The sequence below is a fragment of the Struthio camelus genome, chromosome 1, assembly GCF_040807025.1.
Source record: "Struthio camelus isolate bStrCam1 chromosome 1, bStrCam1.hap1, whole genome shotgun sequence".
NCBI classification, from domain to species: domain Eukaryota; kingdom Metazoa; phylum Chordata; class Aves; order Struthioniformes; family Struthionidae; genus Struthio; species Struthio camelus.
This window is the reverse complement of record NC_090942.1, coordinates 183714856-183786944: the sequence shown is the minus strand read 5'-3', so window position 1 is coordinate 183786944 and position 72089 is coordinate 183714856. Positions and strand designations below refer to the sequence as shown.

At 45.2% G+C, this 72089-nt stretch overlaps 7 non-coding genes across 7 annotated transcripts; all 7 read right to left on the bottom strand.

The window, feature by feature from the left end:
* Nucleotides 1-31061: 31061 nt before the first annotated feature.
* On the bottom strand, nucleotides 31062-31134 carry TRNAV-UAC (transfer RNA valine (anticodon UAC)). The gene has a single exon. It is a non-coding gene; the product is annotated as a tRNA-Val (tRNA).
* A 4229-nt stretch (nucleotides 31135-35363) lies between these two features.
* TRNAV-UAC (transfer RNA valine (anticodon UAC)) lies at nucleotides 35364-35436 on the bottom strand. The gene has a single exon. It is a non-coding gene; the product is annotated as a tRNA-Val (tRNA).
* Nucleotides 35437-39665: 4229 nt separating this feature from the next.
* On the bottom strand, nucleotides 39666-39738 carry TRNAV-UAC (transfer RNA valine (anticodon UAC)). Its single transcript has one exon. It is a non-coding gene; the product is annotated as a tRNA-Val (tRNA).
* A 4229-nt stretch (nucleotides 39739-43967) lies between these two features.
* On the bottom strand, nucleotides 43968-44040 carry TRNAV-UAC (transfer RNA valine (anticodon UAC)). Its single transcript has one exon. It is a non-coding gene; the product is annotated as a tRNA-Val (tRNA).
* A 4229-nt stretch (nucleotides 44041-48269) lies between these two features.
* Nucleotides 48270-48342, bottom strand: TRNAV-UAC (transfer RNA valine (anticodon UAC)). The gene has a single exon. It is a non-coding gene; the product is annotated as a tRNA-Val (tRNA).
* A 4229-nt stretch (nucleotides 48343-52571) lies between these two features.
* TRNAV-UAC (transfer RNA valine (anticodon UAC)) lies at nucleotides 52572-52644 on the bottom strand. The gene has a single exon. It is a non-coding gene; the product is annotated as a tRNA-Val (tRNA).
* Nucleotides 52645-56873: 4229 nt separating this feature from the next.
* Nucleotides 56874-56946, bottom strand: TRNAV-UAC (transfer RNA valine (anticodon UAC)). The gene has a single exon. It is a non-coding gene; the product is annotated as a tRNA-Val (tRNA).
* Between the last annotated feature and the right edge of the window lie 15143 nt (nucleotides 56947-72089).

Below are 72089 nucleotides of genomic sequence, written 5' to 3'. Positions count from 1 at the left end.
CTGTTTGTACTCAGTATCAATGACCTATCAAATGCATCTCATCTTCTCTTTGGAAACATTTTTCTTTTCCTCAAAACAACTGGTGTACTTGATCCAGTTTAATGACAACAGCAAGAACAGCAGCAACAACAAACATGCTTTCAACTTTATATTGGAAAAATAACCTCAAAATGTAATGATGCTGTATCCTAGTGATCAGAAAAAAAAAAAAAAAATTGACAATGTATGCTATATAGTTTACCTAAATTGTGCAAAACAAAAAAAAAAAAAAAAAAACCCAAACAGTTTTCACAGATTTCTAAATGAGGAAAAATACCTTTGAAAGAATTCTGTCCTACTTAACAGAAGTCTCCATTGCAGTTTCCCCTTTTCAGTCAACACTACTTTAGATCCCTCATAGGCTGATTTTAATTCAATGCCAATTTCATATTCTTACTGTAACATACTTGCAAAAGTGTCTCCTGTGTACATAATGAAAATAGGTGATAGAGCAGTTTGTGACCTATTGCTGGCCATAAAGCGTAGGACAGTGGATGATCATCTGAAGATACTTCTATGCATACTAAACAAGGATGTTACAAGCGAGGATTTCAGTAGGAGCAATCAGCCTTTACATTGTAGAAAAGGAACAAAGGGAATACTTATATGATAGGGTTCATTTCTTATACTTTTCCATTTAAGGAATATAAGACTAGCTCAGCTGAAGACTGGAAAAATGCTGAAATAGTCTCTGAGAAGAGATCTTCATCCGTTGGTGAAGGGATGTCTATCTTCTGATGAATGTCTATGTTTTGCCCCATATGAAGGTCCCCTTAAAAAATACAAAACAGATAAAGAGACCAGTTAGCACACGGTTCAGTTCTGACATTTCTCTGACATTTCATCTAGTAATGGTAGGTAGGAGATAACTCAGGATCTTTTTACTGCACCATTACAACTGCTTCTGGGAGTAGCACAGCACAAGATGGGGAATTCTAGGGTCTGCAGGCTGGCTTTGAGATTGAAAGCTTTTGGCTCCAAAATGCTTTGTAAAAGAAAAGTCATTTGCGTTTCAACCAGCTAAAGGGTTCATTGACTTGTTAGTTATATTAATCTCTTTAGATATAGACCCTGAGTATTTGAAGACATAGACTTAGAAACTTACATCCATAATTCTTATGTTCAGGAACGTCTGTAAAGCTTGTCATTTTCCTTAAACAGAAAAATCTTAAGTTATGGAGGAATAAAAGATAATCTAAAGATGAAGCTTCATTTCACACTGGTTTTTCAGACTCACAATTGCAAGCGATGTATATTCATAATGTGACTTTTCTTTTCTCCAACACATGATGAAAATGTGGCTAAGTAGGACTGTATAAATATATACTTTTGCTTTCTTTTCTTTTGTTTTGATAATGGCTGATGAGGCAGGTTTTTTCTTCTGGTCCTCACTTGACTCTTGCTCAGTCCCTATGGTAGCTCAGAGTTACAGGTAATTTCCTGAATAAGGAAAAGCGTGACCCAATTTTTAGAAGGAAAGGGCGGGGTATGTGTTACAATCAAAGTCTGTTACATATATAAGTGTGACAACAAAAATATACTTTGACAAATTGTTTTATAATGCGTTACAGAACTACATGAATACTTTATTTTATGATTTTTCTTTCCAGTATTTATTGAGATTGGCAGAATATTTGAAGTAGGAAACTCTTCTACTCTTCAGCTAGCATAAGTTTTTGGAATTGGTACCGACCAGTTACGTGTGTCGTATTGCTCACTTGTTCAGAATCATCTGTGGGTTTCAGTGGAGGGCTCAACCTGGCCATAGCCTGGACAAGGCTTCACTATAATACCTGGATAGATATACATAATGTGTCGCCTGTAGTTCAACAAAAGCCTTTTTTTTCATTCAGGCAATCCATTAAGACAGACCAATCTATTGATCCTGACTATGTATTCTCCATATCATGTCCCTAATTTGTGCAGCAAATAACTTAAATTCCACAATCAAAAAGAAACTCTGTTAAAGCTCAGTTTGCTCCATACAGCAATTTTCTCTAAACTATGGCTATGGAAGTGAAATCATAGGGAGTGAGTATTATTTATTTATTTATTTTTATGTCAGGGATTATGGGTAGGTACATAAGCTGGTTATTTAAAACCTGTCAACTGTCCCTCATTGTGAAGGATGTCCCTTATTTTAAACTCAAACCTCATGTTATGCTAAATTTATTCTTTTAAATTACTTACCTCAGAAATGCTGAATCAGTAAATTGAAGTGATTCAAAATGTTACGCTGAGTCTGCTATCACAGTAGGGACCGTGACGGTGGGCCTCGGTGCTGGAATCACATTTGCTGCCATTCCTCTTCTTTATTTAGCTGATAACAAAGGAACTTTCCCGCTGGAGACATTTACCGGGAAAGAACGTTTTTTTTTTCACTTAAGAGTAAGAAGAGGAGAGAGAGAAGTCATCATCACAGCTCTGAATGATGTTCCATTTTCTCACATCTCCCCTATATCTTGCCTATGAGAAAACTCAGTACGAGTTAACAGAGAAGAAACTCTAAATGCTTCTCCTTTATAAACTCACTTATTAGTTTTTCCTTCTCTGAGAAATTAATACACAGCTGACGAGACGATCATATTGCCAACACAAGAATTCAGAAATCATATGTTAAATTTCAAAGTCATGAATTTCTTTTTAGGAAGAATTTAAATACCAGTAAATATGCTGATTAAAAAATCAGTTCCTTGGTATTGCATTTCTGAAATGGTAATAAATGGTCCACATCTTGAAATAAGTAATTTTTAATTGGAAAAAGCACATTTTAAATATGAAAAAAAGCCCAAATAGAAAATGTTATATATAGATCTCTAACAAAGAATACTAAAGACTAATTATAAATTAAAGGTACTGAATAAAAATAAATTAAAACAGAAACTTCACCTGTGTATTTAATAAAAATTAAGTAAGAGAATCAATAAACCGAAGGCTAAACTATCAGACAAGGAAAATAAAGCTGAATTTATTATAGCGAATGAAAGGAAGCAAGTGATTTAGTGAAATATAAGATCATCCATAGAAAGACAGAAAGATGTCATCTTTATATATAAAATCCATATATATATATTTGAATGGATAGGAATGACAAGTCTATTTATATATACTTAAAAAGTGAAAATGGATTGTGTGTTAAATTAATTGCCAATCTTTCCATCCTTGTATTTCCCCCATGTTTCCATGTCTATAAATAGTCTTATTATACTCTAACTGTCTTTGGACAAGGTCTTTGTTCCTTTCCATGACTGTGTGTCTGTCACCTTTTCAGTGCTGAGAAACTAGATAGCAATAAAATGTTTTGCATGAAAGTATAATCCGACAACATATGAAATGCATTTAGTATTTTAAAACTAGATTAAATATTTTAATGCTTTTTTGTTTGTTTTTTTTGTTTAAAATGTCGGTGTAGTATCATTGCAGTATTTGTTACCTGAAACAGACTGACCATTTTTTACAGCAGCAGTAAGATTAATGTGGTTGTTTAATAGCCTAATTAGGTATAAATTTGGTTTCTCAGGTGTCTGAAAAGTCCTTGAGGCTTCTGAAGAAGAAAGATTCAACTGAGGAGTATTCTTTATGGAATAGGAACTGCAAAATATTTCTTTCATAAAAATGAAATAAATACCTACATGCATATATACATTTATATATATATATATATACATATATATATGTGTGTGTATATATAGTTACTTCTAAAAAGAATGAAAAAAATAAAAGCAAAAAGAACACCTTCAACAGAGAATAACTTTTTTGGCATTTCCATTTTGTGGAGCATTTAAAGTGTCATTGTGATACACAGAATATCCTTTTTTGACAATTTTTCCATCTTATTTATAGGGAGTCATCAATGAAATATATCAGGGTTAATATTTTTAAAAGGCAGGATCCATAAATACATACTTTTATTTCTTTTTGTAGCCAAGTAGTCACTCTGTGAAAGAATGTGATTTATTGTCTAGAAAATTAATGTAAAAGGCATCACTAAGTTTATGTAAAGCAACTAACAAATCATATAATGAAGTGTGAGGATTGGTAAGTAAACAATCTTTTCCTTCCCCAGAGGAAGAGGAATTTGCTAACCGGAGACATCAGCTGCCCCATAATAACATATGGGCAATTTTTTCACAGCATGAGCTCTTATTTTCTGGAATTTACTTACCAAAGAGGATCTCTAAAGAATTCATTGCACAAAATAATGAGTTTTATGCTCACACATTCTTTTATTTTTGTAAAGTCCAGGCTACATATGCCTTACTTTAATTTTACCACATCATGAGTTTGAATATTTTCAGAACTGAGGAAAATAAATGAATTGATTTTTTCCTCCCCTTTCAGTTTTCCTCTAAATGCACATCAGGCAGTTCTTCACTTCTGGGTTAAGTCCTGCTCAGCAGCTACAAAAACAGTTTTTAGAACTGTCCATCATATAAGGCAATCTCTTATTCTCTGCAATGCTCCTGCACATTTTTATCCTGTTTTTTTCTTCCCTCCCTTGAGAAAGTTCTATCGTTCATAGTAAATCCATGGGCCTTTGTGGTCTTTCTGTACTTTGCCCCAGAAACAATTGAAACTTCATTTTTGCTTCATCTGTTTCCTTGTACCTTTAGTAAACTCTCCTCTTTACTGTGATTTTAAATCCTTCTAGTTTTTCCTAGATGTTGGTTTTCATTATTATATTTAACAAAATAGGTTTTAGGAAATAGAAAGTCTTGTCTTCAATAGAGTACAGTTTTTTTCCATGTTACATTAGTTACTTCTTTTTTTTTTTTTTTTTTATTTCTTGCTATTCCCATTTTCCCTGTTCCATTATTTGTATTAACTATCTATCTGTTATGGATGATTTCTTATCACAGAAAGCAGGAAAAAAAAAAAAAGGCCCATAAATCTGCTTTGTTCATTGAGAATTGCTTAGGAAAAGGATTAGAAATCCAAGACATCAAAACAATTAAGAAGTCTATGAATGACATAGATATTTCTCATTTCTGATTCTGCTTCTATAATCCTGTTCTAATTTTCTGACAACTGGTGTCACAAACTCCGCAATGACTTTTTGTCAACGAGGTGTCCATTTACTGTGCTGAACAGGTACAACTTGCTATCCTTTGGGCTAAAAGTATGTTTTAGCCCATTTTCACAAAAGCTGGCACTTTACATCTAGGGCTACTAACCGGACAACAATCTCCCTTAGAATTATCAGGATTAATTATCTAAGGAGGATATTGGGTGGAATATTGTGTAGAATTCCTTTCCCAATAAAAAAATAAAATAGTATTTTCAGCTGTTGTAAACTGTGAGTCTAAATCTTCGCTCATTGAAATCATCAGGAGGTTTCCTGATGGGGGTCTAGATCAACAGAAAGTATCCATGAAATCATTCCTCTAACTTCTATATGCTTCAGTACCCCCTTTTTTAACTACAGAAATAGGAGCTACTGCTGAGACTTGCAAAAGCTTTCCAAAACCTTGTGTCAGCTTTGGGCAGTATATCATACTGCCATAAAAAAACAGTTTTTTGAGTGAATGAAAATGGTAAAAGGTAAGATTTCACAAGAAAGGCTTGGGAGGTTTATTACTTTAACTAGAAAGTTCTTTCAACTAAATCATAGGAATTTAAATCCTGCTCTTTATCACTGAAGAAATTGATTTTTTTGTGGAATTTCATCATACCCCAACCGGGTTTCAGCCAGAGAAATTCAACAGTATATTCTGCAGATTTCACATAAAAAGTAGTCTTATTATACACAAGTCTTAACGTCCTGCAAAATGTCATCTAAAAGGTCTCAAATGAGCTTACAGCGTCCATGCAAAATATGAAGCATCAGCAAAATAGTTTCTTGGACTCAGGCTGGACAAATATTTCCATCTGACAAGTTGCTCTTTTTTCATGTAGGAGTTTTGTCATTAGAAGATAATCTTGGAATATTTAGTCAGAATTCAGATTACTATATTCAGAGGAATACAGTAATTGTGAAATATTATGCCATCTTTTCTATAATTTGTTTTATCATCATCTTTTATACAATTTTATGCAATTCATTAATGTTTGGATTCTGTTACATTTTTAGACTTTCTTACATTTTATATTTCTAGAATTTATCCCAAACATTGCTTCAGATCTGGAAAGTTTGTGAAAAATGGAAGACAAGTTGCTATTTTCCATGCAAGGCTCAAAAATTCTTGCATCTAAGTATTTCTATCTAGATTTTTAAAATCATTTTGGGGGGTTAGGTTTCTTTTCATTTAATTCAGCAACCGTATTTTGCTCTGTAGTTTCGTTGGGAGTATGATAATATATAACCATAATTAATCAACATAAAAAGCTTTTAATCTTAAGCATCTTTTAATGCTTTTAATCTGTATTTATTAAAAGCATAAAGCTTTAAATATGATTATGTTCTTATAGAAGGGCATATTTTTCTATACCATATTGTCCAAAATAGCAGTCTATAAAAATTGCTCCCATAGATGCAAGCAGTATGATCTATATATTCTTATATCACTCTCTTCATCACTGATCGTTGTTTAAACTTAAATGAATTATTTCCTTCCATAGCTACATTGCCTCCATAAACTTACTTATCATTTTTTTATCAGATGCAGCCACCTCATTCAGCATCTATATCATTACAATTTGACATTATTCGGGTGGTTTTGACCGCTGCTACAAAATCATAAATTGCATCTTTATCATTCTGCCTGATAAATATGCATCCTGACAAGTCCCCTGACACAGCAGGAATAGTTCCACTTCGTTCACTCTGACATGGACTTTTACCCAACACATAGATCTATTATAGCCTACTAATACTGAATATGGGTCAAAAGAAGAACAGTAAAGATGGTGACGTTCAGAACCTTTCAAAACACAGCAAGAACATGCCTAGAGCTAGCTGTCAGAGTATGTAAGGGGCAGGTACAAATCTTAGGTTTAAAACTTCCTTTTGGTGCTTTACTTGGGAGATAGAGAAAGGTCCTTCTGCAGTCTGGAGTCCCCATGTAAGGTTAGGTGCCCATGTTTGTTCTTCCAAATAATAGAGCAAAGCTCAGTTTTGGTTGCTTGTTCGTTATAACAGTTGTGAATCGGCCTGTCTTTTTCAACAGCTACCTCTATGTTACAGAAAACTTACTTAGGAAGAGGTAGACAGAGGCCCATTTCTTTTCTGTGCCTGAGCAGATTCAAAACCATATTTCAATTTTCCACCTAAGTGCCCTAACCATACTGTAAGCTACTAAGTCTATTAAGATGGTTCCACTTTGCAGAATATAATTTAAGAATCATTGGGTCATACAAAGAAAACACAAAAAGGAACACATTTTTGTAGCTTTAATAGTTACAGTAGTTTCTGTAGTTTAACAGCTACCTTGTAACCTAGAGAGAATCCTAAATTCTAGTGCAAATTCATGAGATAGCTTCCGTGTTTTAACCAGTGAAATTTGCATATAAAGCCTATGCTTTTTCTTATACATTCATGTTAACTATTCTAATCACTACACCGAATGGCTGTATTTCTCCTTGCTTTTTCCTCTTTATGAATTCTTAATTTTGCTTGGCCTTGAGGAACAGCTTCAATAGCTGACAGCTACCTTTAAGCATCTTATCAGCTAATGCATTTTCATTGCGAATGGTGAATCTCCTCACATAGAAGAAAACACAGAAACCAGTTTTTCCAGCATTCTGCTGAATTTTATAACTAGTGATTGATTTAATGATTCGAGTAGAACATCTCCTCTTTCCATATATATATTTTACGATAGAATTGCTTATACTGTTACAGGTTTTGTAGACCTCAGCCAAGTCAGATTATTCACGGAACAGTTCAGAAAAGCTCTATTATATGCAGTAAAACAACCTGAAGAATTTAAGAAATCTTCCTATCAAAGTATGACCTAAGTCAGAATTTGTTTTCTATACTCCAGAGTCAGGTAGCTGTTGACTGAGGACTGTCAGGACTGTAGTTTTGAATATATGAACCTATGTTCAGCAAAAATCAAATTTCAGATCTAAAAACCCTGTTGGATCCAAAAACCTTGGATCTTGTTTTATATCCAGCTGAGCTTATTACTAGCCTTGCTATATATGTGCATGTGTGTGTGTGAAGTAGCATATCATGTGCAGCCATATGACTTACTATCTTTTACAAAGATAGTAAGCCATATGGCCATAGTCTATCTGTCCATAGTCAATCTAATAGTCTACTACTAATAGTCAATCACACATGCACGCATTACATATTTGGAATATAAAACTTTACAAAATGTGTCCAATATTTTGAGAAAAAAGATTCAAATAACTTATTATGTGAAAGTGAAACCGAAGAAATCAAAAGAAGCCTGCAATGAAAGAACACCACTACAGAGTGTACCTTGTGTAGTGAATATCTGCTACTAAAAGTAAAACAATCCCCCCCAAAAAACCTCCTAATTTTATACCGGTCTTATTATAGTGTTTATGCATGCAACATCACCACTAAATAATTAAATTTCCTTAGCAGCAGTTAAGTACCATAATGCCATTAAGACAATCAAGCAATTAAAAAGGTGTGCTTTGCTCATTAAAAAGTTGCATATCCAGTCAGACATGCTGTTTCTATGAATTGTTTATGTAACAGTGCAGAGGACTGCAGGAAGCCTATGCAACTTTAGACAAAACAGGATAATCAAACATTTGTGAAGGTATGTGTGTTAGTTTGTGGCAGGAATTGAAAACTGAAGAATATTATGCTATAAAAATTGGGCCTGACTGAAAAAGTAAAAAAAAATAATACTGTGTGATAGTTTATATAAGGACCTTAAAGGCTGTTTTTTTATTATGTCAGATTTCAAATTCATGTTTGGCAAGGAGTGCTTTAATGGAATCTACTGGCTATGTCTGTGTAATAAACATTTCAGATCCAAAAGTTCATTTAAGCCAATATCACTCCAGTAACATATGTAAAAATATGTATATTTTTAACAGAACTTAAACACATATTCCCCCATAAACACGTATTCCATAAAGGCATACAGTCCTGAGGCTGAGGTGCGGGCTCCTTCACACTGCATACTAAATAACTTTTAGTAATACCTAACGCTGCCTAGTTTCCCCAGGTTGCCAGATGATTGATGCTTTTAGTCAACTGTTACAATGTCTCATTCTTAACATCTGCTGCGATGATGGGGAAATCATCTAATAACTGGTACACTAATCCCAGAGAACCGCGAACTCTGGGATTTCAAACAGTGTGAGGAAAAATAAGTTGGATCTGATTACACAGACAAAAAAGAGATCTAGAAAGGTTACAGAAGCAAAACTTAGACATTACAGGAGCTCAGTCTAGAATTTGATTCTTAAAAACTCTTGAACAGTGCTGCTTAATTACAGAGATGTTTAACTATGCTATCAGTCAACTTTTGACCTGAAAGTTTTGTAAAAATTTATAGGTGTGCTTTTCTACAGATCTAGTCCTAATATTTATGCCTGTCCAAAAAGTAGATCCTTTTTTTGTTAGACTATGTATGTGTGCCAGAAAAGAAGCTGAGACCTGTTCACTGTCCCTAAAGGTGTGTGAAGTAGTGATTCATATCTGCATGACTACATTTTCTTCCATCTCAGAACAGGGTGTCCTTGACCAGGCTCTTTAGAGAGTACTGCTGGCCTCAAGAACATGCCTGAATTTTGCCTGGGATTGTGCCAACTGGCATGGGACAAAATCTGTGAGGAGCATGTAATCAATTAAACTGTACAGAGGTCACATGCCAGTGTTCAAGGCTATGACTTGTCCTTTTTGTTTACTAGAATAGATGTAGCCTGAGAGATGCAAATCTGTGTATCGCTTATTCTTAAAATAGTTTATACATCTCTTCAGCATCATATTGTTTATAAAAGAGAGTAGTCTTCCTTAAGGGAAAACATTTTTCTTTTAAGATGTGACCTATGAGATGGAATGATGCTGCTACCTATCTATTTGCTATCCAGTCTCTTGTAGACATGTATTACTTGAGCTAATTCATCTCATACTTCTTATTTTCCAGGAAAGCAGTTTAAACCTACTTATATCCTAAAGGCAAGAGCACTCATACAAAAAACAGAATGTAGTATTCTAGTTCTCATTTCAACATCTGTTTGTGTGACAGTTTTACATGAAACAGCCCTTGCATGTATTGTTTTAAGGACTGGGAGTCAATCTTTTCAGATCAGTGTTTCGACCACTTTGCTGGAGAGTCACACTTCCTCTCCACAGGTCCTGTTGCACGATGGAGTTTTGTGGGATAAGCATTTGGTTATTTTTTAATAGATAAGATTATTTAGAATTAAGATTTGTCTTTGTAGCTAAAAAGGCATACTTTAATTGAACTTATACTTCCTCATGATTTAACTGCATAAATAAAAGGTTTTTCAAGTTTTTCAAAAAAAGAGTAAAATTTGGAATCAAATTAAATATTTTTGCTTTTCCTTCCTTTATGAGTAATAAATCTGAAGGATATTAGATAATGAAAAGCAGTTCAAGTAAGAAATATAAAGCTCTAGAATGAAGTACCTTGACCATTTGTAATGTTTGGAATATTGATGAAATTGACCAACAAACATTAAATATCTTATTGCAAATTAATTAGTATATTTTGCTTGACAGAAATTTATGGAAAAAAATCTTGTGCTTTTCTGCGTAAGATGTACGGTTATGTCTGCTGTAACGAGGGTTAACTCACAAAAAGATATTTTAAAATATATCAGAAATGCAATAATATTTTCCTGAAAATTCACATTTAGAAGGTCATAGACAAATCCATAAGTAGCACCTAAACATCTATAAAAGCTGAAGAGTAAGCCAGCTTCTTGGACTTGCTCAGATACTGTTTTCTCCTGACCTGTCATGAGACATGTCTTGAGAACATTAGGAATTTCTGAGACTCCATCAGTGTCACACATAGATCCCCTCCCTGTAGACCTGTATTGTATTGCAGAGATATGCTTTTAGATGAAAGATTCTTTTGCTTGTGTTTCTCTTGGTCTTTAATTAGGGCAGTATTCATCTTGGTTATCTCTGCTTTCCTAAAAGTTAGGTATTGAGTATAAGCAAGCCTGTTGTGTAATCTGTGAGATGAGGACACCTGAAAATGTCTATTCTTTCCATCTATCCTATGGTCATCTCTCTTGAATCTCTTTCCATTGACTCTGAAATGAAATTAGGCAAACTAGCGTGTCTTAGACTAAACGTCTAATTTAAAGGTTTATGTTTGCTGGAATGAATCCTGATCTAGTGATAAATGGGATGACTTAGCTATCATATTTCAATATCACATGACCATTGATCTTCTGTATGCCCATAATCTGAAGAAAGTTACAGTTTTTATTCACAAATACAATTTTCATATAGATGTCTATTCTGCTATATCTTATAAGTTTTTGGATCCATCACATTTTCTAAAATACAAATAAAAAAACAATTTATTGGACTGAAATAAGTCTGAGCAAGAGATAAATCCAACTAATTATTTTTGCACATACAACATGAGTAATCTTCTTGAAAAGTAAAATCAAACCCACTAAATTTCTTAATATGTCTTTTTAAAATTTTAATGTAGTTCAGAGAACTTACTCATCCAAACTTAAATTCATTCATGCTTTTCTGCAGTTGTAAGTGTGTTCAATTATTTTGACCTCTTGTAAATAAAATTTATGTCTGGATAGCATGTCTGAGTTGATAAGACGACTGAATCTGTCTTTTACTAAATGTATATGTCAAATCCAGCCTGCCCTGACATTGGAACATGGAACAGGAATGGATAGAATTAGTTCTTCAGTTCCTTGTCAACATATTTATATTATTATGTGGTGTTTACAGCTATGTGGATAACACAAGATTCTCCTAAAAACTATTTATTGTAGTGCTATAACATACTTCATTGCCTGCAAATATTTTTCTTATGTAATTGTCTGATATTTATTTTAAAATGAATTCTCTGGCAAGAAAATTCTAAAGGCATTACAGACCAATTTTTAGAGAGGGAGATTCAACAAAGTATTAATACAATTGCAAGTCTTCTGTCTGTATTAGAATTTGAAGTTTAAACATTGTGTTGGATCTTGGTCAAACATGATGACATGTTTGACATATTGGCACACTTATAATTCCAAGGAAAAAAATGTTTTTATTTTATAATATCATTTTTACCAAAATTATCTAGATATTTGAATGTGGAGAATATAGAGATTCAGTCTGTCCATTTTAGAATTTTTTTTTTTTTAATTCTTGATATAATTAAATTCTGATAGAAATTATAACGTTATCATTTCTTGATGCAGACTGACAAATACATTGTGAATTAGATTTTTAAAATGTGAAAGGTCTGGTCAGTTTTCGCAAGCCCTGGGCTATCTTTCAAAATAGGAAATAAAAAAATGCTTATAGTGAGTCTTACCAAATGTATAATGTTTAATATGAACATTTGCTGCCTCACTTTCAGTAGGAAACAATTATACATCCCTATATTTGTTGCAAAAGTTCACATTACTTAGTTCAGCCTAGACCCATTAGCATCAATTAAATATTTAAAATTTACAGGAAAACAAACGGTCAGAGAAGCCCTCTAGCTTTACAACAAATGTGTAGAGAAAAATATGTGATTTTCTGATTGATTCAGGTAATATGAATAAATTATTACTCCTTACAGTAGCAGAGAAAATTAATCTTTTGAGTACAATGAAATTAAAAGGTTTTGGCTTGTCTGATCTGAACAAAGTGAGATGAATTTTTAATACAGCAAATTAATTAGGCACATAATGAGGAATAGGATGCATAATAGCTCTAATTCTGATAAATAGCAAAATAGTCCAGATCCTCAAGGAAATAAATATCATCCATCACAGACACACCTTAAATTCTGTTTACTGGGAAATATTAACATTAAGAGAGCTTGCATAAAGGAGTTAAATAAATTCTATTTGCTGATTTTGTTCAGTGCAATTACATTACGTGTTGACTATCATCTGTAACTTTTTGTGGAATTGATCTTAGGACATTATTCATTTCTGAAGGTGTTAATGTACCATAAAGGATTTGTACTATCATTAAACATACTGTCTGTGCCAGGTGTTACATGTTATTTGCTTCTGCCCTGAAGATCATTTAACAGCTTATAAATCTTTATGGCCCCGTGATGTTTTACTACAATAATTTGCATCCCTAAATAGCTTTTGAGTGATGTGTTCTAAAAATAAGTAACAAGCAACATTTTTGTTATTCAAGTACATATATTTTCTCTTTTATAATAGTCCAAGTTACAAAACTCAAGTAATAGTAGTATGGGATACAATAAGAAGTTGGTTAGAGACATGAAAACAAATATTTCCCATAACTTTTTACAATATAAAAGTATTTCAATGCAGAGAAATCATTAATGAGTTTATGAAATTTTCTGTTATCAGACCTCTCTCCATGAGCATTTTAGAAAGTTATGTAGATGACTTTCTGCACTTCAATAGAAAATCATGCATGCTACCTACATATGTATTTTGGACACATGGTAGCTAAATACGTAATATTAATAAATTCTGATATACCACAAAGAACTCACGAAACCAGAATAAAAATTGACTGATTTGACAGATCTGATCTGTTTATTTGTTCATTTGTTACTCTATAATATCTTTATTTTAAAGGGTATAGCTCCGCACCAGGGAAGGGGACTGCTTTGGGGTTTGTCTTTGCTGCTGCATGTAGCCTGAAACACCATGGGAAAGGAGGGCCTTGGGAATAACAGGGCATGGAGCTTTGGAAGAACACTTTGGGAAGGGGCAGATAGGGAATAATACACACAACAGGGAGCTTCCAACAAGACGGAAGCTTTCTCAGGGAAGCACGAAGAAGACAGGTAAGAACCAGACCTTACAGAAAGAAATATTTTTTTTTCCTTTTTGGTAATATTTGGACTTACTATTCGATAATTTATTCTTGATCTTGTAATCTGGTCTGCTAGTACCCTGTTTTTGTAACTTGTGATGTCCTGATGTTTCTGATGGTACTGTCTTGTTAGTGGCATCAGAAGTCAAGGTGGTACATATACATATTCATTATTCCCCTTTCTTATCTGATGCATTGTGCAATTTCTCATGTTCGAGGCACCACAGCTCAAAGTTAGCTATTGGTATGCACACTTTAACACTGCCTACATTGAACTGAATTTTTTAGCTCCAGCTGAAATCCATGAGAAGGTCTCTGTTGTCTTCACTTTAAATTACTTTGTAGTCTATGTAGATTTTCACTTTTGAAGTTTCTCTTGTTCAAGAGAAGCCAATGACAAAACTTACCGCGTTTCAATTATCATTTCTGAGATTTCTTAAATAGGCACATTTTTACTACATAGTTTATCCTTATTTGTTTTTATGATGGCTAATATGTGTTTGTGAGTAAAATAATCTGAAAATAGGTGATAAAACACATACTAACTTTTAGCAGTTGATGGTTTAAGGCAATTACCATAAACCTCACTGAAAAATTCAATTACTTCTCTGTATTTCCATTCACAAATAATTAAAAGTCACTGTTGTATCTACGCTGTCAGTGTTATTTATTTTCTTTATGAGAATATTCCATATACACACGCTGTTAGTATTGATTCCCTCTTCTGTAATTTAAAGTTTGGATTTTCTTAGTAGGAACTCTCTCAATATTCAGAGAGACAAATTCTCTAACTTTCTATTAAAGCTTTGTTAGAGATTTCAAGCTGCATATGCATAATGATTTTATTTAAGGAGGGAAAAAAAACATGCAAAGCTAAAAGTCTTGGGGCCTCGGTACCATTAGGGTGACTTTTGTGTGGTCAGTGATAGGCATCCTGAATAAGATATGGGCAAGGACAATGATACAAATATAAGTCTTAAAGCCTTGAAAAATAAGCTCAATGATATTAAAGAAATGTTAGGGTTAGCAATTTGATCTTCATCAAAACAGAAGTGCAATTCATCCAGAACTATATACAGAATGCCTTTTATTTAGGAAATATCTTTATCCATATTTCAAAGTATGCAGATACGGCTGCTAACAAATCTCTATCTGAAATCATAGGTGCTATTTAGTGTATGGCATACCGTATGTTTCTTAGTAATAAGCTAGTATAAGCATTTTGAAAGGAGAGAAAAAAAATCAAAATCTTATAATTATGCAATGTTTAAATCTGCTAGCCTTAGTAATAAAAAGGCATGCAACTGAAAAAAATAGCATCAAGCCCTCAAAAAAGACTCGTTCTGTAAATCCTATTACTTCTCTGATAATAGCTTACTATGAAAGTTCTTTATACCTTTCAAATAATGGCAGAGTATGTTATCCTTCGTTATGTTCTCTCAGTCAAGAACAAATCCGATACACAAAGAAACAGAAGCAGTCTTTGGCCTATTTTCTCTTTTTGACATAAAGTCTAATTTCTATATTCTATTTGAAATGTATTTTTGAAGTTGTTTCATAAATAAACAAGTTTTCTTATTTAAACAAAAAAAGTAGTATAATAATAAGAAATATTAACATTAGGGAGGGCATATATACCATTGTTCAAATGTGAAGGTTACTTAATGAAATTTGTAATTACTTTGTCTTTTGTTTTTAAATGGTTCTGTATAAAGGTATCATCATAGCTTTAAAACTATATTTACTTTCTTATAACTTTTCTGTTTACAAAAAACAGTGATTTTTCAGTAAATCTGTATTATCGCAGAACGTATCAGTAATCAGGCCTTGAAAACTGTACCCACTATTATTCTTAGAACTAAATTCAATAACTCAGGAGAAAGCACTGGTCCTCCTTGTCCAGTTTCTCGAAGGCTATGTTCTTACTAATCTTGAATTTCAAAAAACTAACGTTTATAGTTTATAGTAGTATCGAGAGGGGCTCGAATAAGAGACGTCGTGGAAAGACGGGCAAGGCTCGTCCACGCATCGGACTACTACCCTATGCTGCTCTTCCATGTGGGCACTAACGACACGAAAGGCAAACTGGGAACAATCAAACAGGACTCCAGAGCTCTGGGAATGGTGGCCAAGGGTCTGGGAGCCCAGGTCGTTTTCTCCTCAATCTTGCCTGTGAAGTGGGGGGATGGGAGGAGGAGTAGATGGATTTTCCCAAGTTAACAGCTGGCTGCGCCGCTGGTGCTGGCAGCAGGGCTTTGGTTTCTATGACCATGGGACCCTGCTTGAAGATCAACAGCTGATGGGGAGAGATGGGATCCACCTTACCAAGCGGGGCACGCGTGTCTTTGCCAACAGGTTGGCCAGCCTGGTAAGGAGGGCTTTAAACTAGGCAAGATGGGGGAAGGGGAGTGGTATAGAGACAGGGGAGTCAGTAAAACACCGCTCAAGTCAGGAGGCCTCCAGCGGGTGCCTGCAGCCAGGGGAGACAGCATGGAACATGGCTATGGAGGATCCTCTTGCACCTCTCCTGGGAAGCTTACATGCTCGACTGGCTCTCTGAGATGCCTGCACACCAATGCGCGCAGCATGGGGAATAAGCAGGAAGAGTTAGAGATGTGTGTGCGGTCGCAGGGCCATGATCTCACTGCAGTTACAGGGACATGGTGGGAGAGCTCACATGACTGGAATGCTGTCATGGACGGCTATGTGCTTGTTAGGAAAGAGAGGCCAGGAAGGCGAGGGGGTGGAGTTGCCACCACCTTCATGGGAGGGAGCAACTAGAATGTGTGGAGCTCTGCCTCGCGGTGGATGAAGAGCAAGTGGAGAGCCTATGGGTAAGGGTTAAAGGGCAGGCTGAAACGGGCGACGCTGTTGTGGGGGTTTACTCCAGGCCACCTGATCAGGAGGAAGTCGTCGATGAGGCCTTCTACCGACAGCTGGAAGTAGCCTCACGATCACAGGCCCTGGTTCTCCTGGGACACTTCCACCACCCTGACATCTGCTGGCAAGAGAGCACAGCTAGGCGCAAACAGTCAAAGAGGTTCCTGCAGAGCACTGAGGATAACTTGTCGCTACAGGTGGTGGCGACGCCAACGAGGAGAGGTGCGCCTCTGGACCTTGTGCTAACAAAGCAAGAAGGTCTGGCTGGAGATGTGAAGGCTGGGGGCAGCCTTGGCTGCAGTGACCGTGAGATGGTGGAGTTCAGGATCCTGCGAGGAGGGAGCAGGGCAATGAGTAGGATCGCAACCCTGGACTTCAGGAGAGCAGACTTTGGCCTCTTCAGGGACCTCCTTGGAGGAGTGCCATGGGTGCAGGCCCTAGCAGCAAGAGGGGGCCCAAGCAAGCTGGTTAATATTCAAGCATCACCTCCTCCAGGCTCAAGATCGGTGCATCCCTCTGAGTAAGAAGTGGAGCAAAGCGGGCAGGAGACCTGCGTGGATGAGCAAGGAACTCCTGGCAAAACTCCAACAGGAGAAGGACGTCTACCGAATGTGGAAAAGGGGACGGGCCACTTGGGAGGACTACAGGGACGTTGTCAGAGCGTGCAGGGAAGCGGCAAGGAAGGCTAAGGCCCCTTTGGAATTCAATCTGGCAAGGGATGTCAAGGGCAACAAGAAGGGCTTCTTCAAATACCTCAGTAGCAAAAGGAAGCCGAGGGAAAACGTGGGCCCGCTGCTGAATGGGGCGGGTGCCCTGGTGACAAAGGATAGGGAGGAGGCAGAGTTATTGAATGCCGCCTTTGCTTCCGTCTTCACTGCTGCGGCCAGTGCTCAGGAATTCCAGGCCCTGGGGACAAGCGAGGAGGGCTGGAGAAAGGAAGACTCTCCCTTGGTGGAGGAGGATCGGGTTAGAGATCTTTTGTCCAAGCTTGACATCCACGCGTGCATGGGCCCCGACGGGATGCACCCGCGAGTGCTGAGGGAGCTGGCGGATGTTATTGCTAGGCCACTCTCCATCATCTTGGAAAGGTCCTGGAGACCGGGAGAGGTGCCTGAGGCCTGGAAGAAAGCCAGTGTCCCGCCAGTCTTCCAAAAGGGCAAGAAGGAGGAGCCAGGGAAACTGCAGGCCTGCCAGCCTCACCTCCATCCCTGGGAAAGGTGATGCAACAACTCCTCCTGGAGGTCATCTCTAAGCGTCTGGAGGAGAAGAAGGTGGCGAGGAGTAGTCAGCATGGATTCAGCAGAGGGAAATCATGCCTGACCAACCTGATAGCCTTCTGTGATGGGATGAGTGGCTGGGTAGAGGAGGGCAGAGCAGTGGGTGTTGTCTGCCTGGCGTTCAGCGAGGCTTTGGACACTGTCTCCCATCACCTGCTCTGAGGTAAGCTCAGAACGTGTGGGGCTGGATGAGTGGAGAGTGAGGTGGATTGAGAAGTGGCTGGATGGCCGAGCTCAGAGGGTTGTGGTCAGTGGTGGCGCGGAGTCCAGTTGGAGGCCTGTGGCTAGCGGTGTCCCGCAGGGGTCAGTGCTGGGTCCAGTCTTGTTCAATGTATTCATCGATGACCTGGAGGAAGGGACAGAGTGCCCCCTCAGCAAGTTTGCCGGTGATACGAAAGCGGGGGGAGTGGCTGGCACACCAAAAGGCCGTGGGACCTGGAGAGGCTGGAGAGCTGGGCGGAGAGGAACCTCGTGAAGTTCAAGAAAGGCAAGTGCAGGGTCCTGCCCCTGGGCAGGAATAACCCCATGCAGCAGTCCAGGCTGGGGGCTGACCTGCTGGAAAGCAGCTCTGCCGAGAAGGCCCCGGCAGTGCTGGTGGACACCAAGTTGAGCAGGAGGCAGCAATGTGGCCTTGTGGCCAGGCAGGCCAAGGGTATCGTGGGGTGCCTTGGGCAGAGTGTTGGCAGCAGGTGGAGGGAGGTGGTGCTGCCGCCCTCCTCAGCCCTGGGGAGGCCTCACCTGGAGTGCTGTGTCCAATTGTGGGCTCCCCAGGACAAGAGAGACATGGAGCTCCTGGGGAGAGTGCAGCGGAGGGCTGTAAGGATGCTGAGGGGACTGGAGCATGTCTCCTGTGAAGAAAGGCTGAGGGAGCCGGACCTGTTGAGCCTGGAGAGGAGAAGACTGAGAGGCGATCTCATCAATGCGTACAAGTATCTGAAGGGAGGGTGTCGAGAGGATGAGGCCAGTCTCTTCTCCGTGGTGCCCAGTGACAGGACAAGAGGCAATGGGCAGGAGCTGCAGCACAGGAAGTTCCACCTGAATGCGAGGAGAAACTTCTTTGCTGTGAGGGTGACAGAGCATTGGACCAGGTTGCCCAGAGAGGTGGTGGAGTCTCCTTCGCTGGAGATATTGAAAACCCGCCTGGACGCGATCCTGGGCAATATGCTGTAGAGGACCCTGCTTGAGCAGGGGGGTTGGACTAGATGATCTCCAGAGGTCCCTTCCAACCTAAACCATTCTGTGATTCTGTGATAGGATATTTTAAAGGCATCTAATCTCCAACTGGTGGTACGTAACAGAAGGTATGCTATACACTTGCAATCAATACGTGAATGGGGCCCTAGCTGTGAACTAGTTAATAAACTTCATTTTTAATAGGCTTATATGGGCATGGTTTGTATTATTTCTCCCGATTATATTCTGCCTTTTCCTTCCTGACTTCATTGCATTTCAGCTGTGTTAATAACAAATGGTCTTTTAGCTCTTCTTTGTTTTTATTGTTGGGTTTCTTTCTTCATCCTATCTCTCCTTTCAGTCTGTTATATGTATTCCTTATCTCTTTTCTAACTATTTTTCTCTCCTCCATTTCTTTCTTTGCTCACTTTCCTTTTTTTTTCTTGAGAAATCTGCCTTTAGATGGGATTTATCTCACTTAGCTTCATTTGTCTAAAAGTAAGGCATACTTTAAGCAAATTATTATGACTTGACAGTTAAGAAAAAGTTAAAGAAACTTTGAAAAGCAGAAGATTGGATCCTTTACTAAAGTGAATATCTGAAAACCCATTACAGATGTTTATCTTCCTCTCTTTTGTTGCAATTGAATATATCTACCTATTTATCTATATCTATATAGGCATATGTACATAGATATAGACAGATAGATAGTGGTTAGGGAATTAGAGATTACTGGGAGTGTTTAAAAGACTGACAAATTAGGTCAGTTTTAAACTCTAAAACTAAACTTTACTGAATGCCTTCATTAGGAACAGAATTCTTGCTAATGATCAATATTAATCATCATCATCAGTACGTATACAAAACTCTTATTTTTAACAATGATATTCTAAATTAGCTGTGGGTATATTATGCCATGGAGCTTGATGCTGCACTGGTAGTTAGCTGTGGTGGCCTCATTTCTTGGGAGCTTCTCATCCCCATGGTCAAGATGATCAGGCTTGAGAGCTTGTCATCAAGAGAGTCAGAACCAAAGCACACTTATCTTCTTTCTTCTTTGATTTTCCTTGCTTATGCCAGATGATTTTATGTTGTTCCCCACACATGCACTCACAAAAAGGAGTGTCTGGGGTGGTGTCTCCTCTGTTCCTGATAGGGCATATCTTGCTTTCTTTTCTCTTACCAGTCACACTTCTTCTGTGTTCAGGAGAATGTGTGGCCTATTTCCAGATTGTTGTGCTTATGTTGTCCTTGGTTTGGCAGCTTTTGTTGTTTGGATGCCTGCTATGTGCAACCACACCGATCTTTGCTTCTTTGATGATCACACTGCTTACTTACTGATGTAAAATTTTATCTGTCTATGCCATCACAGTATTGCAAAATACTTTCATGCTATAATTAGCTATGCCATTTTAGTACACTTACAATATGTAGGTATCCAGGCCTCTGCTTTGGCTGCACTTGCTTACAGAAGTAGCCTACACAACCAGCTTAGACCAGACACTTAGGGTCAGATACAGTTTACAGCTTAGATTATCTAAGCTTAGGTGTGTAATTATAGTGTTTTTGTAAACTATATGTGTCTAATCTTCCAGTATAATGCATAGGAGATAAAGTCAATATAGCATACAGAGCTATTCAGAACGAGCCGAACAGCTGCCTAGACTTCATTAGAGTGAATTCAGTTGTGCACATATGGAAATGCCCATATGGTGGTATCCACACCTTCCATTTAGGATGCTGAAGGCATCTAAGACAGCTGCACAGGGCAGGCAGTGTAACCAGGTATCACCAAGGGATCCCTGCCCTTCCACACGAGGCAGTGGAGATCAGGCTGAACAGCCAGTGCGCTCCAAAATAACATTAGCACCAGTGGGTTGGCAAACGAACCAGGCTTTACCGTGTGCTGATTGTCATGGGAGCTTAAATGCCTATTTTCTATGTAGACAGATTGATACACTGAAATTTTGATGTTTACAATCTTGAGTTAAATCTTTCCCTTATGTTTTACATAATTAAGATTAAATGAAAGAAATCCAGATCTTTGTAATATATTTTCTTTTTCATATTACTATTCTCTCACACATGTTCGTGTAAATACTGCTTACAAACAGAATGTAACTGATGAGAAACACTTGCTAACCAAAGGGTACTTTAAGAAATAGTGTAAAGAATGTCATACAAAAAAGCTCCTAGGACTGTTAGGCTTACTATTGAAATTATCTGTGGTTATACAGATTTTAGAACATTGAGGGACAGAGCTATATTATTTGCTAAAAGATAGAAAGATGACAAATGAAAAATTTATACCACAAATTAAAGTCTGTTTTTTCTTGTGAAAGCTTACATTTACATGAGGAAGGTATAATTTTGAAAAAAAAGGGAGATTGTAGTACTGAGAACTAAAATGAAGATAAATATGGTTAGGCCAAATTTAATTTTATTGACTGATTTTTTTTTTTCCTTCTAATATATCGTAAAAAAATGAAGCAATATTCTCACAGAGATTAAAACATTGTTTCACATAATTACTTTTCTTAGAAATAAAAAAATTTTTCTTGTCACTTTTTGTAAACTACAATCCCTTTCTCATATTTATGAATGTTATTTCGAATTAAAAATAACTTTGACTTGCACTACTTTTATAAATTCAGAATACCATGGTATTCATTCTTTTCATATATTCATAATTGATAGATCGTCTCCTGAATTCTTGAGTTCGTTTCACTAAATCTTCAGTTTTGAGAAAAGACAATTGACTTCAGTTTCAAAACAAATGACATTGTTTTGCTTTGAAATCAATTATTTCTGTATTTCCCTTAGCTGATGGCTTGAAATATTCTTAGTATAACTATAAAATAACCAAAACTTAATAACTTTAAATTACTACATATTCTTTAATAAGTTTGCACTATAAAATATGTATACATATTCATATGTGTTATCTATACATTATTACAATTTTGCTAACAAAATTAAGGTCTCTGTGAGAAGATTTACAGGGGTTTTATCACATGCAATGAGGTCTTTTTAGATGTTCCTCCAGCCAAAGAAAGCCTATTAACCTTAGCATGAATTAGTGGCTTGATTATGAACTAGTGAAAATAAGAGAAATATTGCCATTAACTGCAGGGAGAAGGTAAGTCAAATGAGCAAATAAGGTTGCAAAAAATATTATGAACGTAGTTGTTCACAGTAATTTTTTATTTTCAATTTTTAATTAATGAACTAACATTAAGTAATTTTAAGTAAAAGTATATAGTCGAAGGTGTATAATTACCTAACCAGAAAAGACTTTTTAAAATATAGTCATCTCATTGCTGTTGATATCTTGTCTTACACTATATGCTATACTTGTAATGCTATTTCAAGTCAAATATTATGCTTCAAATCAAGTTCACAAATCTTTTTTTTTTAATATTCAGCAAATTACAAATTATACTCCTTCTTAACTTACTATCACATTCTTTAAAGACTAGATGATTTTTCAGTTCATTAAATATGATCATACCTGTGTCTTTTTGCCTCATCTGCACTTTAATGCAGAAATATTGAAAATACATTTTGCATTTTACTGTAAAACAATAACTCTTATAAATCTGGCTGAGCTTCACAAAGGAGAGACAGAAGAGCATATTCATATTAGGAAGATTAAATATCTGTAAGAAGCAAAAAGCTCCAAGATATGAAAATCCCAAATCATTACAAAATACTCATTATATTTTATCTAGTCAAAATTCTGAAACAACTCCGGACATTGATTCCAATCAAAAGCAAAAAAGGTATATGGCATTGTACTGACATAGAAATGATAGAATATTGCAAGAAATGATACACAATGGCCAAGTATCATTTTTCCAATTTCAATATTTCTGTAAAGGCATTCATAGCAAATTTATGCAAAACTAGAACTGAACTTTTTATTTTTCCTTCATGGATAGGGTCTTAAAGAAAATTTAACTGAAGGGTTCCAGTTTTCCTTGGAGAGAAAGCAAGGAGTAAAATATCTTCATTGCCACTTTTCAAAGAAGCTGATAATTCAGTGTTGCTCATTTAGTTGTTGCTCATCTGGTTAAATCCCACCTAAGTCCCAAATATTCTGATATACTGATCCTCCACTTCAGCCTGATCTTCCAGTTTTGTTACAACTGCCCATCTAAACAACAGATGTCTTGAGACTCAGTCACTAGAGGTCTACAGGTAACTTTTCGAGTTCCTACCCACTAACTGCTTTGGTGCACACATCCTGAAAGAGCAGACTGTCATCCTTGAATAAATCTGAATTGATATTATCCAGCCTTGCAGTCTGTAGGTCACCCGCGATACTGCTTTCGACCCCTGCTCATGAAACTGGGCTACCATGCAGCCACAAATGCAAGAATTTTTCAGACAAAAGGCGATAATTCTGTAAAGAGGTCAGGCTGTTCAGGTGATAGGAAGAGCTCAACGATTTCTGAAGTAGTTTATACCTTTAGTTTAGGGTGGAACTGGTCTCTGTAGTGCTACATAGCATTTCATTTTGGAGGATTTTTGTAGCCGATTTGTTAGTTTTAAAAATCAGAGTTTATAATAGCAATCGAAGCAGGCAAAACAGTTAATATGAGTCATGCCTGTTATCATGTGTAAATTTAAATTCAGATGCAGTTGGTGTTAAAAATAGAAGTACTAAAGAACACTTTTCCTTCAGCACAAAAAGCAAAAAGATAGTTAGATACGTTCCCATATGTGAGGAAGAATGCTTTGCTGAAATATTACCAGAAAGGTGTTAAAATCATGAAAATCCTTTAGCTTCCTAGAAACCAGAAGGCCTTTTCTACAAGGCAGGAGGCATTCAACGCTAAACAGAAATTAGGCTCAGAATTCCACTGATTTTCACCAGTTTTCATTGTTATTTTTTGCTTTAGCAATTAAAAATAATGAAGAAATTATATAAAATGTATGCAAAGGCATTAGGAAATTAAATATTACATTATTACTATAGCTGTAATGGGAGAATAGAGTCAGTTTGTAAAGTTTTATTTGAAAATTATTCAAAATTATTCAGTAATCAACAGTCTTTTACACTGTGCATGAGTTGCCACTGACTGACAATGATAAATGATATTCCATTCTGTTATTCAGTTGATGATAATGTGCTATTCACGTGTGAATAGCTTTATCTACCCATGATATTTTGAAGTTCTTTGTATTGTTTAACCATTATTTAGTAATAGACATTTTTTGAATTGCATACAAGGGTTACTAAACTTACTGTTTCTTCCAAAACCAAAGAAAAGGCAAGGTCCTTCACATTTTATGTATTCAAAGAGCAAAATATAATTTTAAATCAATGATCCAGATATTTCAGTTCGAATCCTTCAACGAAAATATTCCGGATGTAACGCAACCTTTTTATGACCTTTAACGTATATATATTTTAGCTACTGCCAGATGACAGTGAAATATATCTTAAAGGAAAAAAAAAAAAGATGTTTTATTGTCCATATTTCCATTGATATAAATCAGAACAACGCTTTGAATTCTAATGATCTCTGTGGAAACATGCAATCCGAGGATGTGGATCTATATTTTATTTTTACAATAAGTAGTTGATACAGCTATATTTTTGCTTCTTTTATTATTGGAGATATTGACTTGTTTGATATTTGAAATACTCAAGTTCCAATTACTCATAAATTTACATAAGCTTATTATCTACCTGTAATTCTAACTACGCTTGATTTCTTTGCATCACCTCCCCTATTCTCACATATCTGAGTCTTCAGATTCCAAGAAGAATCACACTGTTCTCATACATTAATTCAAGATCTTCAGTAATAACAGTGATCTTAACACTTCCTCATGCTAGATTTATGCCTGAACTTCATTTCTTTAAAAGCAATGACTCTAATAATCATATTTATGCATACATACACACACAGACACACACACACACACACATATCTTTTTCTAAATCTCATACATGCTCAAAATCTCAGAAAGATGATTTTTTTTCTCCCTCTCCTTTCCAATTAATACCTCTCTGTCTGTTTTTTTACCCTACTATATATTTCTAACAGATTGCCACCTTACCTTTTCTTTATATACATTCAGGAATAAAAGATGTTAACAGTTTGCAGTCTTGTCATTTAGAAACTCTGAAAAACAAGTTTTAGTGCATGAGAGAAACAGGAAAAGTCTATGAAGTTAATAGGCTCCCCATGATCTTTCAAGAAGATACCTAGATATTATTAGCTCAGAGCTATTGTTATTTCCTCATTTATCCTTTCTAGAACTCCAATATAAGGTAGATCAAAAGATCCACACAGGAAAGTGTCTTAACCTGATATAGATTTACTCACCAACCTAGTGACATACATTGTTCAAAAAGGCTGTCACATATTATTAAATAACAGCTCCATTTCTGTTCTAATTGGCCCCACTTAATTTTAGGTGCCTAAAAAGTACCCCTGTAAGACTTATGCCTATACTGCTAAATAAAAGGGGACCAGGGAGCAATCCCTGAACCTGAGGTCAACTCACATCAACTCTTCTGTATCCATGATGCTTAAAGACACTCTTCCCTATGCCAGATTTTCCTGGAAATAGCTAGTTGGATCAAAAACAGACACAAGAAATAAGGTAATAGTTAAACAACATGAAAAATAAGGGTCAGCACTGGAGAGCACTCCCTGAACTGCTTTTTTGGCAGCTAAGATGTACCTTACATCTACATGTATTATTTAGACTCCCTCTGTTTTTAATGAAGAGAGATAGGCATTTCAAGAGGGATACAGATGATATCCATAATTAAGAATTTAAAATGTGTGTGCAGGATCACCCTTTAGTAGATCCACTTTCCGTAGCTATAGAGGAAGCTTAGATTATTAATTTAACTAGAAACCTAATATTAGATAGTGAAAGTTTAAATACGAGGTGATTGATATCCATCCACTATATAAAAAGAAGCAAAGAAAACTCTCACATAGGTAAAGGAATTGTCAGCTGAAATGAAATAAATTATTTTTACAGGAACTTGTGACTAAGAAGAAAACTTTACTTTTCAAAAATCTACTAAAAAATTCTTTACATTAAGGAATATGCTCAGTACAGTTTTATGCATTTCTTCATGTGAGTATTTACACATATTAAAAATGCAAAGGTCTGATAGGAACATATTTTTGTCATATGATAAATGGCTAAAGTGTTTCTAGATTGATATTAATACTTCCTTCTAAATTGCTAGTAAATTTGGCTTTACTTATTTATTTATTTTTAAATGCACATAGAAGTGTGCTAAACAGTAAAAGTTTATTGAAAGTTTATTGCTATTATTTGGAATTCTTTTTGTTTTGTTTTACTCTAAAGGGTTCTTTCATGTGTTCTTCATAAAAACCTAGAAAGCATATGAGTAATTTTTATTACTCTTTAAGTATAGCGTTCTTTAGCGTGGCTTTTTTTTTCTGGCAAGTGGAAACGCATATTTGTGCTAAGGCTAGTACAATCGGAATTGCTGTATCTTTGGAAAAAAACGGGCTTGGTATCAGAAGCTCAAATAATGCTGTATTACACCTCCTGCTTAAAGAAAAACATCATGTGTCGCTAGCACAATTACCACCGAATCACAGAATCACATAGAATGGTCGAGGTTGGAAGGGACCTCTGGAGATCATCTAGTCCAACCCCCCTGCTCAAGCAGGGTCCTCTACAGCATATTGCCCAGGATCGCGTCCAGGCGGGTTTTCAATATCTCCAGCGAAGGAGACTCCGCCACCTCTCTGGGCAACCTGGTCCAATGCTCTGTCACCCTCACAGCAAAGAAGTTTCTCCTCGCATTCAGGTGGAACTTCCTGTGCTGCAGCTCCTGCCCATTGCCTCTTGTCCTGTCACTGGGCACCACGGAGAAGAGACTGGCCTCATCCTCTCGACACCCTCCCTTCAGATACTTGTACGCATTGATGAGATCGCCTCTCAGTCTTCTCCTCTCCAGGCTCAACAGGTCCGGCTCCCTCAGCCTTTCTTCACAGGAGACATGCTCCAGTCCCCTCAGCATCCTTACAGCCCTCCGCTGCACTCTCCCCAGGAGCTCCATGTCTCTCTTGTCCTGGGGAGCCCACAATTGGACACAGCACTCCAGGTGAGGCCTCCCCAGGGCTGAGGAGGGCGGCAGCACCACCTCCCTCCACCTGCTGCCAACACTCTGCCCAAGGCACCCCACGATACCCTTGGCCTGCCTGGCCACAAGGCCACATTGCTGCCTCCTGCTCAACTTGGTGTCCACCAGCGCTCCCGGGGCCTTCTCGGCAGAGCTGCTTTCCAGCAGGTCAGCCCCCAGCCTGGACTGCTGCATGGGGTTATTCCTGCCCAGGGGCAGGACCCTGCACTTGCCTTTCTTGAACTTCACGAGGTTCCTCTCCGCCCAGCTCTCCAGCCTCTCCAGGTCCCACGGCCTTTTGGTGTGCCAGCCACTCCCCCCGCTTTCGTATCACCGGCAAACTTGCTGAGGGGGCACTCTGTCCCTTCCTCCAGGTCATCGATGAATACATTGAACAAGACTGGACCCAGCACTGACCCCTGCGGGACACCGCTAGCCACAGGCCTCCAACTGGACTCCGCGCCACCACTGACCACAACCCTCTGAGCTCGGCCATCCAGCCACTTCTCAATCCACCTCACTCTCCACTCATCCAGCCCCACACGTTCTGAGCTTACCTCAGAGCAGGTGATGGGAGACAGTGTCCAAAGCCTCGCTGAACGCCAGGCAGACAACACCCACTGCTCGGCCCTCCTCTACCCAGCCACTCATCCCATCACAGAAGGCTATCAGGTTGGTCAGGCATGATTTCCCTCTGCTGAATCCATGCTGACTACTCCTCGCCACCTTCTTCTCCTCCAGACGCTTAGAGATGACCTCCAGGAGGAGTTGTTGCATCACCTTTCCCAGGGATGGAGGTGAGGCTGGCAGGCCTGCAGTTTCCCTGGCTCCTCCTCCTTGCCCTTTTGGAAGACTGGCGGGACACTGGCTTTCTTCCAGGCCTCAGGCACCTCTCCCGGTCTCCAGGACCTTTCCAAGATGATGGAGAGTGGCCTAGCAATAACATCCGCCAGCTCCCTCAGCACTCGCGGGTGCATCCCGTCGGGGCCCATGCACGCGTGGATGTCAAGCTTGGACAAAAGATCTCTAACCCGATCCTCCTCCACCAAGGGAGAGTCTTCCTTTCTCCAGCCCTCCTCGCTTGTCCCCAGGGCCTGGAATTCCTGAGCACTGGCCGCAGCAGTGAAGACGGAAGCAAAGGCGGCATTCAATAACTCTGCCTCCTCCCTATCCTTTGTCACCAGGGCACCCGCCCCATTCAGCAGCGGGCCCACGTTTTCCCTCGGCTTCCTTTTGCTACTGAGGTATTTGAAGAAGCCCTTCTTGTTGCCCTTGACATCCCTTGCCAGATTGAATTCCAAAGGGGCCTTAGCCTTCCTTGCCGCTTCCCTGCACGCTCTGACAACGTCCCTGTAGTCCTCCCAAGTGGCCCGTCCCCTTTTCCACATTCGGTAGACGTCCTTCTCCTGTTGGAGTTTTGCCAGGAGTTCCTTGCTCATCCACGCAGGTCTCCTGCCCGCTTTGCTCCACTTCTTACTCAGAGGGATGCACCGATCTTGAGCCTGGAGGAGGTGATGCTTGAATATTAACCAGCTTTCTTGGACCCCCTCTTGCTGCTAGGGCCTGCACCCATGGCACTCCTCCAAGGAGGTCCCTGAAGAGGCCAAAGTCTGCTCTCCTGAAGTCCAGGGTTGCGATCCTACTCATTGCCCTGCTCCCTCCTCGCAGGATCCTGAACTCCACCATCTCACGGTCACTGCAGCCAAGGCTGCCCCCAGCCTTCACATCTCCAGCCAGACCTTCTTGCTTTGTTAGCACAAGGTCCAGAGGCGCACCTCTCCTCGTTGGCGTCGCCACCACCTGTAGCGACAAGTTATCCTCAGTGCTCTGCAGGAACCTCTTTGACTGTTTGCGCCTAGCTGTGCTCTCTTGCCAGCAGATGTCAGGGTGGTGGAAGTGTCCCAGGAGAACCAGGGCCTGTGATCGTGAGGCTACTTCCAGCTGTCGGTAGAAGGCCTCATCGACGACTTCCTCCTGATCAGGTGGCCTGGAGTAAACCCCCACAACAGCGTCGCCCGTTTCAGCCTGCCCTTTAACCCTTACCCATAGGCTCTCCACTTGCTCTTCATCCACCGCGAGGCAGAGCTCCACACATTCTAGTTGCTCCCTCCCATGAAGGTGGTGGCAACTCCACCCCCTCGCCTTCCTGGCCTCTCTTTCCTAACAAGCACATAGCCGTCCATGACAGCATTCCAGTCATGTGAGCTCTCCCACCATGTCCCTGTAACTGCAGTGAGATCATGGCCCTGCGACCGCACACACATCTCTAACTCTTCCTGCTTATTCCCCATGCTGCGCGCATTGGTGTGCAGGCATCTCAGAGAGCCAGTCGAGCATGTAAGCTTCCCAGGAGAGGTGCAAGAGGATCCTCCATAGCCATGTTCCATGCTGTCTCCCCTGGCTGCAGGCACCCGCTGGAGGCCTCCTGACTTGAGCGGTGTTTTACTGACTCCCCTGTCTCTATACCACTCCCCTTCCCCCATCTTGCCTAGTTTAAAGCCCTCCTTACCAGGCTGGCCAACCTGTTGGCAAAGACACGCGTGCCCCGCTTGGTAAGGTGGATCCCATCTCTCCCCATCAGCTGTTGATCTTCAAGCAGGGTCCCATGGTCATAGAAACCAAAGCCCTGCTGCCAGCACCAGCGGCGCAGCCAGCTGTTAACTTGGGAAATCCATCTACTCCTCCTCCCGTCCTTTTCCCCCACAGGCAAATTGAGGAGAAAACGACCTGGGCTCCCAGACCCTTGGCCACCATTCCCAGAGCTCTGGAGTCCTGTTTGATGGTTCCCAATTTGCCTTTCGTGTCGTTAGTGCCCACATGGAAGAGCAGCAGAGGGTAGTAGTCTAATGCATGGACAAGCCTTGCCAGTCTTTCCATGACAGCTCTTATTCGAGCCCCTGGCAGGCAGCAGACCTCTCTAGACAAGAGGTCAGGTCGGCAGGTAGGTGCCTCTGTCCCCTGCAGCAGGGAGTCACCCACAACAATCGCTCGCCGCTTCTTCCGGGGGTTCCCACATGGCACTGGGCCTGTCAGGCCAGTTGCCTCCCTTGGAGCCATGCCCAGCTCCTCCTCAGCTTGCAGGGCACTAAACTTGTTCCTCAAAGGCAAACCTTGAGGAGGAGCAAGAGCCTTTCTCCTTCTACGAGAAGTGACCAGTTTCCAGCCCTCTTCAACAGTGTTACGATGAACTGTCACGCACGGCACAGAGCCCTCCGACAACTCCACTGCAGTGGAGGGTGGGGACTCCTGGAGCTGCACAGTCTCCGAGAATACCCTGCCTATCTCCTGCTCATCTTCTCAGATGCTGCACAGCCTACTGACTTCCTCCCATAACTCCTTTACCTGGCGATACAACTGGTCAACCACAGCACACCCTCTGCAGGAGAGCTGACTGTCAGCCCAGGCCTCACAGAGAGGCCCCAGGCACTCCCTGCAGCCTGACACCTGCGGAGCTGCATCTGCTGTCAGAGGGTCTGTCTGGGTTGACGCCTCAGACACAGCTGATGCAGCACCTCCAGCAGCCACTGGGGAATGTGCTCTGCGGCATGTCATGACCATGCCTGGGGAAAGACACACCACTATGGAAAATGAAGATGCCTTCTTTGCCTTCTGCGCAAACTGCTGCGTCTGTTCACTGTCTCTAGGAGTTGCGCTCAAAGGAATCACTCGGCATTGGTTCCACTGGGGCTCGAACCCAGGACCTTCTGCGTGTAAAGCAGACGTGATAACCACTACACTATGGAACCACCACTGCTCACTTACCACCGAATCACAGAATCACATAGAATGGTCGAGGTTGGAAGGGACCTCTGGAGATCATCTAGTCCAACCCCCCTGCTCAAGCAGGGTCCTCTACAGCATATTGCCCAGGATCGCGTCCAGGCGGGTTTTCAATATCTCCAGCGAAGGAGACTCCACCACCTCTCTGGGCAACCTGGTCCAATGCTCTGTCACCCTCACAGCAAAGAAGTTTCTCCTCGCATTCAGGTGGAACTTCCTGTGCTGCAGCTCCTGCCCATTGCCTCTTGTCCTGTCACTGGGCACCACGGAGAAGAGACTGGCCTCATCCTCTCGACACCCTCCCTTCAGATACTTGTACGCATTGATGAGATCGCCTCTCAGTCTTCTCCTCTCCAGGCTCAACAGGTCCGGCTCCCTCAGCCTTTCTTCACAGGAGACATGCTCCAGTCCCCTCAGCATCCTTACAGCCCTCCGCTGCACTCTCCCCAGGAGCTCCATGTCTCTCTTGTCCTGGGGAGCCCACAATTGGACACAGCACTCCAGGTGAGGCCTCCCCAGGGCTGAGGAGGGCGGCAGCACCACCTCCCTCCACCTGCTGCCAACACTCTGCCCAAGGCACCCCACGATACCCTTGGCCTGCCTGGCCACAAGGCCACATTGCTGCCTCCTGCTCAACTTGGTGTCCACCAGCACTGCCGGGGCCTTCTCGGCAGAGCTGCTTTCCAGCAGGTCAGCCCCCAGCCTGGACTGCTGCATGGGGTTATTCCTGCCCAGGGGCAGGACCCTGCACTTGCCTTTCTTGAACTTCACGAGGTTCCTCTCCGCCCAGCTCTCCAGCCTCTCCAGGTCCCACGGCCTTTTGGTGTGCCAGCCACTCCCCCCGCTTTCGTATCACCGGCAAACTTGCTGAGGGGGCACTCTGTCCCTTCCTCCAGGTCATCGATGAATACATTGAACAAGACTGGACCCAGCACTGACCCCTGCGGGACACCGCTAGCCACAGGCCTCCAACTGGACTCCGTGCCACCACTGACCACAACCCTCTGAGCTCGGCCATCCAGCCACTTCTCAATCCACCTCACTCTCCACTCATCCAGCCCCACACGTTCTGAGCTTACCTCAGAGCAGGTGATGGGAGACAGTGTCCAAAGCCTCGCTGAACGCCAGGCAGACAACACCCACTGCTCGGCCCTCCTCTACCCAGCCACTCATCCCATCACAGAAGGCTATCAGGTTGGTCAGGCATGATTTCCCTCTGCTGAATCCATGCTGACTACTCCTCGCCACCTTCTTCTCCTCCAGACGCTTAGAGATGACCTCCAGGAGGAGTTGTTGCATCACCTTTCCCAGGGATGGAGGTGAGGCTGGCAGGCCTGCAGTTTCCCTGGCTCCTCCTTCTTGCCCTTTTGGAAGACTGGCGGGACACTGGCTTTCTTCCAGGCCTCAGGCACCTCTCCCGGTCTCCAGGACCTTTCCAAGATGATGGAGAGTGGCCTAGCAATAACATCCGCCAGCTCCCTCAGCACTCGCGGGTGCATCCCGTCGGGGCCCATGCACGCGTGGATGTCAAGCTTGGACAAAAGATCTCTAACCCGATCCTCCTCCACCAAGGGAGAGTCTTCCTTTCTCCAGCCCTCCTCGCTTGTCCCCAGGGCCTGGAATTCCTGAGCACTGGCCGCAGCAGTGAAGACGGAAGCAAAGGCGGCATTCAATAACTCTGCCTCCTCCCTATCCTTTGTCACCAGGGCACCCGCCCCATTCAGCAGCGGGCCCACGTTTTCCCTCGGCTTCCTTTTGCTACTGAGGTATTTGAAGAAGCCCTTCTTGTTGCCCTTGACATCCCTTGCCAGATTGAATTCCAAAGGGGCCTTAGCCTTCCTTGCCGCTTCCCTGCACGCTCTGACAACGTCCCTGTAGTCCTCCCAAGTGGCCCGTCCCCTTTTCCACATTCGGTAGACGTCCTTCTCCTGTTGGAGTTTTGCCAGGAGTTCCTTGCTCATCCACGCAGGTCTCCTGCCCGCTTTGCTCCACTTCTTACTCAGAGGGATGCACCGATCTTGAGCCTGGAGGAGGTGATGCTTGAATATTAACCAGCTTTCTTGGGCCCCCTCTTGCTGCTAGGGCCTGCACCCATGGCACTCCTCCAAGGAGGTCCCTGAAGAGGCCAAAGTCTGCTCTCCTGAAGTCCAGGGTTGCGATCCTACTCATTGCCCTGCTCCCTCCTCGCAGGATCCTGAACTCCACCATCTCACGGTCACTGCAGCCAAGGCTGCCCCCAGCCTTCACATCTCCAGCCAGACCTTCTTGCTTTGTTAGCACAAGGTCCAGAGGCGCACCTCTCCTCGTTGGCGTCACCACCACCTGTAGCGACAAGTTATCCTCAGTGCTCTGCAGGAACCTCTTTGACTGTTTGCGCCTAGCTGTGCTCTCTTGCCAGCAGATGTCAGGGTGGTGGAAGTGTCCCAGGAGAACCAGGGCCTGTGATCGTGAGGCTACTTCCAGCTGTCGGTAGAAGGCCTCATCGACGACTTCCTCCTGATCAGGTGGCCTGGAGTAAACCCCCACAACAGCGTCGCCCGTTTCAGCCTGCCCTTTAACCCTTACCCATAGGCTCTCCACTTGCTCTTCATCCACCGCGAGGCAGAGCTCCACACATTCTAGTTGCTCCCTCCCATGAAGGTGGTGGCAACTCCACCCCCTCGCCTTCCTGGCCTCTCTTTCCTAACAAGCACATAGCCGTCCATGACAGCATTCCAGTCATGTGAGCTCTCCCACCATGTCCCTGTAACTGCAGTGAGATCATGGCCCTGCGACCGCACACACATCTCTAACTCTTCCTGCTTATTCCCCATGCTGCGCGCATTGGTGTGCAGGCATCTCAGAGAGCCAGTCGAGCATGTAAGCTTCCCAGGAGAGGTGCAAGAGGATCCTCCATAGCCATGTTCCATGCTGTCTCCCCTGGCTGCAGGCACCCGCTGGAGGCCTCCTGACTTGAGCGGTGTTTTACTGACTCCCCTGTCTCTATACCACTCCCCTTCCCCCATCTTGCCTAGTTTAAAGCCCTCCTTACCAGGCTGGCCAACCTGTTGGCAAAGACACGCGTGCCCCGCTTGGTAAGGTGGATCCCATCTCTCCCCATCAGCTGTTGATCTTCAAGCAGGGTCCCATGGTCATAGAAACCAAAGCCCTGCTGCCAGCACCAGCGGCGCAGCCAGCTGTTAACTTGGGAAATCCATCTACTCCTCCTCCCGTCCTTTTCCCCCACAGGCAAATTGAGGAGAAAACGACCTGGGCTCCCAGACCCTTGGCCACCATTCCCAGAGCTCTGGAGTCCTGTTTGATGGTTCCCAATTTGCCTTTCGTGTCGTTAGTGCCCACATGGAAGAGCAGCAGAGGGTAGTAGTCTAATGCATGGACAAGCCTTGCCAGTCTTTCCATGACAGCTCTTATTCGAGCCCCTGGCAGGCAGCAGACCTCTCTAGACAAGAGGTCAGGTCGGCAGGTAGGTGCCTCTGTCCCCTGCAGCAGGGAGTCACCCACAACAATCGCTCGCCGCTTCTTCCGGGGGTTCCCACATGGCACTGGGCCTGTCAGGCCAGTTGCCTCCCTTGGAGCCATGCCCAGCTCCTCCTCAGCTTGCAGGGCACTAAACTTGTTCCTCAAAGGCAAACCTTGAGGAGGAGCAAGAGCCTTTCTCCTTCTACGAGAAGTGACCAGTTTCCAGCCCTCTTCAACAGTGTTACGATGAACTGTCACGCACGGCACAGAGCCCTCCGACAACTCCACTGCAGTGGAGGGTGGGGACTCCTGGAGCTGCACAGTCTCCGAGAATACCCTGCCTATCTCCTGCTCATCTTCTCAGATGCTGCACAGCCTACTGACTTCCTCCCATAACTCCTTTACCTGGCGATACAACTGGTCAACCACAGCACACCCTCTGCAGGAGAGCTGACTGTCAGCCCAGGCCTCACAGAGAGGCCCCAGGCACTCCCTGCAGCCTGACACCTGCGGAGCTGCATCTGCTGTCAGAGGGTCTGTCTGGGTTGACGCCTCAGACACAGCTGATGCAGCACCTCCAGCAGCCACTGGGGAATGTGCTCTGCGGCATGTCATGACCATGCCTGGGGAAAGACACACCACTATGGAAAATGAAGATGCCTTCTTTGCCTTCTGCGCAAACTGCTGCGTCTGTTCACTGTCTCTAGGAGTTGCGCTCAAAGGAATCACTCGGCATTGGTTCCACTGGGGCTCGAACCCAGGACCTTCTGCGTGTAAAGCAGACGTGATAACCACTACACTATGGAACCACCACTGCTCACTTACCACCGAATCACAGAATCACATAGAATGGTCGAGGTTGGAAGGGACCTCTGGAGATCATCTAGTCCAACCCCCCTGCTCAAGCAGGGTCCTCTACAGCATATTGCCCAGGATCGCGTCCAGGCGGGTTTTCAATATCTCCAGCGAAGGAGACTCCACCACCTCTCTGGGCAACCTGGTCCAATGCTCTGTCACCCTCACAGCAAAGAAGTTTCTCCTCGCATTCAGGTGGAACTTCCTGTGCTGCAGCTCCTGCCCATTGCCTCTTGTCCTGTCACTGGGCACCACGGAGAAGAGACTGGCCTCATCCTCTCGACACCCTCCCTTCAGATACTTGTACGCATTGATGAGATCGCCTCTCAGTCTTCTCCTCTCCAGGCTCAACAGGTCCGGCTCCCTCAGCCTTTCTTCACAGGAGACATGCTCCAGTCCCCTCAGCATCCTTACAGCCCTCCGCTGCACTCTCCCCAGGAGCTCCATGTCTCTCTTGTCCTGGGGAGCCCACAATTGGACACAGCACTCCAGGTGAGGCCTCCCCAGGGCTGAGGAGGGCGGCAGCACCACCTCCCTCCACCTGCTGCCAACACTCTGCCCAAGGCACCCCACGATACCCTTGGCCTGCCTGGCCACAAGGCCACATTGCTGCCTCCTGCTCAACTTGGTGTCCACCAGCACTGCCGGGGCCTTCTCGGCAGAGCTGCTTTCCAGCAGGTCAGCCCCCAGCCTGGACTGCTGCATGGGGTTATTCCTGCCCAGGGGCAGGACCCTGCACTTGCCTTTCTTGAACTTCACGAGGTTCCTCTCCGCCCAGCTCTCCAGCCTCTCCAGGTCCCACGGCCTTTTGGTGTGCCAGCCACTCCCCCCGCTTTCGTATCACCGGCAAACTTGCTGAGGGGGCACTCTGTCCCTTCCTCCAGGTCATCGATGAATACATTGAACAAGACTGGACCCAGCACTGACCCCTGCGGGACACCGCTAGCCACAGGCCTCCAACTGGACTCCGCGCCACCACTGACCACAACCCTCTGAGCTCGGCCATCCAGCCACTTCTCAATCCACCTCACTCTCCACTCATCCAGCCCCACACGTTCTGAGCTTACCTCAGAGCAGGTGATGGGAGACAGTGTCCAAAGCCTCGCTGAACGCCAGGCAGACAACACCCACTGCTCGGCCCTCCTCTACCCAGCCACTCATCCCATCACAGAAGGCTATCAGGTTGGTCAGGCATGATTTCCCTCTGCTGAATCCATGCTGACTACTCCTCGCCACCTTCTTCTCCTCCAGACGCTTAGAGATGACCTCCAGGAGGAGTTGTTGCATCACCTTTCCCAGGGATGGAGGTGAGGCTGGCAGGCCTGCAGTTTCCCTGGCTCCTCCTTCTTGCCCTTTTGGAAGACTGGCGGGACACTGGCTTTCTTCCAGGCCTCAGGCACCTCTCCCGGTCTCCAGGACCTTTCCAAGATGATGGAGAGTGGCCTAGCAATAACATCCGCCAGCTCCCTCAGCACTCGCGGGTGCATCCCGTCGGGGCCCATGCACGCGTGGATGTCAAGCTTGGACAAAAGATCTCTAACCCGATCCTCCTCCACCAAGGGAGAGTCTTCCTTTCTCCAGCCCTCCTCGCTTGTCCCCAGGGCCTGGAATTCCTGAGCACTGGCCGCAGCAGTGAAGACGGAAGCAAAGGCGGCATTCAATAACTCTGCCTCCTCCCTATCCTTTGTCACCAGGGCACCCGCCCCATTCAGCAGCGGGCCCACGTTTTCCCTCGGCTTCCTTTTGCTACTGAAGTATTTGAAGGAGCCCTTCTTGTTGCCCTTGACATCCCTTGCCAGATTGAATTCCAAAGGGGCCTTAGCCTTCCTTGCCGCTTCCCTGCACGCTCTGACAACGTCCCTGTAGTCCTCCCAAGTGGCCCGTCCCCTTTTCCACATTCGGTAGACGTCCTTCTCCTGTTGGAGTTTTGCCAGGAGTTCCTTGCTCATCCACGCAGGTCTCCTGCCCGCTTTGCTCCACTTCTTACTCAGAGGGATGCACCGATCTTGAGCCTGGAGGAGGTGATGCTTGAATATTAACCAGCTTTCTTGGACCCCCTCTTGCTGCTAGGGCCTGCACCCATGGCACTCCTCCAAGGAGGTCCCTGAAGAGGCCAAAGTCTGCTCTCCTGAAGTCCAGGGTTGCGATCCTACTCATTGCCCTGCTCCCTCCTCGCAGGATCCTGAACTCCACCATCTCACGGTCACTGCAGCCAAGGCTGCCCCCAGCCTTCACATCTCCAGCCAGACCTTCTTGCTTTGTTAGCACAAGGTCCAGAGGCGCACCTCTCCTCGTTGGCGTCGCCACCACCTGTAGCGACAAGTTATCCTCAGTGCTCTGCAGGAACCTCTTTGACTGTTTGCGCCTAGCTGTGCTCTCTTGCCAGCAGATGTCAGGGTGGTGGAAGTGTCCCAGGAGAACCAGGGCCTGTGATCGTGAGGCTACTTCCAGCTGTCGGTAGAAGGCCTCATCGACGACTTCCTCCTGATCAGGTGGCCTGGAGTAAACCCCCACAACAGCGTCGCCCGTTTCAGCCTGCCCTTTAACCCTTACCCATAGGCTCTCCACTTGCTCTTCATCCACCGCGAGGCAGAGCTCCACACATTCTAGTTGCTCCCTCCCATGAAGGTGGTGGCAACTCCACCCCCTCGCCTTCCTGGCCTCTCTTTCCTAACAAGCACATAGCCGTCCATGACAGCATTCCAGTCATGTGAGCTCTCCCACCATGTCCCTGTAACTGCAGTGAGATCATGGCCCTGCGACCGCACACACATCTCTAACTCTTCCTGCTTATTCCCCATGCTGCGCGCATTGGTGTGCAGGCATCTCAGAGAGCCAGTCGAGCATGTAAGCTTCCCAGGAGAGGTGCAAGAGGATCCTCCATAGCCATGTTCCATGCTGTCTCCCCTGGCTGCAGGCACCCGCTGGAGGCCTCCTGACTTGAGCGGTGTTTTACTGACTCCCCTGTCTCTATACCACTCCCCTTCCCCCATCTTGCCTAGTTTAAAGCCCTCCTTACCAGGCTGGCCAACCTGTTGGCAAAGACACGCGTGCCCCGCTTGGTAAGGTGGATCCCATCTCTCCCCATCAGCTGTTGATCTTCAAGCAGGGTCCCATGGTCATAGAAACCAAAGCCCTGCTGCCAGCACCAGCGGCGCAGCCAGCTGTTAACTTGGGAAATCCATCTACTCCTCCTCCCGTCCTTTTCCCCCACAGGCAAATTGAGGAGAAAACGACCTGGGCTCCCAGACCCTTGGCCACCATTCCCAGAGCTCTGGAGTCCTGTTTGATGGTTCCCAATTTGCCTTTCGTGTCGTTAGTGCCCACATGGAAGAGCAGCAGAGGGTAGTAGTCTAATGCATGGACAAGCCTTGCCAGTCTTTCCATGACAGCTCTTATTCGAGCCCCTGGCAGGCAGCAGACCTCTCTAGACAAGAGGTCAGGTCGGCAGGTAGGTGCCTCTGTCCCCTGCAGCAGGGAGTCACCCACAACAATCGCTCGCCGCTTCTTCCGGGGGTTCCCACATGGCACTGGGCCTGTCAGGCCAGTTGCCTCCCTTGGAGCCATGCCCAGCTCCTCCTCAGCTTGCAGGGCACTAAACTTGTTCCTCAAAGGCAAACCTTGAGGAGGAGCAAGAGCCTTTCTCCTTCTACGAGAAGTGACCAGTTTCCAGCCCTCTTCAACAGTGTTACGATGAACTGTCACGCACGGCACAGAGCCCTCCGACAACTCCACTGCAGTGGAGGGTGGGGACTCCTGGAGCTGCACAGTCTCCGAGAATACCCTGCCTATCTCCTGCTCATCTTCTCAGATGCTGCACAGCCTACTGACTTCCTCCCATAACTCCTTTACCTGGCGATACAACTGGTCAACCACAGCACACCCTCTGCAGGAGAGCTGACTGTCAGCCCAGGCCTCACAGAGAGGCCCCAGGCACTCCCTGCAGCCTGACACCTGCGGAGCTGCATCTGCTGTCAGAGGGTCTGTCTGGGTTGACGCCTCAGACACAGCTGATGCAGCACCTCCAGCAGCCACTGGGGAATGTGCTCTGCGGCATGTCATGACCATGCCTGGGGAAAGACACACCACTATGGAAAATGAAGATGCCTTCTTTGCCTTCTGCGCAAACTGCTGCGTCTGTTCACTGTCTCTAGGAGTTGCGCTCAAAGGAATCACTCGGCATTGGTTCCACTGGGGCTCGAACCCAGGACCTTCTGCGTGTAAAGCAGACGTGATAACCACTACACTATGGAACCACCACTGCTCACTTACCACCGAATCACAGAATCACATAGAATGGTCGAGGTTGGAAGGGACCTCTGGAGATCATCTAGTCCAACCCCCCTGCTCAAGCAGGGTCCTCTACAGCATATTGCCCAGGATCGCGTCCAGGCGGGTTTTCAATATCTCCAGCGAAGGAGACTCCACCACCTCTCTGGGCAACCTGGTCCAATGCTCTGTCACCCTCACAGCAAAGAAGTTTCTCCTCGCATTCAGGTGGAACTTCCTGTGCTGCAGCTCCTGCCCATTGCCTCTTGTCCTGTCACTGGGCACCACGGAGAAGAGACTGGCCTCATCCTCTCGACACCCTCCCTTCAGATACTTGTACGCATTGATGAGATCGCCTCTCAGTCTTCTCCTCTCCAGGCTCAACAGGTCCGGCTCCCTCAGCCTTTCTTCACAGGAGACATGCTCCAGTCCCCTCAGCATCCTTACAGCCCTCCGCTGCACTCTCCCCAGGAGCTCCATGTCTCTCTTGTCCTGGGGAGCCCACAATTGGACACAGCACTCCAGGTGAGGCCTCCCCAGGGCTGAGGAGGGCGGCAGCACCACCTCCCTCCACCTGCTGCCAACACTCTGCCCAAGGCACCCCACGATACCCTTGGCCTGCCTGGCCACAAGGCCACATTGCTGCCTCCTGCTCAACTTGGTGTCCACCAGCACTGCCGGGGCCTTCTCGGCAGAGCTGCTTTCCAGCAGGTCAGCCCCCAGCCTGGACTGCTGCATGGGGTTATTCCTGCCCAGGGGCAGGACCCTGCACTTGCCTTTCTTGAACTTCACGAGGTTCCTCTCCGCCCAGCTCTCCAGCCTCTCCAGGTCCCACGGCCTTTTGGTGTGCCAGCCACTCCCCCCGCTTTCGTATCACCGGCAAACTTGCTGAGGGGGCACTCTGTCCCTTCCTCCAGGTCATCGATGAATACATTGAACAAGACTGGACCCAGCACTGACCCCTGCGGGACACCGCTAGCCACAGGCCTCCAACTGGACTCCGCGCCACCACTGACCACAACCCTCTGAGCTCGGCCATCCAGCCACTTCTCAATCCACCTCACTCTCCACTCATCCAGCCCCACACGTTCTGAGCTTACCTCAGAGCAGGTGATGGGAGACAGTGTCCAAAGCCTCGCTGAACGCCAGGCAGACAACACCCACTGCTCGGCCCTCCTCTACCCAGCCACTCATCCCATCACAGAAGGCTATCAGGTTGGTCAGGCATGATTTCCCTCTGCTGAATCCATGCTGACTACTCCTCGCCACCTTCTTCTCCTCCAGACGCTTAGAGATGACCTCCAGGAGGAGTTGTTGCATCACCTTTCCCAGGGATGGAGGTGAGGCTGGCAGGCCTGCAGTTTCCCTGGCTCCTCCTTCTTGCCCTTTTGGAAGACTGGCGGGACACTGGCTTTCTTCCAGGCCTCAGGCACCTCTCCCGGTCTCCAGGACCTTTCCAAGATGATGGAGAGTGGCCTAGCAATAACATCCGCCAGCTCCCTCAGCACTCGCGGGTGCATCCCGTCGGGGCCCATGCACGCGTGGATGTCAAGCTTGGACAAAAGATCTCTAACCCGATCCTCCTCCACCAAGGGAGAGTCTTCCTTTCTCCAGCCCTCCTCGCTTGTCCCCAGGGCCTGGAATTCCTGAGCACTGGCCGCAGCAGTGAAGACGGAAGCAAAGGCGGCATTCAATAACTCTGCCTCCTCCCTATCCTTTGTCACCAGGGCACCCGCCCCATTCAGCAGCGGGCCCACGTTTTCCCTCGGCTTCCTTTTGCTACTGAGGTATTTGAAGAAGCCCTTCTTGTTGCCCTTGACATCCCTTGCCAGATTGAATTCCAAAGGGGCCTTAGCCTTCCTTGCCGCTTCCCTGCACGCTCTGACAACGTCCCTGTAGTCCTCCCAAGTGGCCCGTCCCCTTTTCCACATTCGGTAGACGTCCTTCTCCTGTTGGAGTTTTGCCAGGAGTTCCTTGCTCATCCACGCAGGTCTCCTGCCCGCTTTGCTCCACTTCTTACTCAGAGGGATGCACCGATCTTGAGCCTGGAGGAGGTGATGCTTGAATATTAACCAGCTTTCTTGGGCCCCCTCTTGCTGCTAGGGCCTGCACCCATGGCACTCCTCCAAGGAGGTCCCTGAAGAGGCCAAAGTCTGCTCTCCTGAAGTCCAGGGTTGCGATCCTACTCATTGCCCTGCTCCCTCCTCGCAGGATCCTGAACTCCACCATCTCACGGTCACTGCAGCCAAGGCTGCCCCCAGCCTTCACATCTCCAGCCAGACCTTCTTGCTTTGTTAGCACAAGGTCCAGAGGCGCACCTCTCCTCGTTGGCGTCGCCACCACCTGTAGCGACAAGTTATCCTCAGTGCTCTGCAGGAACCTCTTTGACTGTTTGCGCCTAGCTGTGCTCTCTTGCCAGCAGATGTCAGGGTGGTGGAAGTGTCCCAGGAGAACCAGGGCCTGTGATCGTGAGGCTACTTCCAGCTGTCGGTAGAAGGCCTCATCGACGACTTCCTCCTGATCAGGTGGCCTGGAGTAAACCCCCACAACAGCGTCGCCCGTTTCAGCCTGCCCTTTAACCCTTACCCATAGGCTCTCCACTTGCTCTTCATCCACCGCGAGGCAGAGCTCCACACATTCTAGTTGCTCCCTCCCATGAAGGTGGTGGCAACTCCACCCCCTCGCCTTCCTGGCCTCTCTTTCCTAACAAGCACATAGCCGTCCATGACAGCATTCCAGTCATGTGAGCTCTCCCACCATGTCCCTGTAACTGCAGTGAGATCATGGCCCTGCGACCGCACACACATCTCTAACTCTTCCTGCTTATTCCCCATGCTGCGCGCATTGGTGTGCAGGCATCTCAGAGAGCCAGTCGAGCATGTAAGCTTCCCAGGAGAGGTGCAAGAGGATCCTCCATAGCCATGTTCCATGCTGTCTCCCCTGGCTGCAGGCACCCGCTGGAGGCCTCCTGACTTGAGCGGTGTTTTACTGACTCCCCTGTCTCTATACCACTCCCCTTCCCCCATCTTGCCTAGTTTAAAGCCCTCCTTACCAGGCTGGCCAACCTGTTGGCAAAGACACGCGTGCCCCGCTTGGTAAGGTGGATCCCATCTCTCCCCATCAGCTGTTGATCTTCAAGCAGGGTCCCATGGTCATAGAAACCAAAGCCCTGCTGCCAGCACCAGCGGCGCAGCCAGCTGTTAACTTGGGAAATCCATCTACTCCTCCTCCCGTCCTTTTCCCCCACAGGCAAATTGAGGAGAAAACGACCTGGGCTCCCAGACCCTTGGCCACCATTCCCAGAGCTCTGGAGTCCTGTTTGATGGTTCCCAATTTGCCTTTCGTGTCGTTAGTGCCCACATGGAAGAGCAGCAGAGGGTAGTAGTCTAATGCATGGACAAGCCTTGCCAGTCTTTCCATGACAGCTCTTATTCGAGCCCCTGGCAGGCAGCAGACCTCTCTAGACAAGAGGTCAGGTCGGCAGGTAGGTGCCTCTGTCCCCTGCAGCAGGGAGTCACCCACAACAATCGCTCGCCGCTTCTTCCGGGGGTTCCCACATGGCACTGGGCCTGTCAGGCCAGTTGCCTCCCTTGGAGCCATGCCCAGCTCCTCCTCAGCTTGCAGGGCACTAAACTTGTTCCTCAAAGGCAAACCTTGAGGAGGAGCAAGAGCCTTTCTCCTTCTACGAGAAGTGACCAGTTTCCAGCCCTCTTCAACAGTGTTACGATGAACTGTCACGCACGGCACAGAGCCCTCCGACAACTCCACTGCAGTGGAGGGTGGGGACTCCTGGAGCTGCACAGTCTCCGAGAATACCCTGCCTATCTCCTGCTCATCTTCTCAGATGCTGCACAGCCTACTGACTTCCTCCCATAACTCCTTTACCTGGCGATACAACTGGTCAACCACAGCACACCCTCTGCAGGAGAGCTGACTGTCAGCCCAGGCCTCACAGAGAGGCCCCAGGCACTCCCTGCAGCCTGACACCTGCGGAGCTGCATCTGCTGTCAGAGGGTCTGTCTGGGTTGACGCCTCAGACACAGCTGATGCAGCACCTCCAGCAGCCACTGGGGAATGTGCTCTGCGGCATGTCATGACCATGCCTGGGGAAAGACACACCACTATGGAAAATGAAGATGCCTTCTTTGCCTTCTGCGCAAACTGCTGCGTCTGTTCACTGTCTCTAGGAGTTGCGCTCAAAGGAATCACTCGGCATTGGTTCCACTGGGGCTCGAACCCAGGACCTTCTGCGTGTAAAGCAGACGTGATAACCACTACACTATGGAACCACCACTGCTCACTTACCACCGAATCACAGAATCACATAGAATGGTCGAGGTTGGAAGGGACCTCTGGAGATCATCTAGTCCAACCCCCCTGCTCAAGCAGGGTCCTCTACAGCATATTGCCCAGGATCGCGTCCAGGCGGGTTTTCAATATCTCCAGCGAAGGAGACTCCACCACCTCTCTGGGCAACCTGGTCCAATGCTCTGTCACCCTCACAGCAAAGAAGTTTCTCCTCGCATTCAGGTGGAACTTCCTGTGCTGCAGCTCCTGCCCATTGCCTCTTGTCCTGTCACTGGGCACCACGGAGAAGAGACTGGCCTCATCCTCTCGACACCCTCCCTTCAGATACTTGTACGCATTGATGAGATCGCCTCTCAGTCTTCTCCTCTCCAGGCTCAACAGGTCCGGCTCCCTCAGCCTTTCTTCACAGGAGACATGCTCCAGTCCCCTCAGCATCCTTACAGCCCTCCGCTGCACTCTCCCCAGGAGCTCCATGTCTCTCTTGTCCTGGGGAGCCCACAATTGGACACAGCACTCCAGGTGAGGCCTCCCCAGGGCTGAGGAGGGCGGCAGCACCACCTCCCTCCACCTGCTGCCAACACTCTGCCCAAGGCACCCCACGATACCCTTGGCCTGCCTGGCCACAAGGCCACATTGCTGCCTCCTGCTCAACTTGGTGTCCACCAGCACTGCCGGGGCCTTCTCGGCAGAGCTGCTTTCCAGCAGGTCAGCCCCCAGCCTGGACTGCTGCATGGGGTTATTCCTGCCCAGGGGCAGGACCCTGCACTTGCCTTTCTTGAACTTCACGAGGTTCCTCTCCGCCCAGCTCTCCAGCCTCTCCAGGTCCCACGGCCTTTTGGTGTGCCAGCCACTCCCCCCGCTTTCGTATCACCGGCAAACTTGCTGAGGGGGCACTCTGTCCCTTCCTCCAGGTCATCGATGAATACATTGAACAAGACTGGACCCAGCACTGACCCCTGCGGGACACCGCTAGCCACAGGCCTCCAACTGGACTCCGCGCCACCACTGACCACAACCCTCTGAGCTCGGCCATCCAGCCACTTCTCAATCCACCTCACTCTCCACTCATCCAGCCCCACACGTTCTGAGCTTACCTCAGAGCAGGTGATGGGAGACAGTGTCCAAAGCCTCGCTGAACGCCAGGCAGACAACACCCACTGCTCGGCCCTCCTCTACCCAGCCACTCATCCCATCACAGAAGGCTATCAGGTTGGTCAGGCATGATTTCCCTCTGCTGAATCCATGCTGACTACTCCTCGCCACCTTCTTCTCCTCCAGACGCTTAGAGATGACCTCCAGGAGGAGTTGTTGCATCACCTTTCCCAGGGATGGAGGTGAGGCTGGCAGGCCTGCAGTTTCCCTGGCTCCTCCTTCTTGCCCTTTTGGAAGACTGGCGGGACACTGGCTTTCTTCCAGGCCTCAGGCACCTCTCCCGGTCTCCAGGACCTTTCCAAGATGATGGAGAGTGGCCTAGCAATAACATCCGCCAGCTCCCTCAGCACTCGCGGGTGCATCCCGTCGGGGCCCATGCACGCGTGGACGTCAAGCTTGGACAAAAGATCTCTAACCCGATCCTCCTCCACCAAGGGAGAGTCTTCCTTTCTCCAGCCCTCCTCGCTTGTCCCCAGGGCCTGGAATTCCTGAGCACTGGCCGCAGCAGTGAAGACGGAAGCAAAGGCGGCATTCAATAACTCTGCCTCCTCCCTATCCTTTGTCACCAGGGCACCCGCCCCATTCAGCAGCGGGCCCACGTTTTCCCTCGGCTTCCTTTTGCTACTGAGGTATTTGAAGAAGCCCTTCTTGTTGCCCTTGACATCCCTTGCCAGATTGAATTCCAAAGGGGCCTTAGCCTTCCTTGCCGCTTCCCTGCACGCTCTGACAACGTCCCTGTAGTCCTCCCAAGTGGCCCGTCCCCTTTTCCACATTCGGTAGACGTCCTTCTCCTGTTGGAGTTTTGCCAGGAGTTCCTTGCTCATCCACGCAGGTCTCCTGCCCGCTTTGCTCCACTTCTTACTCAGAGGGATGCACCGATCTTGAGCCTGGAGGAGGTGATGCTTGAATATTAACCAGCTTTCTTGGGCCCCCTCTTGCTGCTAGGGCCTGCACCCATGGCACTCCTCCAAGGAGGTCCCTGAAGAGGCCAAAGTCTGCTCTCCTGAAGTCCAGGGTTGCGATCCTACTCATTGCCCTGCTCCCTCCTCGCAGGATCCTGAACTCCACCATCTCACGGTCACTGCAGCCAAGGCTGCCCCCAGCCTTCACATCTCCAGCCAGACCTTCTTGCTTTGTTAGCACAAGGTCCAGAGGCGCACCTCTCCTCGTTGGCGTCGCCACCACCTGTAGCGACAAGTTATCCTCAGTGCTCTGCAGGAACCTCTTTGACTGTTTGCGCCTAGCTGTGCTCTCTTGCCAGCAGATGTCAGGGTGGTGGAAGTGTCCCAGGAGAACCAGGGCCTGTGATCGTGAGGCTACTTCCAGCTGTCGGTAGAAGGCCTCATCGACGACTTCCTCCTGATCAGGTGGCCTGGAGTAAACCCCCACAACAGCGTCGCCCGTTTCAGCCTGCCCTTTAACCCTTACCCATAGGCTCTCCACTTGCTCTTCATCCACCGCGAGGCAGAGCTCCACACATTCTAGTTGCTCCCTCCCATGAAGGTGGTGGCAACTCCACCCCCTCGCCTTCCTGGCCTCTCTTTCCTAACAAGCACATAGCCGTCCATGACAGCATTCCAGTCATGTGAGCTCTCCCACCATGTCCCTGTAACTGCAGTGAGATCATGGCCCTGCGACCGCACACACATCTCTAACTCTTCCTGCTTATTCCCCATGCTGCGCGCATTGGTGTGCAGGCATCTCAGAGAGCCAGTCGAGCATGTAAGCTTCCCAGGAGAGGTGCAAGAGGATCCTCCATAGCCATGTTCCATGCTGTCTCCCCTGGCTGCAGGCACCCGCTGGAGGCCTCCTGACTTGAGCGGTGTTTTACTGACTCCCCTGTCTCTATACCACTCCCCTTCCCCCATCTTGCCTAGTTTAAAGCCCTCCTTACCAGGCTGGCCAACCTGTTGGCAAAGACACGCGTGCCCCGCTTGGTAAGGTGGATCCCATCTCTCCCCATCAGCTGTTGATCTTCAAGCAGGGTCCCATGGTCATAGAAACCAAAGCCCTGCTGCCAGCACCAGTGGCGCAGCCAGCTGTTAACTTGGGAAATCCATCTACTCCTCCTCCCGTCCTTTTCCCCCACAGGCAAATTGAGGAGAAAACGACCTGGGCTCCCAGACCCTTGGCCACCATTCCCAGAGCTCTGGAGTCCTGTTTGATGGTTCCCAATTTGCCTTTCGTGTCGTTAGTGCCCACATGGAAGAGCAGCAGAGGGTAGTAGTCTAATGCATGGACAAGCCTTGCCAGTCTTTCCATGACAGCTCTTATTCGAGCCCCTGGCAGGCAGCAGACCTCTCTAGACAAGAGGTCAGGTCGGCAGGTAGGTGCCTCTGTCCCCTGCAGCAGGGAGTCACCCACAACAATCGCTCGCCGCTTCTTCCGGGGGTTCCCACATGGCACTGGGCCTGTCAGGCCAGTTGCCTCCCTTGGAGCCATGCCCAGCTCCTCCTCAGCTTGCAGGGCACTAAACTTGTTCCTCAAAGGCAAACCTTGAGGAGGAGCAAGAGCCTTTCTCCTTCTACGAGAAGTGACCAGTTTCCAGCCCTCTTCAACAGTGTTACGATGAACTGTCACGCACGGCACAGAGCCCTCCGACAACTCCACTGCAGTGGAGGGTGGGGACTCCTGGAGCTGCACAGTCTCCGAGAATACCCTGCCTATCTCCTGCTCATCTTCTCAGATGCTGCACAGCCTACTGACTTCCTCCCATAACTCCTTTACCTGGCGATACAACTGGTCAACCACAGCACACCCTCTGCAGGAGAGCTGACTGTCAGCCCAGGCCTCACAGAGAGGCCCCAGGCACTCCCTGCAGCCTGACACCTGCGGAGCTGCATCTGCTGTCAGAGGGTCTGTCTGGGTTGACGCCTCAGACACAGCTGATGCAGCACCTCCAGCAGCCACTGGGGAATGTGCTCTGCGGCATGTCATGACCATGCCTGGGGAAAGACACACCACTATGGAAAATGAAGATGCCTTCTTTGCCTTCTGCGCAAACTGCTGCGTCTGTTCACTGTCTCTAGGAGTTGCGCTCAAAGGAATCACTCGGCATTGGTTCCACTGGGGCTCGAACCCAGGACCTTCTGCGTGTAAAGCAGACGTGATAACCACTACACTATGGAACCACCACTGCTCACTTACCACCGAATCACAGAATCACATAGAATGGTCGAGGTTGGAAGGGACCTCTGGAGATCATCTAGTCCAACCCCCCTGCTCAAGCAGGGTCCTCTACAGCATATTGCCCAGGATCGCGTCCAGGCGGGTTTTCAATATCTCCAGCGAAGGAGACTCCACCACCTCTCTGGGCAACCTGGTCCAATGCTCTGTCACCCTCACAGCAAAGAAGTTTCTCCTCGCATTCAGGTGGAACTTCCTGTGCTGCAGCTCCTGCCCATTGCCTCTTGTCCTGTCACTGGGCACCACGGAGAAGAGACTGGCCTCATCCTCTCGACACCCTCCCTTCAGATACTTGTACGCATTGATGAGATCGCCTCTCAGTCTTCTCCTCTCCAGGCTCAACAGGTCCGGCTCCCTCAGCCTTTCTTCACAGGAGACATGCTCCAGTCCCCTCAGCATCCTTACAGCCCTCCGCTGCACTCTCCCCAGGAGCTCCATGTCTCTCTTGTCCTGGGGAGCCCACAATTGGACACAGCACTCCAGGTGAGGCCTCCCCAGGGCTGAGGAGGGCGGCAGCACCACCTCCCTCCACCTGCTGCCAACACTCTGCCCAAGGCACCCCACGATACCCTTGGCCTGCCTGGCCACAAGGCCACATTGCTGCCTCCTGCTCAACTTGGTGTCCACCAGCACTGCCGGGGCCTTCTCGGCAGAGCTGCTTTCCAGCAGGTCAGCCCCCAGCCTGGACTGCTGCATGGGGTTATTCCTGCCCAGGGGCAGGACCCTGCACTTGCCTTTCTTGAACTTCACGAGGTTCCTCTCCGCCCAGCTCTCCAGCCTCTCCAGGTCCCACGGCCTTTTGGTGTGCCAGCCACTCCCCCCGCTTTCGTATCACCGGCAAACTTGCTGAGGGGGCACTCTGTCCCTTCCTCCAGGTCATCGATGAATACATTGAACAAGACTGGACCCAGCACTGACCCCTGCGGGACACCGCTAGCCACAGGCCTCCAACTGGACTCCGCGCCACCACTGACCACAACCCTCTGAGCTCGGCCATCCAGCCACTTCTCAATCCACCTCACTCTCCACTCATCCAGCCCCACACGTTCTGAGCTTACCTCAGAGCAGGTGATGGGAGACAGTGTCCAAAGCCTCGCTGAACGCCAGGCAGACAACACCCACTGCTCGGCCCTCCTCTACCCAGCCACTCATCCCATCACAGAAGGCTATCAGGTTGGTCAGGCATGATTTCCCTCTGCTGAATCCATGCTGACTACTCCTCGCCACCTTCTTCTCCTCCAGACGCTTAGAGATGACCTCCAGGAGGAGTTGTTGCATCACCTTTCCCAGGGATGGAGGTGAGGCTGGCAGGCCTGCAGTTTCCCTGGCTCCTCCTTCTTGCCCTTTTGGAAGACTGGCGGGACACTGGCTTTCTTCCAGGCCTCAGGCACCTCTCCCGGTCTCCAGGACCTTTCCAAGATGATGGAGAGTGGCCTAGCAATAACATCCGCCAGCTCCCTCAGCACTCGCGGGTGCATCCCGTCGGGGCCCATGCACGCGTGGATGTCAAGCTTGGACAAAAGATCTCTAACCCGATCCTCCTCCACCAAGGGAGAGTCTTCCTTTCTCCAGCCCTCCTCGCTTGTCCCCAGGGCCTGGAATTCCTGAGCACTGGCCGCAGCAGTGAAGACGGAAGCAAAGGCGGCATTCAATAACTCTGCCTCCTCCCTATCCTTTGTCACCAGGGCACCCGCCCCATTCAGCAGCGGGCCCACGTTTTCCCTCGGCTTCCTTTTGCTACTGAGGTATTTGAAGGAGCCCTTCTTGTTGCCCTTGACATCCCTTGCCAGATTGAATTCCAAAGGGGCCTTAGCCTTCCTTGCCGCTTCCCTGCACGCTCTGACAACGTCCCTGTAGTCCTCCCAAGTGGCCCGTCCCCTTTTCCACATTCGGTAGACGTCCTTCTCCTGTTGGAGTTTTGCCAGGAGTTCCTTGCTCATCCACGCAGGTCTCCTGCCCGCTTTGCTCCACTTCTTACTCAGAGGGATGCACCGATCTTGAGCCTGGAGGAGGTGATGCTTGAATATTAACCAGCTTTCTTGGGCCCCCTCTTGCTGCTAGGGCCTGCACCCATGGCACTCCTCCAAGGAGGTCCCTGAAGAGGCCAAAGTCTGCTCTCCTGAAGTCCAGGGTTGCGATCCTACTCATTGCCCTGCTCCCTCCTCGCAGGATCCTGAACTCCACCATCTCACGGTCACTGCAGCCAAGGCTGCCCCCAGCCTTCACATCTCCAGCCAGACCTTCTTGCTTTGTTAGCACAAGGTCCAGAGGCGCACCTCTCCTCGTTGGCGTCGCCACCACCTGTAGCGACAAGTTATCCTCAGTGCTCTGCAGGAACCTCTTTGACTGTTTGCGCCTAGCTGTGCTCTCTTGCCAGCAGATGTCAGGGTGGTGGAAGTGTCCCAGGAGAACCAGGGCCTGTGATCGTGAGGCTACTTCCAGCTGTCGGTAGAAGGCCTCATCGACGACTTCCTCCTGATCAGGTGGCCTGGAGTAAACCCCCACAACAGCGTCGCCCGTTTCAGCCTGCCCTTTAACCCTTACCCATAGGCTCTCCACTTGCTCTTCATCCACCGCGAGGCAGAGCTCCACACATTCTAGTTGCTCCCTCCCATGAAGGTGGTGGCAACTCCACCCCCTCGCCTTCCTGGCCTCTCTTTCCTAACAAGCACATAGCCGTCCATGACAGCATTCCAGTCATGTGAGCTCTCCCACCATGTCCCTGTAACTGCAGTGAGATCATGGCCCTGCGACCGCACACACATCTCTAACTCTTCCTGCTTATTCCCCATGCTGCGCGCATTGGTGTGCAGGCATCTCAGAGAGCCAGTCGAGCATGTAAGCTTCCCAGGAGAGGTGCAAGAGGATCCTCCATAGCCATGTTCCATGCTGTCTCCCCTGGCTGCAGGCACCCGCTGGAGGCCTCCTGACTTGAGCGGTGTTTTACTGACTCCCCTGTCTCTATACCACTCCCCTTCCCCCATCTTGCCTAGTTTAAAGCCCTCCTTACCAGGCTGGCCAACCTGTTGGCAAAGACACGCGTGCCCCGCTTGGTAAGGTGGATCCCATCTCTCCCCATCAGCTGTTGATCTTCAAGCAGGGTCCCATGGTCATAGAAACCAAAGCCCTGCTGCCAGCACCAGCGGCGCAGCCAGCTGTTAACTTGGGAAATCCATCTACTCCTCCTCCCGTCCTTTTCCCCCACAGGCAAATTGAGGAGAAAACGACCTGGGCTCCCAGACCCTTGGCCACCATTCCCAGAGCTCTGGAGTCCTGTTTGATGGTTCCCAATTTGCCTTTCGTGTCGTTAGTGCCCACATGGAAGAGCAGCAGAGGGTAGTAGTCTAATGCATGGACAAGCCTTGCCAGTCTTTCCATGACAGCTCTTATTCGAGCCCCTGGCAGGCAGCAGACCTCTCTAGACAAGAGGTCAGGTCGGCAGGTAGGTGCCTCTGTCCCCTGCAGCAGGGAGTCACCCACAACAATCGCTCGCCGCTTCTTCCGGGGGTTCCCACATGGCACTGGGCCTGTCAGGCCAGTTGCCTCCCTTGGAGCCATGCCCAGCTCCTCCTCAGCTTGCAGGGCACTAAACTTGTTCCTCAAAGGCAAACCTTGAGGAGGAGCAAGAGCCTTTCTCCTTCTACGAGAAGTGACCAGTTTCCAGCCCTCTTCAACAGTGTTACGATGAACTGTCACGCACGGCACAGAGCCCTCCGACAACTCCACTGCAGTGGAGGGTGGGGACTCCTGGAGCTGCACAGTCTCCGAGAATACCCTGCCTATCTCCTGCTCATCTTCTCAGATGCTGCACAGCCTACTGACTTCCTCCCATAACTCCTTTACCTGGCGATACAACTGGTCAACCACAGCACACCCTCTGCAGGAGAGCTGACTGTCAGCCCAGGCCTCACAGAGAGGCCCCAGGCACTCCCTGCAGCCTGACACCTGCGGAGCTGCATCTGCTGTCAGAGGGTCTGTCTGGGTTGACGCCTCAGACACAGCTGATGCAGCACCTCCAGCAGCCACTGGGGAATGTGCTCTGTGGCATGTCATGACCATGCCTGGGGAAAGACACACCACTATGGAAAATGAAGATGCCTTCTTTGCCTTCTGCGCAAACTGCTGCGTCTGTTCACTGTCTCTAGGAGTTGCGCTCAAAGGAATCACTCGGCATTGGTTCCACTGGGGCTCGAACCCAGGACCTTCTGCGTGTAAAGCAGACGTGATAACCACTACACTATGGAACCACCACTGCTCACTTACCACCGAATCACAGAATCACATAGAATGGTCGAGGTTGGAAGGGACCTCTGGAGATCATCTAGTCCAACCCCCCTGCTCAAGCAGGGTCCTCTACAGCATATTGCCCAGGATCGCGTCCAGGCGGGTTTTCAATATCTCCAGCGAAGGAGACTCCACCACCTCTCTGGGCAACCTGGTCCAATGCTCTGTCACCCTCACAGCAAAGAAGTTTCTCCTCGCATTCAGGTGGAACTTCCTGTGCTGCAGCTCCTGCCCATTGCCTCTTGTCCTGTCACTGGGCACCACGGAGAAGAGACTGGCCTCATCCTCTCGACACCCTCCCTTCAGATACTTGTACGCATTGATGAGATCGCCTCTCAGTCTTCTCCTCTCCAGGCTCAACAGGTCCGGCTCCCTCAGCCTTTCTTCACAGGAGACATGCTCCAGTCCCCTCAGCATCCTTACAGCCCTCCGCTGCACTCTCCCCAGGAGCTCCATGTCTCTCTTGTCCTGGGGAGCCCACAATTGGACACAGCACTCCAGGTGAGGCCTCCCCAGGGCTGAGGAGGGCGGCAGCACCACCTCCCTCCACCTGCTGCCAACACTCTGCCCAAGGCACCCCACGATACCCTTGGCCTGCCTGGCCACAAGGCCACATTGCTGCCTCCTGCTCAACTTGGTGTCCACCAGCACTGCCGGGGCCTTCTCGGCAGAGCTGCTTTCCAGCAGGTCAGCCCCCAGCCTGGACTGCTGCATGGGGTTATTCCTGCCCAGGGGCAGGACCCTGCACTTGCCTTTCTTGAACTTCACGAGGTTCCTCTCCGCCCAGCTCTCCAGCCTCTCCAGGTCCCACGGCCTTTTGGTGTGCCAGCCACTCCCCCCGCTTTCGTATCACCGGCAAACTTGCTGAGGGGGCACTCTGTCCCTTCCTCCAGGTCATCGATGAATACATTGAACAAGACTGGACCCAGCACTGACCCCTGCGGGACACCGCTAGCCACAGGCCTCCAACTGGACTCCGCGCCACCACTGACCACAACCCTCTGAGCTCGGCCATCCAGCCACTTCTCAATCCACCTCACTCTCCACTCATCCAGCCCCACACGTTCTGAGCTTACCTCAGAGCAGGTGATGGGAGACAGTGTCCAAAGCCTCGCTGAACGCCAGGCAGACAACACCCACTGCTCGGCCCTCCTCTACCCAGCCACTCATCCCATCACAGAAGGCTATCAGGTTGGTCAGGCATGATTTCCCTCTGCTGAATCCATGCTGACTACTCCTCGCCACCTTCTTCTCCTCCAGACGCTTAGAGATGACCTCCAGGAGGAGTTGTTGCATCACCTTTCCCAGGGATGGAGGTGAGGCTGGCAGGCCTGCAGTTTCCCTGGCTCCTCCTTCTTGCCCTTTTGGAAGACTGGCGGGACACTGGCTTTCTTCCAGGCCTCAGGCACCTCTCCCGGTCTCCAGGACCTTTCCAAGATGATGGAGAGTGGCCTAGCAATAACATCCGCCAGCTCCCTCAGCACTCGCGGGTGCATCCCGTCGGGGCCCATGCACGCGTGGATGTCAAGCTTGGACAAAAGATCTCTAACCCGATCCTCCTCCACCAAGGGAGAGTCTTCCTTTCTCCAGCCCTCCTCGCTTGTCCCCAGGGCCTGGAATTCCTGAGCACTGGCCGCAGCAGTGAAGACGGAAGCAAAGGCGGCATTCAATAACTCTGCCTCCTCCCTATCCTTTGTCACCAGGGCACCCGCCCCATTCAGCAGCGGGCCCACGTTTTCCCTCGGCTTCCTTTTGCTACTGAGGTATTTGAAGGAGCCCTTCTTGTTGCCCTTGACATCCCTTGCCAGATTGAATTCCAAAGGGGCCTTAGCCTTCCTTGCCGCTTCCCTGCACGCTCTGACAACGTCCCTGTAGTCCTCCCAAGTGGCCCGTCCCCTTTTCCACATTCGGTAGACGTCCTTCTCCTGTTGGAGTTTTGCCAGGAGTTCCTTGCTCATCCACGCAGGTCTCCTGCCCGCTTTGCTCCACTTCTTACTCAGAGGGATGCACCGATCTTGAGCCTGGAGGAGGTGATGCTTGAATATTAACCAGCTTTCTTGGACCCCCTCTTGCTGCTAGGGCCTGCACCCATGGCACTCCTCCAAGGAGGTCCCTGAAGAGGCCAAAGTCTGCTCTCCTGAAGTCCAGGGTTGCGATCCTACTCATTGCCCTGCTCCCTCCTCGCAGGATCCTGAACTCCACCATCTCACGGTCACTGCAGCCAAGGCTGCCCCCAGCCTTCACATCTCCAGCCAGACCTTCTTGCTTTGTTAGCACAAGGTCCAGAGGCGCACCTCTCCTCGTTGGCGTCGCCACCACCTGTAGCGACAAGTTATCCTCAGTGCTCTGCAGGAACCTCTTTGACTGTTTGCGCCTAGCTGTGCTCTCTTGCCAGCAGATGTCAGGGTGGTGGAAGTGTCCCAGGAGAACCAGGGCCTGTGATCGTGAGGCTACTTCCAGCTGTCGGTAGAAGGCCTCATCGACGACTTCCTCCTGATCAGGTGGCCTGGAGTAAACCCCCACAACAGCGTCGCCCGTTTCAGCCTGCCCTTTAACCCTTACCCATAGGCTCTCCACTTGCTCTTCATCCACCGCGAGGCAGAGCTCCACACATTCTAGTTGCTCCCTCCCATGAAGGTGGTGGCAACTCCACCCCCTCGCCTTCCTGGCCTCTCTTTCCTAACAAGCACATAGCCGTCCATGACAGCATTCCAGTCATGTGAGCTCTCCCACCATGTCCCTGTAACTGCAGTGAGATCATGGCCCTGCGACCGCACACACATCTCTAACTCTTCCTGCTTATTCCCCATGCTGCGCGCATTGGTGTGCAGGCATCTCAGAGAGCCAGTCGAGCATGTAAGCTTCCCAGGAGAGGTGCAAGAGGATCCTCCATAGCCATGTTCCATGCTGTCTCCCCTGGCTGCAGGCACCCGCTGGAGGCCTCCTGACTTGAGCGGTGTTTTACTGACTCCCCTGTCTCTATACCACTCCCCTTCCCCCATCTTGCCTAGTTTAAAGCCCTCCTTACCAGGCTGGCCAACCTGTTGGCAAAGACACGCGTGCCCCGCTTGGTAAGGTGGATCCCATCTCTCCCCATCAGCTGTTGATCTTCAAGCAGGGTCCCATGGTCATAGAAACCAAAGCCCTGCTGCCAGCACCAGCGGCGCAGCCAGCTGTTAACTTGGGAAATCCATCTACTCCTCCTCCCGTCCTTTTCCCCCACAGGCAAATTGAGGAGAAAACGACCTGGGCTCCCAGACCCTTGGCCACCATTCCCAGAGCTCTGGAGTCCTGTTTGATGGTTCCCAATTTGCCTTTCGTGTCGTTAGTGCCCACATGGAAGAGCAGCAGAGGGTAGTAGTCTAATGCATGGACAAGCCTTGCCAGTCTTTCCATGACAGCTCTTATTCGAGCCCCTGGCAGGCAGCAGACCTCTCTAGACAAGAGGTCAGGTCGGCAGGTAGGTGCCTCTGTCCCCTGCAGCAGGGAGTCACCCACAACAATCGCTCGCCGCTTCTTCCGGGGGTTCCCACATGGCACTGGGCCTGTCAGGCCAGTTGCCTCCCTTGGAGCCATGCCCAGCTCCTCCTCAGCTTGCAGGGCACTAAACTTGTTCCTCAAAGGCAAACCTTGAGGAGGAGCAAGAGCCTTTCTCCTTCTACGAGAAGTGACCAGTTTCCAGCCCTCTTCAACAGTGTTACGATGAACTGTCACGCACGGCACAGAGCCCTCCGACAACTCCACTGCAGTGGAGGGTGGGGACTCCTGGAGCTGCACAGTCTCCGAGAATACCCTGCCTATCTCCTGCTCATCTTCTCAGATGCTGCACAGCCTACTGACTTCCTCCCATAACTCCTTTACCTGGCGATACAACTGGTCAACCACAGCACACCCTCTGCAGGAGAGCTGACTGTCAGCCCAGGCCTCACAGAGAGGCCCCAGGCACTCCCTGCAGCCTGACACCTGCGGAGCTGCATCTGCTGTCAGAGGGTCTGTCTGGGTTGACGCCTCAGACACAGCTGATGCAGCACCTCCAGCAGCCACTGGGGAATGTGCTCTGCGGCATGTCATGACCATGCCTGGGGAAAGACACACCACTATGGAAAATGAAGATGCCTTCTTTGCCTTCTGCGCAAACTGCTGCGTCTGTTCACTGTCTCTAGGAGTTGCGCTCAAAGGAATCACTCGGCATTGGTTCCACTGGGGCTCGAACCCAGGACCTTCTGCGTGTAAAGCAGACGTGATAACCACTACACTATGGAACCACCACTGCTCACTTACCACCGAATCACAGAATCACATAGAATGGTCGAGGTTGGAAGGGACCTCTGGAGATCATCTAGTCCAACCCCCCTGCTCAAGCAGGGTCCTCTACAGCATATTGCCCAGGATCGCGTCCAGGCGGGTTTTCAATATCTCCAGCGAAGGAGACTCCACCACCTCTCTGGGCAACCTGGTCCAATGCTCTGTCACCCTCACAGCAAAGAAGTTTCTCCTCGCATTCAGGTGGAACTTCCTGTGCTGCAGCTCCTGCCCATTGCCTCTTGTCCTGTCACTGGGCACCACGGAGAAGAGACTGGCCTCATCCTCTCGACACCCTCCCTTCAGATACTTGTACGCATTGATGAGATCGCCTCTCAGTCTTCTCCTCTCCAGGCTCAACAGGTCCGGCTCCCTCAGCCTTTCTTCACAGGAGACATGCTCCAGTCCCCTCAGCATCCTTACAGCCCTCCGCTGCACTCTCCCCAGGAGCTCCATGTCTCTCTTGTCCTGGGGAGCCCACAATTGGACACAGCACTCCAGGTGAGGCCTCCCCAGGGCTGAGGAGGGCGGCAGCACCACCTCCCTCCACCTGCTGCCAACACTCTGCCCAAGGCACCCCACGATACCCTTGGCCTGCCTGGCCACAAGGCCACATTGCTGCCTCCTGCTCAACTTGGTGTCCACCAGCACTGCCGGGGCCTTCTCGGCAGAGCTGCTTTCCAGCAGGTCAGCCCCCAGCCTGGACTGCTGCATGGGGTTATTCCTGCCCAGGGGCAGGACCCTGCACTTGCCTTTCTTGAACTTCACGAGGTTCCTCTCCGCCCAGCTCTCCAGCCTCTCCAGGTCCCACGGCCTTTTGGTGTGCCAGCCACTCCCCCCGCTTTCGTATCACCGGCAAACTTGCTGAGGGGGCACTCTGTCCCTTCCTCCAGGTCATCGATGAATACATTGAACAAGACTGGACCCAGCACTGACCCCTGCGGGACACCGCTAGCCACAGGCCTCCAACTGGACTCCGCGCCACCACTGACCACAACCCTCTGAGCTCGGCCATCCAGCCACTTCTCAATCCACCTCACTCTCCACTCATCCAGCCCCTCACGTTCTGAGCTTACCTCAGAGCAGGTGATGGGAGACAGTGTCCAAAGCCTCGCTGAACGCCAGGCAGACAACACCCACTGCTCGGCCCTCCTCTACCCAGCCACTCATCCCATCACAGAAGGCTATCAGGTTGGTCAGGCATGATTTCCCTCTGCTGAATCCATGCTGACTACTCCTCGCCACCTTCTTCTCCTCCAGACGCTTAGAGATGACCTCCAGGAGGAGTTGTTGCATCACCTTTCCCAGGGATGGAGGTGAGGCTGGCAGGCCTGCAGTTTCCCTGGCTCCTCCTTCTTGCCCTTTTGGAAGACTGGCGGGACACTGGCTTTCTTCCAGGCCTCAGGCACCTCTCCCGGTCTCCAGGACCTTTCCAAGATGATGGAGAGTGGCCTAGCAATAACATCCGCCAGCTCCCTCAGCACTCGCGGGTGCATCCCGTCGGGGCCCATGCACGCGTGGATGTCAAGCTTGGACAAAAGATCTCTAACCCGATCCTCCTCCACCAAGGGAGAGTCTTCCTTTCTCCAGCCCTCCTCGCTTGTCCCCAGGGCCTGGAATTCCTGAGCACTGGCCTTACCAGTACATTAATTCAATATTTGTCTTATTTGGAAGCTTTAAGACCATATTAGGCAGTCTCATATCTTGAGATAATGCTTTGCTCCAAATTTTTATGCTTTTCATTTTTTGATTGTCCAAATTCCACCTCCGCCTCCCCCCCACCCTGGCTCCTTCCCCCTGAAAACTCACATAGTTTCAAAAGTTGGGATTTTGCTTCTTTATGAGGCCTAGTCTTGACTTGACTATCGGAGCAATATGGCCTGAAGAAAAGTTGAACTGCAGAGCTTGCAGATAAGTATCCAAAAAATGATAGTTTGAAAAAGATACAAAAGTATTTTCTGATTTTTTTTTTTTATGATTTTGACCTAATTTTTTCCACTGGTCTGTTCATACGGAATCCACAGTTGCTGAAGTTTCTGTTTCTACAAGCTGCAAATCAACAGTGAAATCATTTTCTTGTTCATATGTATGATAATGGTAGTAATAGTAATAACAGTAGTGCTCAGTATTAGCTGTAGAATTGGTACAGACTACAAAGGTACATGTTAAGGTACATGTCTATGTACGTAGACAACATCTGAAGAGGGACATGATCTTTCCTAAAACTAAATGAATCAATGATGAAAATTAGTAGATCACTTTAACAAAGCAGTAAAATTTATATGAACTTTTCAGAATTTTTATTGCTATTCTTAATCTCATTAAAGTCCTTTTTTCTAGCAGTCTGGATTTTTGAAGACAATTCCTTCATATTTGAATATGTATCTTTTTATATTTCAGATCTAAAGATTCACACTGGAAGATCCTGACTAGTTTACTAAAATATAAGGGTGAATCATTATTATTGCTATCAGTTCATGAAAGATGGACAAGTAAGACTAATTAACTGAGAACACTGATAAACATAAAACTCATCTTTCAGTTTCCTGTATTTCATCTGTTTCATGATATAGACATGAATTTTCATGCCAAAATGGTTACTACTGCAACCGTGCTTTTTTGGCCTTGTCTCTATAATGAGATTCAGAATCTAGGGCAAAATTCATTTTCTTTAATATTTAGCACTTAGTGGATATACATATATCAGAGACCTTTTCTCATTCTCAAAAAAAAGAAGAAGAACATCTAAGGGACAGATCAGATCCTTAGTGGACTGAATTACTTCAGCCCTAATTTAGCTGCTTTCATTTCTGCCCTAAAGTCAGGTCTTACCATTCAGAGCGCTTAAAGTTGTGCTGAAACTCCTTATTTAGTTCATGAGTCTATTGCCTCAAAAAGAGATCTCTGTAGAATGGTATATTAAGAAGGGGTTTTTTTTGTAAAGAAATGTTGATAATTGATATCTTAAATCTGTCTCCTTTGTTAAAAAAAGATACTTATTTTTTTTCGATGTGCATATAAAGGCTAGTGATTGTAAAAAGCAGCCGAAGCTTCTGGACTTGAAGCCTCAGGGGATTACTCCCTTCCCTGCCGGCTAGCAGGGAGTCTGCCGTGGTTCCCCCAGCCAGGTCCCCCCAGCAGCCAGGCTGAGCATTCATTCCCCTTAGGCACACAGATACAAACGCACTCGATGCAGACACAGCCAGGCACAAACAGATCAGTACAGACGGGGGAACGGCACGTTTACAGGCGCCCGCGTAAGCACAAACAGCACGCAAATAGACCTGAGCAGTATGAATGGCATGGTTCCTCTTCCAGATTTACAGGAACTGACACGTTTTAACTCACATGCATACCCACATTTGCCAGTCCCTAAAGCTAACTTTAAGATCATCCAGTATCTATACCCAGACCCTGGGCTCATTTCTCCAGCTTAGAGGTTGAGTCTTTCCAGATGCAGGCCTCCTCTTGATTTGAAGTCCACTGTCAGAAGTGCACATGCATCTCTCTCAATTAACTTGCAAGTACACTTACGCTTGTGGGTCCCTCAGGCACTGGCCAGGACTTCAGATCCTTCTCAAATAAACAAACTACTTCTAATTAGTTTTTCACCACTGGTCACAGTTTTGCTATATCCATACCCAAATTTATTATTTTTAACAGGTAATCTTGGCCTTATATGGGTAGCTAGATATTAATGGTCTTGCAAGATTATACTCCCCACAAGGTTTCCAATATTCCCCTTCAATTATCTATCAAGTTTTTCTATTGCTTAATAAACATCTCACCCTTTATTAAACTATGGATATCCAGTCATTTCCCATGGTGCTCTGTATAACTTGTCAAACAGTCAGCCCATCAACTTTTTATGTCATGCTTAGTAGTTTTTCATGTTCTGCTCAGACAGCTTAACCTCAGGGCAGGGCCTCACCATCTTCCTGCAGCCTCAGCAGCAGCCCCATTGTTTCCTAGTGCTCAAAGCACAGGGGTCTTAAGAAAGCTGGATTCAGTTGTGCCTTCACCTGTAGAATTCAGATTCATCTTTCTTTATTTTGTCTCAATACTATAAAAAATACCACTATCCCAACTGTCACTTCTTTTTTTCCCCAAAAATTTTGAGCAAACTGTGTATTGTCCTTTCTTGTCCTTGTATGTTCTTTATGGAGAGTACCCAATGATATTTTTGAGAGATTCTCACATCTTGATAATCAAAACACCTTTTTCACCATTATGGGTATATGCAGTCATCTTCCATTCATATCTATCCACTTTCACAAACACAATTTTCTGAGCCTGAAACATTGTCATTGCTCTACCTCCTCTACCACATCAAAATATCTGTTTGACATCACTTTCAAAACCTTTTTATTCTCATTTCACCTTGCAGGTCTCAGTTAGCACTAACTAATGAATTTCCATCTGCAGCTGACCTTTCATGCTGGTCTCTTTCTTTCTCCTCTTCTATTTTCAGACTAGCACTTCACACTTTTTATTATACTGCTCCTAACACTTAAAAGGAGATGCCAGTCAACATTGACTGAGATCTGTTAGCATCCTCTGAAATCTTCATTAAAAATAATTTTCAGTGAAATGCCTACAGAAATCAAATCTTATTAAATTTAAGGGGTTAATGGACAAGTTATTCTGCATCTGTGCTTCGGTGACTAGTATTTTTCTGCAGTCTCTTGTCTTACACAATGAGTATACACTCTTAAGGGTAGTCACAGTATCACTCAGTATCACAAAGATACCTGTTCATCTACATGCTCAGAATTCTTGCTAAGTTGGGCACCTACAAGATAAGAACATGTAGTTAGTCTCTATAGTCTGCTAAAAAAAAGAAAAAAGAAAACCTGTTCCGCGTCACATAAGAGATTTTTTTACTGAAACGAGGCAGAGAAATGAGTTTTCCTGTGATTGGGTCTGTTGATCTATTCTCTTAGTGAAATTCTTTTCTCATCATTCCCACTTCTGCATGGATGAGCATGTGATCATGAAAACACTGCTAAGTCATTCACTGGGGTCTATCCTTTTTTTTTTTTTCTTATTGAAATAATAGAAGAGTAAAACAAGTGTGTAAATTTTTGTAAGGATTTTAATATGTATATACTTGCTGCCTGAAGGTTTGTGTTTTTTTGCTTGGCACCTTAGAGAAACATGATAAGTTTGTTTACTTGTTTGATTGTTTCAAATTTAACTGTCAGAAAATATGGACTGTCTAAATGTTGGGGCTTACCTCTACAGTCAATACCTACATGTTTAAAACATATATATAACAAAATCTTTATTCCTCTGCTGATCTTTTAGGAATATGTGACTTTTTTGTGTTATTTTTAAAAGGGATCTTTTTTCCAACTGATGCACTTAAAATGTACTATAATGGTATTCCCATCACTAGAGTGAACGTTGTATAAAGAAGTATGGCGTTCATACATAATATGTGACATCTCTGATCACTCTTGTGCAGGTGATGCATTGGTGTACACGTACATGTATATGTCTGAAAAAATAGCTTTTTGTTGCAAGAAAAGATAATGATCGCAGTCCCTTAATAACTACTGATATCTTATTATCCAGGAGAAAATTCACATCTGTGCTAAGAAGTCTTTTTTATTGCTTTTCCTCCTTTCTAGATACAGTTCACTCAGCAGCTATTCTGCCATTGTTGGTTGTCATGTTTTCAGGATGACTTCACATTCAGGTTATTTTAAGTTTCTATCAGATATTCATGCTTCATTAGAAAATACTTCTCTCCTCGTTATGACATCATATAATTCAATTACCCTAAAATGGACTGAAATCCTCCTCTGTTCCCTACCTATCCTCTATCCCATCTATGTCATGATAGCAAGCCCAACTAAGTTCAATGTGTGTAAGCTTTTTCACTCAAGATATGGTGCCAGTGGCTGACAAAAAAAAATTTCAAAGAGTAAAAGAAAGATTTCTTCACTTCAACAGAAATAGCAGTGCTCTTTAGTGATACATATATATATATATATAAATATATATATATATATGTGTGTGTGTGTGTGTGCGTGTGTGTGTATATATATATATATATATATATATTTATATTTATATATTTATATGTTTATATATTTATATATGAAAAAGCCCTCATGCTCATGGCCTCTGGACACTTACCTTTCTTTGCAAGCTTTTAAATTTTTTTTCATCTGAGTTAATCACATTTTATGTCTGGAAAGAAACTGCTTTGCTCTGGCAGTGTCTCTTGGACTCTTTTTTTCTTTCTCTCACACACACACTTTAATGAATTCACATGTACATACATACGTTACTTTTACAGTATTTCATCTTTCCTGTCTAATCCAGAAGTTTAAAGGTTTTGCAGTTTCCTTTGATACTAGGTTTAGTCCTAAGAAAAATAAATCCTGTTTCCCAGATGAAACCAGGCAGGGGTATATTCCTATTAACAGCTTTTCCATGGTTCTGTCAAAGACTTTTGGTATCCCTATCTTTGTTATTGTTTCATTTCTTGTTCATTTCAGTCTAACAGGCTCTGTCTGAATTAATTCTGTGCACTGAGAATAATATTAATCTTTTAAACAAAGTTATATAGAATATATTTTCACATTTCTTTGTATGCAGAAAAGTACTTTCTAAATATTTTTTTCTTCAGAAACTGGTTTTATTTTCTACTGTAATACAAATATAAATGCAACAAAACACCTGGATCTGATGTTAAACACGAAAGCCATAGACTTGCACTTATTACTTTAAGTAACTTTTGGAGGTTTACTGTTCCACAGAGCAGTTGATTCCCATGCTTTTTTACCTATTTGCTTGCTTTATTTACTTGCAGCTGATAGCCTGCCCAGCCCGGATATGAGAGTTTTGTGTTTAAAGACCTTACAAGGTTCTCTGTCCCCACCTCCACTGCATTTGGCATTCAGTTACAGCAAATATCTGTGCTAACTTCATCCCTCTTTATGCATCACAGCTCCAGAGTTAATTGCTTAATTAATTTTACCGTACTGTAGTTACATGATTACACTTTGCAACTGTGTGGCTGAGACTGGTAATGGTATCAGAAATACAACTTTGTGGGGAAAATACATAAGTGTTTTGGTAAATGATTAAGTGAGTTCTCAGTGACTCCCTTTCTTTTTATAGGTTATTGTTTTAAAAGGAAAGGTTTATGGAAAGCTTATAATTAAATTCTGTCATTCATTTGAAACTTTTTAGAAAGCAAAAAGGAATTCTTATTTTTAACTGATTCCATACTGACACAAATAAGAAATAATCTGATTATAAGACAACGTAATACATCCCTTGTGGTTTCATCTCACAGAATGAAAATATCATTGTCCAGGCCAAATTATAGTAAATTACAAGTATGCTATGAACTTTAAAAGCTAGAATATTATTTAAATTGAAATAATCTTTAAAAATATAGGAATATTATAATTCATCTCTATTATAAAATACTTTCAATTAACAGGTTAAAGTAAGGTGAAAAGAGAAGTTCAGAGGTATAATCTTGCAATTGCATTACTCTGGATGAGGTTCTGTAAGATTATGATTTTGCTCTTTTTCTGTATAGGTAGCCTATACAGAAAAAATACACAATTTGCAAAATGTAAATATTTGCAGAATGCCTGACAATGCTGCAGTTTGTGCTCCGTATTAAACATCTTTGTGGGACATTTCAGAGTGAATTAGAGAAAAGTATGACCTACTCAAACTTAAAACCTGGAATCCTTAAACAACTGAGGATCCCAAAGCAAGTTTTATCCCTTGACCATTCCTTATTCTGAGCTTCACGTTCAGACCTGCAATGAGATTTGTCCCAGATTTGTTTTCTTTTACTCCACATCTTTGATAAAGATTCAGATCACTGCATTTAACATTTTAATACATTCCTTTTTACCTTAGGTTTTACTTAGTAAAATCCAACCTGCACAGTGATTCATCAGCTTGTTTAAATCATTTTCTTTTTCTCTTCACCTTCACTCACATCAATGAAACAAAGGATCTAATACTTGTTAGTTATTTCTGTCTTTTAAGTAGTTATTAAAACAGCAAAATTCACTCATTTAACAATGTTGATAAGCTTAACAAAACTGAGAAAAATCAAAGCCCAATCTGAGTTTCTATATCTGTTCCCATTTGATACTCTATTGTATAAACATAGATATAAATTGAATAAGAGTTAAGAGAATAAAACAATGTAACTGTTGAAGTACCTTTTCATGTAGCTTTTATTTATTTATTTATTTATTTATTTATTTTCTTGCTTTATGCTCCAGAAAGGACATGTAAGTACTATATTAATTACTAATTCTATTGGCACAATATCATATCAATCTTCAGTGGAGATCAGCCCTTGAAAATGAAGGATGACGTTCCACCCTGTCAGTATGTATGTGACGTTATTAGCACTAGTGCTATTATAGTGGATTTCAAAGACTTTTCACATGCTATACTAGTATGTCAGCAACAAAATGTATGTGATGTGTATTAACCAGCATTGTGCTACTGATATAATTATTCTAACAGTTAGTGGTTGAAATGAATTCAAATTGCATAACTTCAGGCAACAACAGTGTGGTTAACTATATTTGAAGCAGTCATCTAGGCACTGTGGTATCAAAGAGAAATAAGACAGTTCTAGAGAAATATTATTCTAATATATATTCTATATATTCTATATATTCTATTCTAATGGAAATATTATTTCCATTCAAAGGGAAACCTGCGATTAGATTATTTATTCCTTCTAAGTGCTTATTTCTGGCCATTAATCACATTGAAGAAGCCTGTGATCTTTTCTCACATTTGACATTTTATAATTTCAAGAGATCTCTACTCTTGCACTAATGAATAAATTGAAAAACTTGCAAAACTTCTTTATGCTTTTTGTGTCCTGACTGATAACCAAAATTCTGAAGACACCACTTAAGCAGACTGAATGTTTTTATTTTAGAGAGATCTGACTAGCTCTCTATGTTCCATTAGTTATTTTGACCAGATACCCATTTCACTGCCTGCACAAAGATATCTAATGCCTTTCAAAATTTGAGGACCTCCAGGCTGCTACAAAGAGTGCCAGTCAATTGCATGTCCCATGTCACTCTGCCTGTCTTCTGTATGTATCCTAGATGACTTATGGCTTCCCAGCTGGAACTAGTTGCATTTGTTAAGGGAAACAAAATCAGGACATTAAACTCCCCTTACTAACACAGGAGCTTAGAAACTTAGCTCATACGCAGATGCCACGGACATTACATTTACTTGATTCTCAAGCAGAATCTCAGGTCATATGGACCTATACCCTATTTATTATAAAACTTTGAGGGAGAAATCTTAGTGAAAATTCCTGGTGTATAGCCAGCTTCTGACTTTTTCCCCCCTTGATCTTTTTAAGGCAAAATTTCCATTTTTATTTGAATTATATCTGAATATTTGATCTGAATATTTAATATGTAATACCTCTAGTAAGAGTAAATCCAAGGGACTATGCTACGTAAGTAACACTGTTTAAAAAGGTGTAGTTTATCAATTCAGTCCATACCTTTGGCTAAAAAAGAAAAGAAAAAAAATATTTATGATGGTAATAGTGGCTGATAAACCAACCTGAAGAACAGAAATTTTCATCTAGTATCATTTTGAATAGAGTTAGAAACATAATTAGTCTTCTTGATTTAGCAGCTTTCATAGATTTGTCGGCATAAGAACTTTTCACTCTGTTTTCTGATTTTCCTGAAGAAATAAGGGTGAATGTAGGATAGTGTATTGGGCAGATAGTGTGAAAAAAATGAAATCAGAAGGTGTAATATTATTTAATAAATTTGAAATAATGTTGCTCTGGAAGCTGCCAGATGGTCTTGATACATTTAGTTTAACAAATTTTGTTATGCTGACTGCCTAGGATGTTAAGTTTTAGAGGATCACAGTATTTGCAGGAGTCCAATTCCTTAGAGGAATATTTAAGATAGAATCAAGGGGAAAAGAAAATGTATAAAATGGGACATACAGAAACGATTGTAGATCAACAAACAATAGTAAGATATTAAGAAGATGAAAGAATGAAGCAGAGATAATATGATAATGAGTGAACAAAAGTTGTAAGGATTTATTTAGACACAGCATTTAAGATACACTGTAAAATATAGTGCACAGCTACTGTACATGTGTGCGTATGTGCATATACACATTTGATGGAGCAGGAATAATGTCTTAGAGATCCGATTTACATTTTCTTTACCACTTTGCATGCAATGTAAACCTTACTGGAGCTATAAATACATTATTATTTTCATCATTATCTTTTGTTTTAACTGCAGTATTGTTAATGTCTGAATGCTAATATATCTGAAATCAGAACAGTAATTTTTAATGAGTGCATCTTGTAGTACTCAGTACTGTTATTTACTGTTAATTTGCTAAATATGCATAAATCATTTTGTCAATATACTTGGAAAATAATGATAAAAATAAAAGGCTAAATAGAATGATAAAAAATATAATACATGTAGTTAATAATGAGAGTTTTCACTATAGGGATGAGTACAATTGGTTGCTGAAATGCTTTATTGAATCAATATTTAACAAGCAACTAGACAGCAGTTTCATCAAGATCTATTGCAATTTTTGATCTTCGCCGTTTGTGTTAGGTAGGCTAAACCTGTAAAATTCTTGTAATAGCCTTTAAGTAAGACAGGCTTTCCGTTCTCAGGCTATTCCAACTACTTTGCTACATTCTGTACCTAGAATTCTTCTGGATGTTTCCGGGTGAGATGTCACCAAGTTGTCATACTATGGTAAGATATTATGGCTATCCGGAACTAACATTCACTAGAGCTTTTCCTAGAGTGACATCACCATAAGAAACATTTCATCTGTTGATTTTAATGTCTTATAAACTATAGCATTTTGAAATTTCCTTTATATTTTTTAATTTACTCATAATCTCTGTAATTTCATCTTTTCTTTCTAGGCGTTCTGTTAACTTTGCACATCTGTGGAGGTTTTTCCATTTGTGTTTTGTTTTGTTTTGTTTTTAGTCTAGGTAAGTCTGAATTCTCTTTCCACTTCTGCTTCTCTCCTTTGGAGTCTCCTTTTCCACTTTATCCTTGCTAGTTTTAGCATTTTTAACTTAGATAAATTCTTTTTCCGCGCTGGAGTCATGATCTACTTAGTTTATACTAGGGGGAGGTGTCTGATTAGATCAAGAAGCTTTCTTGGTACTTTTAAAATTCAAGATTTAGTTTATCTTCCACTTGAATAAAATCTTTCAAGATCATTCAATCCGACTTTATATTATTAATTCTCCTTTATTATCTTCATTGCTTGCCAAAGACAGATCCAAATAGTGTTTCTTCTAGTTTATTCATTGACTATTTGATGAAGAAATATATTGCCTATCACATCTACAAATAACCATATAATACTGTTAATGACATTCGTTCTCTCTATATAATCTTGTATTCAACAATCTTTCTAGGCAAAATCCTTTGGTAAGAATGCGAATATATAGAAACTACTGCAAACTTCTTTAAATATATCTATAGCTTATCTCCAGCTTATTCTGAACTGTTCTTCTGAGATGTCTCCAAATGAATATTAGCCTTAGCTATGTTTTTTAAATTTATTATTCCTAAGTTTAATACCACCTTAAACAACACTTGGTAATATTTCGTGACATTTACGTTATTGTTTTTGGTCTCTCAGGATAGAAAATTAACTTTCAATATGATTTATAGAGTAATGATTCAGAATTAAATATTCACATTAAAGTTTAAAAGTATTACTATACACACATATACATGCCTACACATATAGGATATCTGTAGGATATATCTATATATATTTTTATGCATACATGCACATAAATGTATATATAGAAGAAAAAGTCATAGAGAACTCTTCAGCTGATCATAAATAAGATCAAATGAAACTTGCACCTAAAACAATGTTTACCTTATACATTCAGCAAAGGATCAATTCTTAAATAAATTTATTGTAGGAGAATTATAAAAGTACTCACAGGCATGTACATGAAACAGTTAGTGTATATATATATATGTATGTGTATATAAAAATGTTTATATATGCATGGATATACTAGTATGCTGAGCCTTTTTATGTACTAATTTATTTATTTAAAAAGTAAAACTTCTCTTAAGCATAATACTTTGGCAAATTCTCTCAGATTCTCTGCATCAGCTTACATCTGAGCGACTTTAGGTTACTTGCATAATATGGAAAAGTTTTATTTTTGATATTTTATCATTGTAACATTACATAAGCTTGAATTCAGACTCCCAAAATGAGGATCCTCCAAATCACCTGCATAAATGCAATCAGTGAAGGATCAGCACATGATTGATTTTCTCTAAAACCTGAATTGCTTTCTACAGAGGCCAAACTTCATATTGGAAAGAGCTGAAAACAAGTTCATGATGTTAGCGGAAATCAAGTCAGGCCTGAATGCTATTAGCAGTTGAATTGATATGCATTGAATTGACTTTTTCCATCTCAACTACATCTTTTCCCTGATGGAAAGCTCTTGTGTTTATGCAAAAAGTTTTTCCTACAGATATCTTTGAAATATGTGACTACTATGTAAATTAGAACTAATAAATAATGATGGAAGATGCTAGGGCAACCTTTAGCCAGAAACCAGCTATGGAAATGTATGCGAAAATGTATAGTTGAATGATTTATGTTTTAACTAGGAGGGGCAAAAGAGGAAAATTCTATGAAAGATTTGTATATTTATCATTTAATGTAGTATTTCTAATATCAATAGGTAAGAGTGATATTGAATTCTGCTACTAATATTATTACCTCAGCTGAAAATCAGTGTAAGTAATAAGACAAACCTATTTCACTACACATTTTGAAAGCCATGCAAAGTATAAAAAAATCTATTTAGGTACAAAATGAAAGCAGTAAAACCATTTTTTCCCCCTAAATACAGCAATATATACATTTTTTATTATTATCCAACGGAAATCTCTAGAGGTGATGAAAGTTGATCTTGATTAGTTTCTTTTAATGAATATGTAATGACTTCAGAAAACTAATATTGCTTAAATACACTTGATCACTAGATCCATGAAGTGCTGTAACAGATTTTTTTTTTTTTTTGCATTTTCTCATGCAGATAAAAGGAGAAAATTTCTTGCACGGTTTCACTCCTATTTGAATAAGTGAATTTCAAATATTTTTTGAAAATGTGAGAGGTAGTTTTGAGAATTCAGGTGACTGAACTGAAGAGGTTTTAGTTTAGTGGATGGCCACGAAATGATTAGGGAGCTGGATGGCCACGAAATGATTAGGGAGCTGGAGAATTTGGCATATGAGGAAAGGTTAAAGGACTTGGGTTTGTTCAGCCTCAAGAAGAGAAAGCTCGAGCAGATCTAATCACAGTCTTCCAAAACCTAAAAGGTAGTTATAGAACAAATGGAGGTACTTTTTCACAAGGATGCATTGGGACAGGCCAAGAGGCAGTGGGCACAAGTTGCTTCATGAGAAACTCTCTCTAGATGTAACAAGAAAATACTTCACTGTGAGAACAATTAAATATTGAAATAGGTTGCCCAGAGAAGTGGTATGATATTCCTAGGTGGAAATATTCAAGATTCAGCATGATAGAGCCCTGATTCAGCCTCTTTTGCCAAGGGTCGAAATAAAAAGCAATCTGAAGGTCCATAAAGCATCTGAAGGTTAGTGTGGAGTAGTCTCAAGTGCCTAGTTGCCTGTTGTCAATCATAGCAATGGAGCAATGAAAGCTAGATTATTCTTACTCTTCACTATTGAAAAATCAAAAATGATTCATGATAGGGCTAGACTCATAGCACGTAAGCATTATAAAGCCAGACTTTTTGATACTGTTCTGTCTGTTTGAAACCATGATCAGTATGAAGAATAGTCTGTTGGTAAGAATGGTACAAATGAGTTACCAGCTTAATTAGTGGTACCACTACTTATACAGTTGCCATATATACGTCAAGCATAGACACGCAGGCATGCAGGGATAATACCACAAAAAAATTAAGTGCTTACAGAATTCAAATTTCTCCAGGATTAGGGTGCAACAGAGTAGAGTTTTGATTACGTAAAAAGTGCCAAAATGTTCCAACATACAAACCTAAATACTTTCATTCCTCCTTAAGCAATTTTTTGTGCTGCTTTCTGGCTGATAACTGAGATACGTCATATACCAATATACCAGAGATCCATAGTTACTTGCACAAAAAATGCTAAAGTATAAAAAAAACAAAAAAGAAAAGCTGACGATAAGCACACAGAAACTGAAACTGAAATAGAAACTATTTCAAAGACAATAGAAACTCAACTGTGATCATTTTATCTTAAAATATACAAATTACCTTAGTGGAATATTAGCCTGAAAGTGGGTGGGAAGGGAGAACATATTCTGCTGTTTATGGTCAAAAGTCTGCCGAAAGACTTCAAATGGAAACCAAAATCCAAACACTCTGTCTATGCTTCCTCTTCCACATTGGAGCAATAGGGTTATGAACAACTGGATATCAATGATAGACACAAACATTACTTACTACGACGAATTTTCAGCCAGCCAACTGAGTAACACTGGCTTCAGTAAAAATGTATCTAATCACCAAAGCTATAGTGTGGTAATTTGAAATAATTGCATTTTAATCCTTGCTATTTCATGTTATTCCACCAGATAAACACATTAAAAATCAAAGGGTTGGGAGATGTAAAGTTCCCAGTGCAGTTTGACGTTTTTCCCATGATCAAAAAGTCTATTCCTGCATAGAAAACCCATATCATATTCTTTTTTAAAGCACTGGGCAACTTTAAAAATAGCATTAATTATTAATACACATAGAAAACCACTTCTTATGTATCACTTTAGTTCTTATAATCACATATCACTATATGTAAATCAGTTACTTATCATTCTTAAGTCACAGTAACACCAATATATAAATCATTAATGTATGAAAGTCTTGGAAACACACTGCATGTGAAAATGTTTTCTACATAATCTATTAAATTTTTATTACTCAATGCATTATGTTTTGAGGGTGTAATGGGAATGGTTGATAGGAAGGTGATCAAAAACCGTGGAGAATGAAAGTGAGTAGAC